Source organism: Centrocercus urophasianus, unplaced genomic scaffold (assembly GCF_019232065.1).
Source record: "Centrocercus urophasianus isolate 14NV4802_14NV808 unplaced genomic scaffold, USGS_Curo_1.0 seq_11, whole genome shotgun sequence".
In the NCBI taxonomy this organism is placed as follows: domain Eukaryota; kingdom Metazoa; phylum Chordata; class Aves; order Galliformes; family Phasianidae; genus Centrocercus; species Centrocercus urophasianus.
In genome coordinates, this window is record NW_024884253.1 from 50,363,007 (window position 1) to 50,423,954 (window position 60,948).

A 60,948-nucleotide genomic window follows, 5' to 3' on the forward strand; every position below is an offset into this window, starting at 1 on the left:
GAAAAATCAAGATTTGAAAACTGTTCTCTGGTTTTGGTTTGTGACAGGAGTTCAGTATCAAGGCTGTTCTCCTGCCCTCCATATCAGTGAAACTCATCTTTGTTTCCTACCTCAAGGACATTTAATTCATTTTCTGGGTATCTTTAGTTGGAATTTCAAGCACTGCACATTAGCCAGAAAACTGATTCACAAGAAATGGGTTAGGAAACGTACCACTGAATTCTACATAATCAGTATTTCTCTTTAAGATAACTTTAATTTGTATCTCAAGAGTAAAATTAATGTGTCCAGACAGACAGCTGTAGGGCCCATGCTGCTGCATAGGGCTTGTCAGCCATATCACCAGGGTAATACTCCTTATGTTCTCGCTGCAACTAAGCAGAAGGCATGAGTGTTAAAGACAGTATCCATTTGAGAGGCTTGAGCTGAAATTGGGTCACAACACTCACTAATAATCACCGAAGGACACTGCAGGGAGCAGTGAAGAAAAGAAATGGAGCAGCTCAAAAAATACCAAAAAGAAGCAGGCTAGCTATCAGCTCATCAATATAACACATCATCAACATTCACCGTATCATCCAAGTGATGGTTTCCAATAGAAACCTGTACAGGCTCCACAAACCAACAAATAAAAGCCGCTTGACCGGAACCACACTGGTTTTGTGCTGTTGACAGTTACTCCTGCAAACACACTGAATCCTTTGTACAAGCACAAAGGCTGAGCAATGCATTGCCCCAATGTGCTCAAAGCTACAGATGCGGGGGAGATGGGGGCAGTAGGCCAGGAGGAATGTTGCTGCCCTGCAGATTAAGGCAGGAGTGGGATCACCCAGCAGTGGACAGCTGGCAGCAGGCTCCCTCCTGCCTCCTCCCTGGGAGAAGCCTGAACTTCACACCCTGATGCACCCAACAGCTTCCTACAGGCCTTTAACATGTACTATACGAGTCGCCAAATAGTAAGGGAAAAGGGAAAGAAATATAAAGGGTAATTTAAAAAAGGAAAGAAAAAAAAAACAACCATATTAAATCAATTCATTTCCTACAGCTGAATAGAGAGGAGGAATCTGATAACATCTCAGAACACTGTAAGTAAAGCAGCACGCAGCATGCAGTACTTTGCGTTCTTGTGACATGCTGGGTATTCCCTGGCACCTCTGGGTGCTGGGCCGGCATTCTATTAACATTACAATAACCTGGTTTTTAAATTAAAAAGCACATCAGGTCACATTTGAATGGAAATCAACTATCAGGCTCGTTTAACTCATGGTAGGAGATCAGGGCCCCTGTTCCATTCTGTGCGTTCTGACGTTCGCACATACAGCCAGCTCCAGACCAGATTACCGTGAATCTCTGCAGAGACTTCAGCCAGACACCCCATCAAAAGGCCCCATTACGAGCAACACCCAGCATAATTCACACGCTCCCATTTTGCGCTCCGCAGCTCCGACACCTCTATCTATCTCGGGAAACCCGGCGCCGGTGAACGTCGGCGGATCGCCTCTCGAGCGACGGCAGACTGCGTCCCCGCGCCAGCCAGCTCGACTTTCTTTTCGGAAAGCATGCTTTATGCGCAACCACGTCTACAGGCAGCCCGGCCCGCGGAGCAGCCCGGTCACCAGCGCTGCACGCAGCGCCCCGGCAGGACCCCCGTCCCCGCGGCCTTACCTGCGGCGGGCGACGCGCGGAGGGGCTCGGCCTGCTGCAGGGTGACGGCCCCGTCCCGCCACACGCGGAGGTGGGCGGCCGCCCCCAGCCTGCCCGCGGGGCTCTCCCGGCGGCGGGCCCGCAGCCAGGCGCAGCACTGGTAGCAGACGGCCCACGCCTGCTCCTCGTTGATGGGCTGGTTGTAGAGCCGGAGGATCTCCTCCAGCGACAGTGCCTCCGGCTGCCCGCCGGCCCCGCCGTCCTCCTCCTCGTCGGCGGCGGCGGAGGAGCGGGAGGCGCCGGGCTGGGACTCCGCGCCGCGCTCCCCCGGCAGCGCCATGCCCCGCTCCGCAGCCCGGGCTGCTCGCGCTGCTCCTCGGCTCAGGCCCGGCCGCTGCCGCTCGCGGTGTCGCTGCCGCTGCTTGTGGTGCCGCCGCGCGGTCCCGCCGTGCTCATCCTCCCCGCTCCACCAGTGGCGGCAGGCCGCCGGACAGCCCGGCCCAGGCGGGCGGGCGGGCGGGCAGCGGCCGGCCGGCGGGAGGAGCGGCGCCCGCCGCTGCCGCCGCCGCAGGGGGCACAGCTCATAGCAACGCAATGGCGTCCTCGCCCGCCCCCGCCGCCAGCAGCCACCGCTCGGCGCCGCAGCGCCCCCTGCCGGCCGGGCCCTGCTCGCCGCGTCAGGCACAGACGAACCTGAGCCGTGGGGCCGCGGGATCCGCGCAGCCCCGGCGACAAACCCCCCTCCAACATTTAGCAACCGTGCGATCCTACGGCGCCATTAGTCGGGTTTACAGGGAGCGTCGGCGAACTGAGCGCTGCGATCGAGCTGAGGGAGAGCCGCGGCTCCCTCGCTGTACCCGCAGCCGGAGTCACGCAGCTCCTTGCGCGGAAAGAGCAGGGTCGGCCAACAGCACCGGAGCCCGCGGGGCGGTCCGCAAGCACACAAAGGCCTGAGAGCACCTTTATGTGCGCTGCACACAGCCGGAGCGGTCTGCCACGCGTGAGGGAGCTGACAGGGCTGGGCCTGAGTGGAAGGCCATCAAAGATGACAAAGTGCCTGGAGCAGCTCCTGTGTGAGAAAGGGCCGAGTAACCCGGGCCCATTCAGCCTGGGGGAACACTGAGGGGATTTGTTCAATGTTTATGAATATCTAAAGAGAGATGGGTGGCGAATGGATGAGGCTGGGCTCTTAGCTGTGGTGATAAGACAAGGAATAGTGGCCTACAACTTGAACATAGGAAATTCTGTATCAACATGCAGAAGAACTTCTTCAAGGGTGGCAGAGCACGGGAACAGGTTGCCCAGAGAGGCTGTGGAGCCTCCTTCTATGGAGATAGTCAAGGCTCATCTGTACATCTGTAATTTTACCCAGCTACAGTTTTACCAAAGGCATTAAACATTCCCCCTCCGTATCCCCTTCCTAAGAGATATGAGGCTGGTAACTTACACAACAGTATTTTGCAGTGCCCCCATCTGTACAAACAGAGTAGTGCACAGCGGGCAGGCAAGATAGAGCCTGGACCAAAGGAGCCACACACTAGTCCCTATTTTGCTTTTAACTGTACTGAACATACTTTTTGCCATCTTTTATTTTTACACATGCATATAAGGGATACCACTGTAACTGAAACACAACCAGCATCGAAGCAAGATATTGCATTAGTCCTATCCCACATCCAACGCAACCCAGCCTTCCAACATGTACTAGATACAATGAAATCAAGGGAGAAATTGTATTTATTTGCCTGTTACACATCTTGACATTGTTATTTAGTGGTCCACAGGTGCAGTGTGTGTTGCAAGCTTCTCAAGCATTAACCATGACTTTTCAGTTCAGCACCAACTGAGTTCTCTGCCAAGCAGAAAAAAAGAAGGTGGACACAGGAAATCAAAGGCAAGAAGTAGCTTCTACAGAAGCAGCTGACTTGTTTCAATTTAGCCCCAAAAAGCAATAGCTAGAGTTCCCACGGTAAAAAGAATGAAAGGGAGGGGCCAGTTGCCATTTCTCAAAGCATAAAGGCTAGAAGATAACCATAAAAATCACCCATGTGTTTAAGACCATCAATACCACAGACAGATAATTAAGTATGGATGGGAGTATGAAAATCTGACAAAATCAGGACTAGTTATTAACCAAAACAACTTCTAACTCAAAAGCCTAAGTTTGACTGTCAAAAACCATAGAGTTGTTTAGAGAACAACCTCTACAGGTTTGGGTTTTGTCCTTCCAGTCATCTACTACCTTGTCAGGAAAAAGGGATGAGGTCAGACAGACATTAACCAAACCCAGCACAGCTATTAAGGTATCCAGGCGTCCAAGTCTGGTTTTTAAACAAAAAGCCATCATAATTTGTTGCATTCACAGGGTAACAGCACTACCTATGTCTGACTGACCTTAGAAACTATCATTAACCCCAAAAGAGGGAGAAATAAATTCCCATTATGGGAAGGAAGCATAAATGAACTTCAGTAAGTCCGGCTCTCACTCATTCATAAAGAATACCCTGGACACCACTGACACGGAGATAAAACAGACTGTTTTCTAAATTAGTTCTCACATTAATTCAGAACTGTGAAAGAGAAACCAATATTGTTCATATGCACTTTAATAACTTGACCAACATTCCTGCAAGTATTAAAAGTAGCTTTTATTAAAATAGAAGTTCTTCGTATAAATATAATCATTACTGTGTACACAATTCATTTTGCTACAAACACACCACCATATTCAAAAATCAGTGGCATTATATAAAGTACAATATTTGTTCAGCTGCATAATTTCATATGCAAGTACCTTATTTTGCACATCTAGAGAGGTATGAATTATTTTGCTTTTCAGAGGACAGAGCGATATTTACAAGCAAACATGATCCAAACAGCACATGCAGATTCAGGGTAAGCAAACACACGTACACGAACAGCAAGTCGCACCTGGTCACCCCTACAACAGATTATTTCTTCACAAAAAGGAGACCTGTGACAGAAAACAAGAACAACAAATATCACCAAGCTGTTCATTAAATTTTCAGTTACACAATTATTTGAAACTTGCTTGACAACTATCTAGGAGCATCCAAATAAGGCTAAACCAAATAAGAAATACTGTTTTGTAGTGGAATGGCTGTTGTGTTGAGAAGAACAAGATTACATTGGCTACTTTTAACAACGGCAAGAAAATTAAGATAACTGTATTTCAGGGAAAAAATATTTTCCCTGAATTTTCCCTCATATTTTAATTTAATCCATTAGAAGTCTATCACCACTGAACTTGCCCAACTCAACACAAAAGCTGTACACTGTGACCTATTCATTATCTATGCCACACACTCCTATCAGTTCTAACTTCAGGAAATTGGTTTTCTTTAATACTTCACTACCAAAAAAAGCCACAATTCATATTTAAGCATTACTACTTGGTATTTGTACATACTCAGTCTTACCGAAGACAAGTGGCAAATGCTCTCCTGGCATTTCTGTATACAAAATGGATTGGAAACCCTTTAAATGTGTGACCATCAGGTACTGCTCTTCTTACAGCATCCTGAAACTCCTCGTTTCCTGCAGAAATACCTGTTGCACGTTCAAGCTCATAGGCTGCTAATGCCGGTGACAGTAGATAGGATAGATGGTCATCCCAAACAGTAGAAAGGCCAAGATCCTGTGAAGCAAATTACAGCACGATGACAACCATGCAGAGAAAAAAAAGTGAGGATATTATTAAGTTTGGATACTGTATAGATTCAGATAAATCTATGAACAATCTTTGACTTGCAATTCATGGAAGTGAATCTGTGAAGCAGTAAGATACACATACTGATACACACACCAAACCAGAAGGATCAAGAATCAAACACTAAAAACAAAATACCAAACATTTACCAAGAAATTAAGTCAGACTAGATTAAAACAAGACTAGCAGAGCTGAAACTGGATGTTTTGGCTACAATATATTTGAAAGAAGTGTAAGATCACAGTGCTAGCTCATAAAGAAACAGCAGAAATACAGAAAGGATCAACTAAAATTCACTTCATGTTTTTCTAATGTCTCTTGGAAGTTCACTTCAAGAAACAATGGAAGAATTCCCAAAAGAATGAATGCATGCGCACACACACGCGCTTTCCTTCTCCCATTCCACAAGTGCAAACAAGTAGAAAAATCTACCACTTCCATAGCTGATGAGATTCATACTCTGAGAATTATTTGCCACACTAAGTTTGAGCTTTAGGTAGTAAGAGAACGATTAAAAAAAGATAGTAAGGGAGGGGTAGGTGGGGAGGGAGGTGGTTGTAAGGTTGTGAGGGAGTGAGAGAGAGGGAGAGAAATCCTGACTAAGGAAGAAACTAACTTCCAGAAATACCTGCTGATTTTCTAAAGCATTCAGATTATAACTGTGACAGCTGAAATCCTGCTTCTAATGAGAAACAAATAAGATTGTGATGGATACACTCAGCTCACTAACAAACAGACTTTATCTTCTTAGTTCTTTCATAGAGCACATATAAATTGCCTGTAGATGCCTGTAAGCTAAAAAATCATGCTTCTCAAAACAGAGCCAATGGCAGGGTGGGAGGAATAAGACCACAAGACTGCAGAACTGCTACTGCAAATACTAAGTGTGACCGCTAAACTAGCTCTGTACAGTCATCAAGTGTTTTTTTCCAGTTGCTTCAATTTTAAACACACCACATTTCTGCAAAAGTTGATAGAGAACACATTGCAAAGATCTAAGTATTTTCATTACAAGCAGCTGTTCAAAACAAGCACACAGTAAAAACGTGATCTGTTCAGGTAATAAAGGCGCAATGACAGTTTTTAAAGATTACCTTCCTGTGTTCTGAGACAAGCATTCTCAGTTGCAATTCTAAATCGTTGCTCGTCACTGCTGCATCTATCACAGAAGCACACAAAGGAGGAAAAGGGGGAACTGAAGATGCGGTTCCGGGAGAACAAACTGATTTTATTGCTTCTGCGCTCATGGGCTTCCATTTAGACTCATCGTGTAAGTCGAACACACAGACCTCCACTGCATCAGAGGGCTGACAGTTTCCATAGAACTTCTGATGATTGAAGACACAACCTATCGTGCGATAAGGATACAACGGCTTGGGCTGTTCAACTATTGGAGGGTCATCAGGGTTGACAGGTCTGTGAACGTACCTGATTAAAAACATCCAAATTTTTATTAATAATCTCTGTATTTTAAGTCAGGCTAAAAATATTTCAGTAGGACAGAAGTCATTTCTCCTTTTAAAAACATAACCCAGATTTGTTGTTATCATCCTCCCCCCCCACCCTCACCGAGATAGCATTCTTGATTTACAGGAAAGTAATTATACACATTTTGGAGGCACAGCACAGAACCAATCACTTTTCTTCTTTAAATCTAGAAAAGTAAACTAATTAATTGAGCAGATGCTCAACAGCAAAGAAGTTCCTATATGGCTTAAAACCACAGAAAAGTATATTATGAACTAGTTCACTCACACTCAACCAGTTATTCTCCAAGCAGCAGAAGTACACAGAGCAAAGATTCACAGACAAAAGCCTCCTAGATACTTAATAGATGAGAGGACAGGGAGATAAGTATCACAAAGTAACAACACAAAACCAACAGGAACACACAAACACTCAGAAATAAAAACCACACCAGAAGAACCATACAAATCTCAAACCGCATTGTTTAGTTTTCTTATTTTCTTTTTACTCACCTATGTCCTGTTAAGCTTTCCCAAAAAGTAATCGTTCCATCGGTTCCACAAGTCATTACCCATGTGTGGGGGACTCCTTTTGCTTTTGTTCCTACACACACAAAGGCTTCCAATCCATAGCCAAGAAGAAGACTGCACAGAAGGTTAGCATGATCTTCACAGTCACCCTAGATAGTAAGCATCTGTAAGTTCATTTAACTATCAGGCATAGCTAAAAACATTAGGAAAAAAAATAGTATTTCTCCAGTTATTGTCTAGCAAGTCATGTTTCCCTCTTGTTTACCTAAAGCACACATCAGAAGTCAGGACTTTAAGGTTTACGAACTTAAGAATCTTGGACTCCATTTTTTATATGCACTATATCAAAGAATATCAGGCCTCTACAACTTTCAATACTGTAAAAAGAGTACAGCAGAAAAATAAGATCTATGCACATACTACAAAAAGCAAGCCCAAACCAGGACCTATCCATCTAGGAAGACCAAACTAATGCCCTAATTAAACTTACAAGGGTATGGCAGTCAGATACCTGAGGTAGTGTCAGATATTCTAAGTTAGGAAACTTAGCCACTAAATGAAATACAGAACTTCTGTAATTTTACTACCTTAAATGTACTGTCAATGTTCAGAAAAATACTGTAATGCTATAATGGCATGATAATAGCAGAGTAGCAAAGCCTCTGTCTACAGCAAATGAGAACGAGCCCAAATGCAGCAGCCACAGATGCAGAAAGAGCAGCTGCTTACCTTTGGAAAGGCCTCAGAAAGGAAGGGATCTCCGGCAAGAGATACCCTCACCTCCACTGCCAACCCTTAAATGAGGTCTGGGAAGGACCCTGGCTCCATCCCTTCCAGTCACTCAGGAGCACTGCATGCACCTGAGCTCCCCTGGGTTGGCCGTGACTTCCCGCCTGGTGTTCAATCACTGGTGCAGGCCATGACTTAGCATTTCCACTACAAACATAAAACAGGATCTCTCAAGAATTTCACTACTAAGCTATTAAACAGCTGAAAGTCATGTCTCACTGCATTTCCTGTCAACGAGACTGAAGTTTTCCTCACATTAGGAGATTAGTAGCAATAAATTGATGATGTCTAATTTTTCCTCTTACATTCCTTACAAAATGTTAGCTGTAAAAGAAAAAATTCCACGTGCAACAAAGCCTCCCTAATACAAATCACAACATTCATTAGATAAATAGCATAATCTTCTAATATAATCTACAAAGGAAGTATCAAAGTAAGTACATTTCAACAAGTTTAGGTATTGCAGAGCAGTGTTTACACAGAGTCAAGGATATATCAGCTTTTCACTCTGCCTTGCCAGCAAGGAGCTCTGGGGCACAAGGAGCTGAGAGGACAGAAACAGGACAGCTGACCCAGACTGCCTCCAAAGGGATGTCCCATGCCACATGGCACAGTGTTCAGCAATAAAAGCTGGGGTGAAGAAAGAGGAAAAGAGAATGTTTGTGGTGATGGCTTTTTTTTTTTTCCTTAAGAAACCATTACACACGATGAGACCAGCTTTCCTGGAGGTTGCTGAACATGTGTGTGCTGAGGGAAAGTAGTAAACAAACTCCTTGCCCTGCTCTGCTTGCATGTGCACCTCCACTTTCAATTATAAACACATTACTTGGATTTTGATTATCTCAGTGATGATAAAAAGCACCAATTACTCCAAAGAAGCATTTAAAGGGATCAGTATTACTTTAATGAACTCAACATAAAAATACTAATCCAGAATGAGCCTGATTTGTTTCACTTATCATAGTCATATGATACAAACCTTGGACTAAGTGGAAACTTTTTGTGAAAAACCCTATCTTGCATAAACTGAACGCAATATATTTTAGCACCATCTACAAAATCATTTTTTCCAAAAAAGCTCTTCCTCAACCAGTACAGAATTAAGCACCGATTCACTGAACAGCCACATACAATCTTAGAGAAGCAAGTGAAGCAACTTCATTGTCCAATGGATGCATTGAAAAGTGGATTCCAATAACAGCACTAAAGAAAGCTGGCTCCACAGAATCACCAAGGCTGAAGAAGACCTACAAGATCATCCAGTCCAACCATCCACCTATCACCAATAGCTCTCACTAAACCATGCCCCTCAACACAATGTCCAAAAGCCCTCTTGTCTAATATTTAACATCCATCTCTATTTTGAAAGATCTTAAAAAAGCTATTTGCATCTAAGCGTTCTCTGAAATGCATTTAGTCCACCTTTTGCAACCTGTTTTAAATTACTAACTTCATGCCAATTATAAAGGTGTCATGCAAACACTGTTTTTACATACCTTATTTCTACATATGAACGCAAGAAGTGTGCACCACTGTTCTTGTTTGCCACCACCTCCTCCAATGACAGGAGCTCTTTCATAACCCAGGACACTGACAAATCGTGCTGCCTGTCTAGGTGTGTCCAGCAGCCGGCCCGCTCGAAGTGGTCTGATATATGAACATACTGGACGGTTTACTCCATTTTCATCCTGAACATGGGGGGAAAAAAAAAAAAAAAAAAAAAAATAGTACTGTTAAAACTTCCTGGAGCAATCCATAGCTACTGTTAGACTTTGGTGAAGCCTCCATTGTGGCTGTGCCAGGTGTGTTCAGCAGCAAGATGAACCCTCCACACCCTTACGTGGAAGTTAAAGCTACTCCTGAACACAGCTGGTGCAGCCAGAAGACCTTACTTCCCTGAAGACAAACAGTAGGTGTGGATTGCTTCTGGAAGTTATTTCATCATCTATGCCAGGAAAATTGCTACTCTACAAGTTAAATTCATATATTATCATGATAAACACAAAATACCTTACCATTCCTACTACTGAGGGGCAGTCACCAAGGAACAACTGATGCACAGTAAATTACTAGCTAATTATTTGTTCATGCCTGTAGCTACCACGCAACATTCACCAGCCAGATTACTTTCTTGACCAGAGAGTGCTCAAATATTGTGTGGATCTGCTCCGATACATCCAGTAACTCAGCTATTTATTATTCTATAAAACTTGTTTGCAATAGTTTATATAGATCACTTAAGCATTTGCCATTCAGAGTTATTCAAGGAAAAGACTAAAATGGCTTTGCTATGTCCTATGCCAGGGGTGCTTAGAGCAGCCCTTCTTCATGAATCATGCTCTTCAGCTTCAGTATGCATAGTTCAACTCTTGAAAACTCCATTTTCAGCATGCTATGTCACATGCAGCCCTGACTGGAATGTAACCACATTATAAACCTATACAAGAATCTACATATGCAAACTTCAAAAATATATTTAACATTAAAAAAATATCTTGAAGAACAGATTAGCGTATCTGTAAAAAGTACAAACCTGTGCAAAAATCTTTACCAGCCTTGAGTTGTGTGTAGGCCTAATCTGCAGGTATTCTCTCCACCACTGTTTAGCATACACAAGAAATAAACGTTCTTTTTCTGCTATCTTCTGACGTTCCAAAGTGAACTACAGGTAAAAAAATAAACATACCCATGCACATATATACTAATTCCAAACAAGAACAAAAAAAAGTAATCAATATACACATGTATAATCAATGAATATTAAGATGTTATAATTACAAAATAAACAAGAGAGTTTGGCAAAGCAGATTATGATAACAAAGAGAGAATAGATAGAAAGCTTACCCCTAACCTAGGCTCGCTTACAAAACTCCAGCAGAGCAGATCTCCAGAAGAAATCCTTCCCCCCTGGCAGTCAGCTCTTAAATGGGTCCAGGAGAGCTGCAGCCAGGTTCCACCCCTTCTGGCAGCACAGCTGAATTGCCTTCACCTGTGCTCCCATGGCTGACTCACTGCTCAGCTCAGGTGATCAATCAGAGGCTCAGGCCGTGACTCAGCAGTTCCCATACATACACAGTAGCACATGATTGTTGCATATGTAAAATGAAGTTTAATATGACAGCATGCAACCAATGCTAAAGAAAAGTATTTTCAAATGAAAAGCTAATGAATGTAAAGCTCAATTTACATTTCTTGTTTGTAGGCTCATATATCAAGCTTGACTGAAGTATTGTTCATCTTCAATGATGTATGTCTGTACAGAAGGATTACTCAGCTTGCAAAGCATGGAATATCTGCAAGCACCTTTGGGCCACCACTTACTGGCTTTTCAAGCAGAATAGCTGACCACTGAAATTATTTTTTCAAGTGGGAAAAGAGAGCAAGGAAATATATACAATACACTTAGCATCCTTCAGATAGTACCTTACTTACTGCACCTCTTAAAATTTTGATATAGGTAATCAATAAAAATAAACATAGTAAAATTCCAAGTGAAGTAATAATCAACGTAAACAAAGTAGTTAAAAACAAGATAACTGCATTTAAACCGAGTGGGGAAAAAAACACATTCAAAAACCCACAGCTCCTTACATCTACATAAGTAATTGCATAGTGAGCATTCCCCCTGCTGATAAAAGAATAGGTCACCTCCTCACCCCTAGAATATGACTTACCTGAGTGTTTGTTATTTCTGGAGACAGTGTCTTACTAAGCGGTGGATACATTTCAAGTCTGATGTTCAAAACACCAACAGAAACCTTAGATTCTGTACCTTTGAACAGAAATACATTCCTATCAGTCCTTCCAAATTCATTTTACTCAGAACTCCAGCAGGGAAGGAACAAATAGTAGTTTTAATCATACAATGACAAAAAAAAAAACAAACCAAAACCTAAGCTTCTCTAAGTATGTACAACGTAAAGATCTTCACTTAAATTTTCAACTCAAGAATGAGTGAAAAGATAACTTGGCTAAAGAAGCTGGTGACTGGATCTGAGCTCTAAAGTCTCTTTTCAGGCAATATCAGAATGTACAAGATTAATGCTGTTCTATACATGCTAGAATAGGCACCTACAAATAGATTAGAAGAGGCACAGTGTGAAAGTGTCCATTCTTACTGACTGTACAACTCACTGCTCAAATTAATGTCGTCAGAGCAGAGTGGAACTCATTTTACCCAACACAGCTTATTAAGAAGACCTGAGATGCCATACAATCATTTTTAATATATATATATATATACATATATATATATTTTTAAAAAATTTTATTTTTTTTTTTTTTTAAGTTATCTAATGTTGTTGCATAATGCTGAGCCATTCTGAACTCCACAAACAGCAAGAATAAATTACAACAGTGATACGGAGTGATAAACAATCCGAGCAGAAACACCACATAGTAGCTTGTTTATTTGAGACAGCAGCATGCTTTTTCATGTTCTTGATGAATTTTGTACAGTGGCTAGAATTTAGAAAAGGAGAAAAAGCACCTGAATATCTAAATTTATACTTTATTACTCTAGAAAAAAAAGTTAACAATAAATAAATTAGAACATTAGATTAGAACTCCTCCCATCACCCATGTAAGCATTAAACAAGTTATTACAAATAAACACCTCTGTACCTAAGAGTCTGTACAAAGTCATATTGCTTTGTAAAGTTTTGCCAACAATCAGCACTGTTAGAATAAAATGATGCCAACATAGTAGTAAATAAACATACTACATTCACGTTCACTGAAAAAGAAAAGCATGCAATAATGATGGAAATGAATAACAATTTAAATAGTACATTTGATTTTAAAAATATTTTGAAGATAGAGTTAGAATTAGCAAGGGCCTGCTAGCATATCTAGCAGGTAGAGACTGTGACAATGCACGCTCCAATGACTCAACTGTGATTTGACAGAACACTGGGGTAAGAACTCAAGATACACCATGATAGTGCTAGATCCAGACTTAAAGTCGTATTAACCCAAATACTTAGGATGGAACAGTTGAAAAGGGAGGCGGTGACAAACGACACAGCAAAATACAGAGGTGTATCAATAGTTCGGCACCTAAACAAAGTCACTCAACCCTTCTATAAGAAAACATGCTTCCAGCTACTGGAATGCATGGCAGCACAGCAGAGATCACTTTCTCCAACAACTGCTACAGAGCACAAGCTAGATTTTACACTTAAGAGCATTGACATGCTATTTTTCCTGGAGATGCATGTGTTGATTTATGTTTGTTTTGACAGTCTACCCACATGCTGGAGTTAACAGAGACTCCCAGATACAGGGAGCATTATTGCACGTGATCTGGACACATATTCTTAACAATTTGATAAGACAAAAATCAGACCATCACTCTCACTCTCTTACATAAACTCCTCTTAAGGATACCTTAAAGTAATTCATGAGTTGAACTGAAATCAAACCAAATCATAAATATTACTCTAAGCTTATAAGCAAACTTAGTACACAGTATTTTAATTCATCATTAAACGCTTATTAATTATTCTTACCTACACCCAGGAGTTCAACAGCAACATTTGTGATGCCATTCTCTGCAGCTAAGACAGATCGCCACTCCAAGAAATAGGATGCCACCAGCGTTGTCTCACCATACGTGTCAGTTCTGATCAGAACCATATGCACGGGATCACATACAGATAACATAGTGGTTGCATCCACCATTTTACTCCCATCACCTGCCATAATTAAACCAACATTAAACAGCCAAGTTAGCATCCCAACTCCTGCAAATAACACTATTTTTAAAGTATGACAACATAAAAATAACTGCATATATTCTCTTGAAAACATGGAATGCTTCAGTTCTATTTACTGTACACCAGTATTGATTCCAGAAATCTTCCTGTAACATTCATCTGCCACCACATTTCCCAGCCACCAACAGCAGAAAGGTAATACAGGTGTTCAATGACTGACTATTCCACAGGTATCTGCCAGCTCATAGCAAACTGAGCTCAAAGTAAAGTTTTTCCTTCTTTGCATGGTAGCAAATTCCTATCTACCTTCACAAAAACCTTCAAGGTTGGAAGGGACCTCTGGAGGTCAGCTGGCCCAACCCCTGCTCGAGAAGGGACACCCAGAGCAGGGTGCCCAGAACTATGCCAGTTACTTCAGCGTGGAAAAGACTAGGTAAGAGCAGAGAAGGATCTAGAAGTGAAACCTAATACAGTCATCAATTTCCCTACAAAAATATAGTAATAAATAGGAAAGAAACATGCTAAATAATGTCAGACCTATTTTGGAATAAAAATCAAGTCAAAAATAAATCCCATGAAACAAAACAAAAGAAACAACATAGCATCAGCTTTAAATTCATGATGTTCCTTACCTAGGCTCTCCTTGTGAACTTCAAGTAAAAAACCATCATGGAAATCTGGCTCACAAGCACAGGGAACAGGTTTAGAACGGAAACGCTGATTTCGGAAATGTAGACACAGAGTAAAAGTAGAACAGATTTGGCCAGGCAGAGGATCTGGTTCCTGAAGATGTTCCAGAAAAGCTTTTCCACCCAGAACCTGAAGGTAAAGATACCTTCGTGTTGGGTCAATGTTAGCTGTAAAGCGTAGCAACAAAAATGAAGAGACTACAAACAGATCCCAGGAAGCATGTTAAACATCAGCTGACTAACAGGAGAACAGAAATAAAAAGATATAATAAAGGTTTTGAAAATATATCCCTAGGAGAAAGTGATTTTAAAATATACAGAAGCTGTCTTAACGTAAAACAAATGAAACATTAATATCACATAAAGCTTGAATTTGGATCAGTCACACAAACTTACATCCTTTAGATTAGCAGGGTAGACATCTTTTTCTCCCCTTTGGAGGCTTTAAATGAATCCAGTTCATATTGGATTATTAATCCCAAGCTCAATAATCCTACATTTGACATTTCTATTGAAACTACAATCCAGAAATATAAAAACAAACAAGCAACATACTTTTTTTCAAAACTGGTGGTTCTCGATCAACAAAATGTGTCGATGGTTTTGGAGAAGAAGTCCTCTCCTTTCCATTCACATCCTGGAATCACAATAAAGAATTTTTAAGGTGTTAAGTGAGGCATCAGCACTCCTCTCATAGTCTTATAAAATTTAAAGCATTCTTCTTTCCAATCAAATGTTATTCCTCTTGTATACCTGCTGCTAATATGTGATACTTAACAAAAACTGAGTAAACACTGACAGCGTAGTGTTACCACTACACCAAATATAGCATACACAGTTTGGTCCTAAAACAACACAAGTTGCTAAAGCCTTTTTGAACCACTAGAAATAGTACCTTCCTTTACATAAAGGAGGTCTACAAGAGAATGGGAGAAGTACACTTTGTCAGGGAGCGTAGAGCTAGGACAAGGGGCAATGGCTCTGAACTACAATATGATGGATTTAGATGAGACTGAAGGAAGAATTTTTATCAGAGAGCGGTGAGGCGCTGGCACAGCTAACCAGAGAAGCTGTGGTGCCCCATCCCTGCAGGTGCTCAAGGCCAGATTGGATGGGGCCCTGAGCAGCTGAGCTGCTGGGGGGCAGCCCTGCCCATGGCACAGGGTTGGTCCCCTTCAATGTAAGCCATTCTGTGATTCTATGCTTTTAGCGTGTTAGAGCTTGGACAAGACACCACATCAGGAAGAGGAATAAGCAAAGTATTTTCACTCTTGGAAAAGTTCTCACATTGACAAATTTAAGTTCTTTCATAACGTCATCGATGATTCCTCGTTGTCTCAAGGCTTTTATCATATCTTCCATGGATAGCTGCTGATGCTCAGGTGCCAGCTCCTCACGAACCGTCTCCGCCAGAACTTCTCGGATCCTGCCATGGACATCCATCTGAAAGAGAACTCCTTACATGCTACACATAGAAGCTCCTGACAGCAGTTGCAACTAAGGAAGCATTCTGTAGGTCTGCCAGTACTTTCTGCACATAGTGCCCACGAATCCTTGGATTAACTAAGAACCAACCGAGGAAGTCACACCGCCTCCCCAGCGCAGCTCTACCAATTAAAAGCGTTATGAGCACGATGAACCTGAACGTATTAAACCCCTTCCTCACAAACACCTGCAAATGCACGCGCTTCCGTTTGACTTCTGAGCGAGACAAAGAAATAAAAACTTCGAATGACAGCTCCTTAGTTCTCTAAGGCACAGCAGCAGGCAATGCCCGCTCCCTCCCCCTCTCAGCGCCACACTAACAAGGAGGCAAAATGCCGGCCGGGACAGCTCACCTTTTGCAGCTGCTGCTGGATGAGCCGCTTCAGCTCCGAACCCTTCCCGGGCGGCAGCGCCATGGCGGCGGGCGGCAGCGGGGCCGCGCGCGGAGCTCCGCCCCAACGGCCGCGACGCGAGGAGGGCGGGGCGGGGCGGGGCGGGAAGCGGGCGGAGCCGTGCGGAGCCGTGCGTTACGGCGTCTATCTACGAGTGCGGCCTTGCCAGCATGTTCGTGTCTTGCGATGGCGGCGGCCCCGATTTCGAGGGCTTCACGCTGCTCATGGTGAGTGGTTGCCGGGGTCTGCCCCGTGGTGCTGGGGGGGCGGAGGTCGGGGGGCTGCGGTCTGAGCGCCTCCGGTCTTTCTGAACGCTTCCAGGGATGGGGCACCCGCAGCTCCCTGGGCAATCTTCCCTCTTTCAGTTTAAAGCCATCTTCCTTGTCCTGTCCCTGCGGGCAGCGCAGCACCGCACAGCCCCGGGCTCACGTACACCTCCAGGGGGTGAGGGAGAAGAAAGGTAAAACGTGTGGGCTGATAGTTTGATAACAGGGCAGAAAAGGGAAAATAATGACGAGAGAGGAACATACGGAAGTGAAGCACGCTGCGATTGCTCACCGCGATCTGACCCAGCCCCCAGCCAACCCCCCCCACCCCAGTTGTGTTGCCGAGCACCTCAGCACATGGCGTGGGACGTCCCCTGGGCCGCTGTGGCTCTGCTGCCCTGGTTCTGCCCTCCCTGGCAGGGCAACGCAAGGAGCCGAAATGGCCTTGGCTTTGTGAGTGCTGCTCTGTAGCAGCCACAACAGCAGCGTGGTATCAGCGCTGTTCTCATGTGAAAGACAAAACGCAGTGCTACACCGGCTATTAGGGACTTAACTCCATCTCAGCTGAAACCAGGGCAGTGAAGAACACCTCATTCATGCTTACAGCTCAAGCTGAGACTTGTAGTTGAATGTGTAATATCAACGTTACCATTAGGTGTCACTTGAAGTCTGCCGATCTCTGCATTTGTTTTAGAGTGACTTATCAATTCTGCATTCCCGTCTCCCTGCGTCCCCACCCCCCCCAAAAAAGGGGGGGTGGAAGAAGACAAGTTTCAAAACCCTTGTTCAAGTTTACAGTGAGAGACAGGGTTATTTACAGAAGTGGCCAGTGTGATTTAAGGTGACCAACCTAAGGGATAGCCATCTTTGCCTGAAAATGAGCTGTCACTTAAAGAAATCACGTTGAGTCAGAAATGAAATATCTTGAACCTTCACTGTTTGGAGAGCGTATTGTCTATAAAACACATTGTAATTCATTGATGTCTGTCACTTCAGCCAGCAGTGTCAGTGGGAAACGTTGGCCAGCTAGCAGTAGATCTAGTGATCTCCACACTTTGCATGCCTAAAGTGGGCTACTTCTACACCGACTGCCTGGTGCCGATGGCGGGGAATAATCCTTATGCAACAACAAAAGAGAACTCTATGGAGCTGAGCATAAATGCTGAAGGTGTGTACTGAATGCTTATGGTGTTTGCAGGATGCATGCAGTGCAAACAAGGTCGCATTTACTTTTTTTGTTGTTACATTCTGCTTATGGGAACTTGTTTAAACTAAAGTCCGTAATAACAGCTTCAATGATAAGTTTCTGTCTTAGGAATGTGTTTAGACTTGCAGAGGAAACTCTTAGACCTTACTTTATTTTTGATAACCAGTTTGACATATGGAACCAGTAAAAAATGCTGACTCACAACCATGTTACAGGGCAGCCAAAACTCACAACAATTTTAATCCTAAGCAACATGAAGTGTGCACATAGTTCAGGTGCAGGAATGCAAGCTGCATTCTGGTGTGGAAAGGGATTTCTCCCTTCTCGCCTATGTTTGTCTTTTTCCCTTTGTGCTATTTCTCCCCCTTAAATTCACTGGGTTTTGCCCCATCTCAGTCATGGCATTTCTTTCCTTTCTTTTTTCTTCCTTTTTTGTTGCTATTAAATCATAGAAATTTCAAAATAATCTGCCAGAATCTTTGTAAAGCTGCACAAAAGAATTTCCTGAATCATCATAAGAGACAGATCTTCTTATGTTCTGTTTCATTCAATCTTTTGAATCTGTGACAAGTGAAATTAAGTCCAGTGAAGACATTGCACAAAAATAGGTGTTTATTTTTAACAGCAATTGGGTTTTCCAGTAATTGGATTTGATAACTGAAAGGTTATCCTCAGGTCTGTAAAGCAGATAAGTCTGTATACTTCTAAGCCCAGATTTATTTTTTTGTTAAAAAGCTTCATTATTTCTCCTTGTAGTGTATTCATTGCCTTCAAAGAAACTTGTAGTTCTGCAGATCAGATCACCTTTTATAAAGGTACGTGCATCCATTGATTCTTCTGAGCTCATTCGTCAGTAGTGCAGTTCTGTGGGCAGATGCTTCAGGCATCCTGGGTCAATTTTACAAAATGACTCAAGCAAACCAAAGAAGCACAGCTAGAAGTAATCTGCCAGGCTAGAAAACGTTTTCTTAAAACAGACCAAAATCTAGCAAAACGTTTTTCTACTTAGTGCTGTAACACTTTCTGTGATGGATACAGTTTTGTCTCAAAGCTGATTTCTGTACACTTTGAGAGCTAAGGTTTAGTTTTGTTTTTCCAAACCCCATAACAACTCAGCTGTATTGTTAGATCTTATTGTTAACATGTCCTTAGTTATTAATAGTCTCAAACAAAATACAGAATGTTCTGAGTTTTGTCCGTTTTTCTTTTCTTCATACAGTTCTTGCCTTTCTGTATGTATCTTGTATTGTAATGGCTTAATTTTTGCCATTGCAAAATATGGAAGAATATGATGTGATCTAAACATTGTACCCTCTTGTTCTGAAACTTTTTCCTCTGGTACTTATGGCACTTATGTTGTTATTCGTGTGCTCTTACTAAACGTAATCATTATGTGTGTAGCTTTAATCAGATAAATTGCCAGTCTTCTGCTTTTTGAAGGTAAATGTGAACCCGTGAGCTTAAGGGATGTGAAGAAAAATCTATACAAAGATGAGCATTAAATATGACATCTCTTTTGGTATTTTTTTTATCAACACAAAACATTTTTATTTCATTTTCCTCTGTCTTTGCATAAAGAACAAGTACAGGCCATTCTGCCAAACACTGCTTTCTTGGGTGGAAAGCAGCAAATGTGCCAGAGTCATTCTTCTGTCCAGCAGCCACGCATACCAGCGCGATGACGAACAGCTCCTCGGGTATGTTTGTCCTTAAAAGATCTATTTAATGTTTATGATCTCTTTGGCAGTCTGACTTTTTTCCCTCTTTCTGTAGTACTTTTCATTATTGTGCTTTGCTGTGTAGATAGGACATCTTGTTTTAATAACGTATGAAATGTTTCATGTTACACAGCGCTAGTCTCTGAACTTACTCCTGTTGAAAGTCCAGAGCAAAGACTATGCTGTAAGGACATCGTGCTTGGCCTGCACTGTCAGTCTCAGTTTTAACTTCTGTATTTCTTTCTGTTGCAATCAATGTCAAGGACCACCAGCTGCTTGAGGTCACTGATTAGACATCTAAGATTTAGTAGAATATTAGTTAGTCTCCTAACCTTTAACTGATTGGTGAGGATTTTCAGTGTGTGACAAGATTTCCAGGCTGTATCTAGGTGTGGAGCCTTAAAGGAGGCTTAGGTCTATGTGCTTCCCAGATGGAGTTCCCAGTGCTGTTTGCATTCTGTCTGAAGAACGGCCAGCTAAGATGGAGAGGAGTGGGAAGGAGTGATACTCATTTTGCACATTCTGAGTCACAAGTTGAACCCATTTCTCCTGTTTTTGTGAAGGGGAACATGAGCGCCACAGCTCTGACACCAGAGTCACTAAAGACAGAGAATAGCACATGCAGAAAACAGCTTGTTGAAGTCTGGGGGTTGCTGTAGCGTGAGCCTGTTGTAAATACTGTGTAACAGTGAAGTCCATACTTACCTTAACTTTAACTGAATCTGTTCCCATCTGAAGGAAGAAAAGTCACCTTTTACATATATAAATTATTTTAGCAGCAAAAGTTCTCCTACTTATGTGGTTATGTAGCTGGTATTTGCCAGTCACAAAAGCATCTAAAAAGAATACCTTAGTTGTATTTGTGGCAGAAAATTGTGTATATTGTCCTGAAGTCACTGCACACTCGTAAACTTCAGCTTGGAGAGGAAGGGAATATTGCAGTTCTTTGTTGCAGGCTAGAGGTCCTCAATGCTTGCAGCTTCCTTCTGTCACAAGTAATAACTTCAGTGCTTTTATTGTCAGACTGAATACATTCTTGATTTGTTGCTAGGACACCGCTGCGCTACTTACTTACACCAGCTCTTGAGAAAGCGATTGAAGGCCATATGCAGGAACTGAAATGGAAAGAAATGGAAAAAGTAGCAGCTTACCCTGGAATAAGTGATACAGAAAAAGTGCTACATATTCCTGGAGGTGGCATCACAAAATTGCTGTTTACTGAGAGGTGAGTTGCATGGAGATAAAGGCATAAAGGATATCAGGTTTCCTATCAGGGCAGCTGGAGGTGTCCAAAGCCAGGTTGGATGGAGCCCTGAGCAACCTGATCTTGTACCAGCTATGGAGGTTGGTGGCCCTGTGTGCAGCAGGGAGGTTGGAACTTGATGATCCTTGAGTCACTTCCAGCCCAAGCCAATCTTCAACTCTAATGCATGAGTAAAATTATTATGGATTAGTTCTTATAGATCTTTATTGTTGTTAAAAGGTGTGCACATTAGGAACTGTGGCAAAAGCTTGTCAGGTGGCAAACTTTAGCTAGCAGAGCTCAATCTCTGCACTAAACACATTAGTTCTGCAAAAGGGATTTGTTTTCTAAGTGCCAGGTGGAAAATCAGCTTTTGGGTTTTTGTTTTTTTGCGTGTGTGTGGTTTGTTTTTTTTTTTTTCCTTAACTATTGCTTTTGTCACTGATCCAAACTGCTGTCTCCAGCAGCAGGAGTTCCTGATATAGAGCTTACCTTTGTGCTGACTCCAGCTATGGAAACAGTGCATAAATGCAAAAGCTGAAACCTCCCAGGACTGCAGAAATCAAAGTAAACCAAAAATGCAAAAACTTCATGCCTGAATGAATAAAACACGGCAATGCTAAGGGAAACTGAACTTTTAAAGATAAAAAATATTGAAGTTGTTGTAGCACATACATCATGGGACTGAATTTTAAACACATTGACGCTGTTTTGTGACCACCTCGTTGGTATCACTTCCCCCACAAAAAACAACCCACCAAAAACCCTTCAAACACAACAGTATGGTAAAAGCCATTTACCAGAAGTAGCGTTCCTGGTCTAACAAAGGAAGGGGTGAACTTCAGCATACCATATGTTTTTGCAGAATATATGCTTAAGTCAACTCTGATTGTGGGTTTTAATGACTTTTTCCCAAACGTTGCAATAGCAAACAGGGCTTGGAAAGTGTGTTTCATTGGTAGGAGGCAGAAGTGGAAATTGTAACAGCCTGCAAAACCACTGTTTGAAATACATGGAAGGATAAGAAGTGGTTGTATTGAAGGCTCTGTATAAATGCCCCGCTAGGGCAAAAGTGCCAACACTCTGGTTGCAGACTGCACGTAGAGGAGGCCCCGAGTTACCCTCTATGACATAGGATTCTTGCCTTGCAAAGGAAAGAATAATTTCAAGGTTTAGAAACCAAACATTAGGTGTGGAAATGTAACCAAGCAAGTCTGGAGGAAAAATAAAAAGAAAAAAAATGTATCGTGTGTGTGTGTGTATGTATATATATTATATATAAGGATTGTGTGTGTGTGTGTGTGTGTGTGTGTGTGTAATACATGGGAATCTGCATTTTCCTTTTAATGTAATACTTCTTTTAAAGCAGACTATCTACCATCTAGCCTGTTACGCTAAACTCACAAATACATTTGTTCTTGATTTGTAAAAGAAACAGAAAAGCCTGCCTGTTTTTGTTGCAGTTGTTCCAAAGGAATCCACATGGCAGTTCTTCTCAAATTCTGCTCAGAAGGGGACAATATCCCTGACGCCTTTGGGCTTGTTAACTATCTGAATGAATGGCTTCAGCTAATTGAAATCAGAGTAAGTGCTGTTTGTTTTAGAGCTTTCATATTTTTATCAGCTATTTTCATTTTCTGTGTTGGCTGGCTTCACTTTGGCCTGCGGTCACCAAGAGCAGGCCAAATGTAAGATATGTTTTGATTAAAATTGTGCTGGGAAGTTTCCCACCCAAAAAAACAAACCTTGGACAGAGGTGGTGGAAACTCTAAAGATTTGATCCGCTTAGAACTTGCAATATTTTTCTCTAGAGCTGTCCACCATGGCACTGACCCTTGAAAGGCTGCCCATGATTTTAACACATATGCCAGAGAGAAAATTGCATTAAATCGCATTATTCTTTAAAACTTCAAGGAGTTACTCTGTCCTTGTTGCAGAGAAATTCTTCCACGGATGCTTCTCCAGAGAGGGAAATACCAGATCCTTCTTCACAGTGGAAAATACCAAGTTCTTGGCGCCTGCTTTTTGGCAGTGGTCTTCCACCTGCACTCTTCTGAGCTGTTTGGATTTCTTCTGTAAGTCACACCGGTATGGTGTCCATCATCCCATGAAAAGATGATGTATACTAATTGCCAAGCGACAGCAGCCTGATTTGTGATGTAAATACATTCTTAGGGAAAACTTCTTTTACCCCTGCTAACTATTGAAATAACAGTAACTTTCAGAAGTTGAACAAAGAAATAGGTTTGACATAGTTGTTTATGGAAGATTTTTTTTTTCTTTTTAAATAAAATATTTTCAAAGCCCTTTTTGTCTGGTTAAAGTATTACTGCAGTGGGAAAGCTCACAGTGTCTCTCTTAGCACTTGATTGACGTGCAGTTTTTTAAATTTTCTAGAAAGATAAAGGCCCACTCTTCTAAGTCAATTGTGGATCTCTCTTCCAAAACCTTCCTGCTGGTGTCAGTATAGCTCAGATCCTCTCAGTGATCCTCTGCCTTCTTTTCCCAATGTTACCTCAGTAGCTTCAGCTGGGGAGGCTGCGAGTGGCAGAGTAGCATGTGCTGTGTTTTCTGATGTTCCTGATAACAGTTTCCAGTCTTCTTCCAGGGACTGCAGAAGCAGCAGAACAAAAGGTTGTGAAGGCGACAAGCTTTCTTAGACTGCTTTGAGAATATATACAGTGCCCTGAAATATAAAGAAAGTAAAATGCTGTCCTGAAAGCAAGCAGTCTGGAGCCTGTATGTTACAGGTGTAGTCTGAAATACCAGTTTTGTTCACTGTTTCATGTTTGCAGTGGGACTTGTTGCATTACTAAGCTACATATTTGGTTTTGATCCTTTTATATCTTTTGGCTCGTGGTCTTGTCATTGTTTTACAAGAAACCCGAATGGAAGTACAAACCATTTTGCAGCCTTTACATAGAACTCATCACAGAAATATTTCATACCTGCAAACACTGTTCAACTCTTGCATAGTTAGAAAAGGATTGATGTCCTAAATACTCTACTGCTAAACTTGCAGGATATGCAGCAGCACCTCTCAGAGAGCTCTTTGCCTACTGCTCTTATGCTCATGTGATAAGTACAGCTTGTGGCAGTACAGAGTATAGATGCACTGGACATGCTTAATGAGACTTTTCCAACCATCATTAAATACTGGTATGGGAAAAGAACAAGCACAAGCTTTCAGAATTTTCTGGTTTCCTTAGTTGTTATTTTTTAGATAAGAGGACTGTATAAGCTTTATTTAGTTGGATCTGTATAATTGCTTCTTTCCTGTAGGATCAATTAACAACTTCATTTTGGCCCAATTCTGAAGTGCCATCATTCCAGCATCTGTGAGCTTCAGCCACACTATGGCAAACTTTGGAAATGTCTCTGCTCCCCACAGCTTGGGCTTCTGTCTGACACGTAGCACTCCAGCCAGGGGGCAGTCCATGTGTTGCACAGCGGGAGTTCATCTGTGGAAAGCTCTGGTGTTTGAGGAACTTGCTCCGTGCAGATAGCAGCCCCTCATGAGGCTCCCTGCAGCTGCTGGAGGCTGGCATCAGCTTTGTTTGAGGCCCTGAATCTATTATGTAGATGGAAACCATACAAAGTGCTAAAAACAACCCTTGAAATACTCAGGTCAGCTTCTGCGTTTTTAAAAGGATAAGCCTAATTAAGGTGACAAGCAAGTGGTGCTTGGGTATCTACAGAAAGCTCAGCAAACAGGGAATGATGGTATGAAGTAGTTGCAGTACTCAAGATGCAGCATGATGTATGCTGAGTGGTACCTGGGATGCAGCATTTCAGCAGGCGGTGTACTGCAGAGCTCTGTCCATCAGTTAACAGCTGTGATAGCTCATATTCCAAGCCGTAATTGTTTCGCTTTTAAGCAAGGGGAAATGGTAATTAAAAAGCCTCAGTGTGCTTGCTGAGCGTGGGTCCAGCAGCCGATTTAAGCCTCCAACTGCAAGCCCATTTCACCTTTGTCTCAAGAAGCAGCCCATCCTCTTTTTGCCTTCATGTTTCACAGCAGAACTTGAGAGCCCTGCACGGAGAAGTGAGGCACGTGCTGGGACTTCCTGAGCCTTCACACTGCCGCTGTCACAGTACAGCTCATCTGTTTGGGAACTGCTCTCAGTTCCCTGTGCTTGGTGAGGCAGCCCTGTGACCCACTCAGCTGAGAGAGCGGCTGTTAAAGCCCTGAAGAGCAGTTTGAGAATTGAGTCACCGTGGGATGAGGGCCAAAGTACGCTCAGGGCACATCACGAAGTACAAGTTATTGCATATTGGACACGATTTAGCAGCAGGTGAAATACAGCAATGTGCTGTATTATACAGCACGTGCTGCCCATCACCAAACGTATCACACAACTCACAGTTCAGAGAGGAGGAAAATAATGAAAATGTAAATCTCAAGTTAGAAGGCACAAACTGCTGAGAGCTGTATCCAAGATGCAGAGTGCTACAAGCAGGCTCCACTCCTGCATTCTGCAGCAATGAGGTTTGCAGCAGCCAGATCTCTGTCCTTCACCAGAAGTAGGCACAGCCACATCAACTTCAAAATGAAGCTGAACTTAACTGTGACAAACCCAGTGCTTGTGACTGAGACAATATCAAGGTGGTGCTGAGCACTTCACTTAAATAACTGCTTCAAGTACTCCCCTGTTCAGTTACACATTGTACTTAAACACAACTCTTCCATCAGTTAGCCTCAAACCCAAGTTAGGATTTCAGGCTGTGTATTCTAGCAGAAATGCTATCCCATATTCCTGTGCCTTCCAAGTAGTTTTCTTCTCCCTGCTTTCAGGGACTTAAGGGTTTATACAGAAATCCCGTTGCAGAAGTACTTGAAGTGCAAATCACACATAAAACCTCCCACCACACAGTAGTTTAGATGTGCATAAAATACAGCTTTTCAGTGAATGAAGGTTTATCTGAAACTGCCAGAACTCCCACAAGCACAGAACTGAGCTTAGCTCCCATAGCAGAAGGCACAGGGCTGAGTCCATTAAACCAGCTTTGGGCTGTTCCAGTTCAGCCCTTCTCACTCCAGCTGCTCAGAGTAGTGATAAATCAGAGATGTGAAGTGAAATACTACACGTAACACACAGTGATGGCACAATACAAAACCTTTTAATGAAAGGTTCCACCTGGGCACCTGGCCCTCAGCCCGTTCATTGCAGGAAGGGGTGGGCAGTGAGACTCCCCCTTCCCTGAAGGCAGAACAACAGAACACATTCCCAAAGTTACTCCGAACATTCTGTGTATATTTGGTAGCAAACATAAGGATTACCAAATCAACCGGGCAGGTTAATGAAATAATGTTCTTAGTGGTGTATTACAAAAGAAATGTGCAAGAGTTACTCCCAGCTGAGACTACAATACTGAGCATTCATTGAAGTATTTGCATAAAGCCCATTCTAGCAAGAGTATGTAGCAATGTTCCAGTTAAGACAGGGTATCAGGAAACACCACGAGGTGAAACATTTCTTCTAGTTCCAAGTAAGCTTTTAACAGTTGCTTCCTAGCATAATTTGCACACAACAGCAGGTTGTCAATTTAAAAAAATATTTAATGCTGCCAAAATCGTATAAAAATACAATAAGAGTGGCAGTACAAAACAAAATATTTCCTAATTTATTTCTTTTACATCTTTCTACATTAATACAGGCATTATAAAAACACAAGACAGCAAGTCATTTTGTTTTGCAAAGTAGCATGCTGGTGGTGTTCTTCGTCCCCTGGATGCAGTTTACGCTGTAAACAGATAACTGAGGTCCTCCGGGTACTTAACAGACCTCACTTTTGTTCCCGAAGAGGGGTTCATGTCTCGCTTTGCATGTCAATAATTTGCAGTTTATAGCTGCAGAATATTCACAAGTCTTGGAGGCTTAGGTGTCAGTCAGTCTCGGCCTACGACATACAACGCAAAAGAAAGTCACCGATTCAGTACACAGTGCAAGGACAGAGAAATCAGAACAGACAACGGGTTGGCAACTCACTACAGAACACAAACAGCTGCTCACGCATGCACTGAAGTGACTACTGATCACTGTTTGTCTGCAGCAAGCACTTTTGGGAAGCTATTCCCACATCACCACGTAAGGCACTGCAGAGCTCCAAGTACAGGCCAGCTCAGCGAGCCACCGACACACGCACTGCAGCACTTGTGGCTTAGAAGTCTTCTTTGACCTGAGTGGGACTACAGAAGGCTGCAGCTCAGCAGACTCACCACCTCTGTGGCTCTAACGGCCAATCCCGGCACAGAGAGAGGCACAGAAGTTCTTAGGCAAAGTCTGCTTGCTGGAACATCTTCCTCAGTACACGAGTTGTGTTGCTCTTAGGAACAAAGGCTACGCACCAAGGAACACACACAGCCCGCAGTACTAAACAGCCAGTGTGCTGCAGGCAAAATGCTTCTACGTTCTGCAAGCACTATGCTGATGCACACAGCAGGGTTCTGTTCAATCAGAATACCAAAAGTTATCCCGAGTGCTTATCCAATTTAAATAACGACTCAGACAGAAGTGCAATTTTGAACACTTTTTATTTTTCATACATAAAAATGAAAGACTGACCTAAACCTTTGGAGTGTCAGGGTTAAAGAACCCAGGAAGACTACTGTGTGTTATGGCAACTTTGCAAACTCCATTCTGTGACTTAAGCCACTTGGCCATTCAGAAGGCTTCCTCTTTTGTCACTTAATTAAGTCTCTTGTGCAGTCATCAAGTGTGTCAGGTTAAAGCATAACGCCAGCAGCAAGCTAAATAAGGAGTTAACATTCATTGAACTTAAAGCTCACCAGGCTGCTCATGGCCAACACAATCCAACACATGCACATGTGTATACATTTATACTTCTTTGCTACTCAGTGGAATATCAATTGATGCAAGTAAACCAGTTCAGTCAAGACCTAACAAATTATCTGGGTTTCACTTCCAGTATCTTATCTACATAAAATAAATATCTGATTTTTCCAGAATTCTGTTTCACAATGAATTCAGTTTTCTTAATACATGTCAAGAGAAATACAGCTGTACTGTGACACTAAGTGGACTGCCCCTGCATGAAGAATATAATCAAACAGAGGACTAAATCCAAACCACTTGCAACTGAGGTCCAAACATTTCTTAGTGGTATTTTCATAAAAACACACAATTTGTATAAAGCTTTCATCTGAGAGTCAAACACTGTTTGATTAAATTCTGACATCCACTACACCTCAAGTATTTTGACCAACATATTTCCAAACCAGGGAAAAGCCCAACACAGTAACACTTCAAAGCGCAAAAGCACTCTGGAAGTGCCGTGGAAACAGCCAACAGAAATGCCAGCAATTGGGAGAGTGGGGTGGCAGAAGGCATTTCCTTCATTTTCATTCTTTCTTTAAGCGTTTCCTAAAACAAACGTCCCTGGGATTGACAAGCCTTCATTCCAACCCACATTTATTCTTATGTAACATCCAACTTGTACACAACTGCTCTAAATTGTCATCCTACAGAAGAACAAAATACCGCAAGGCTCAGTTTGCAGTCAAACACTGCAAGCCTCCACAAGTTCTGTTGAAGCGTTTTGTCCCAGTCCCAAATCTGACGCTGAGGGACCAGAAAGAAGTTTTATCCAATCTGACACCTGGGACGTTCTAAGAGATCTAATACTCACGTCCCTTCCATTCCCACATTCTCACAGAAAAACTCACTGTTCAAATTGTTTTGTCCAAGACTTGTACTGGTTCAAAACTCAATTTAAGAAAGTTCAGATCTTGAAGATACTCACAAGAATGTAACCAAACAAGATTTCACCCATCACCACTAGAAGATGCTCCTTTTACTCTACTGCATGAGAAGGTAATGTGAGATGACAGAAAATGGCTCCCTGCTGCCCTGCCCCACAGCCCCCTCCCAACAAAGGGGGCCTCCTCAGCAGCTACACAACAAAAAGCCAAAACAGAGAAGCTGGAATTGGGGAAAATTTGAAGTGAGAACCTGCCAAGACCCAAGTAGAGTTCAGCATCTGGAGGATGATGGCAGACCAGAAAAAACCTCATCTAAAACAAACACAAAGGTGGTAAATGACAGTGTTTTCACTGAAGCTTTTGCCTGCACTTTTTCCCTAGCTGCTTTTAGGAATTTTGAATTAAGTCTGGAATATTTCTTCATTATAAAAGCATTTAATTACATTCGACGTGGTTTTCTAAAGCCAAGATATATTTTATAAGGCACGAAAATTTACATGGTGTATCAGTTACAGCTGATACTTCAAAAATCCTCCATCTTCCCAATTAAAGGAAAAAGAAAAGAATCTTCCATCCAACTTGTTGGCTAACTTATTGTAGTCGTCAAAATGATGAAGGCCTTAAAATGCATAAGCTGCCTGCCCATACTGTGTCACGGCCACTGCCATGCTGCTCTGCTATTAGAGCTGTACAGCAGGTCAGCAATGCCACAGGACAAATTTATCTTTGTTCTACTGACACACCATTTCCCAAGTACAGAACTGCATGTTCCAAGGAACTACACTTGTTTTCTCTTCCTTATCTGGACACTTTAGCATTTGTTTACTATATAAACAGTGCAGTTCAAAATAATAACATTAACTATTGTGAAATGAGTTTCAAAGAGAACGCACAAGTCAGCCTTGCGTATTTATGTCAGCCTGTTTGGGCCCCACGCCTGGCAAGTTACTGCTGAGATCTAACGTGCTGGAAACCTGTCGGTTCCTCTGAAAGGAGAGCAAATCGTCTCGCTCTCTCAGTATTTTTCAGCAATCAATCCAAAGAGTGCTTTATGACTGAACAACAACAAAACCTCAATAAGGAATCCCCAGAGGACACACCCAAGCAGAAAACAATCCAGCTAGGACAGTGGAGAAAGTCAACACAACTTCTCTGAAGTCATCCAACAAGTCAATACTTGAATAAATAAGTCCAGCTTTCAAAGTGCAGTCCAATGCTACAAAATAATAAGTTTCAACTTAATACACCACATATAAGCTCTGTGCTTCAAGAGAACTGAAAGGACAGCAAGTGATCTGTGTTCGGTTACTGTTTAGCAAGTGTTGTTAGTGCCCAAGTAATGGAAAGAGACTACTCAATATTCAAGTGCCCGCAGGATAGGTATTCCCAAAATATCCCATCACTGAGGGTTTTACTTTCACGCCTCTGAAATACAGCAACAGGTAACTTGAAGAGTAATTCTACACTTCGTGAACTTCTGAAAGTGGCTAATAACCGAGAATACCGGCTACAGGGAATACTACCAGCATTTGTTTTCTATCAAAACCACACTTGGAAGACAACGTAGTTTTCTTTGAGGTGCTTTCTACGTATATTACTGATAAATGGATTTTATTCTTTATAGCAATTAATCTATAGACACACAGAACATTATGTTTCACATTTAATGGAATGTCAGAACTTTAACAAAGTTGGCCTTCAAACAGTAGCTGAAGTCTGAATACATCAATCAGTTGAACAGTATACTTTTCAGTGGGGGCTATGTTCTCCAAAGCCTTAAAAAATCCAAATTCCCAAGCCTTACTTAAATAACAAAAACTACAAAAAATAAATAAGGAATGCAAAGTAACAGAGTAGAAATCGTAAGTGCTTCATCAGACCCCTAGCTGCTCACATCATAAATCTGAGAGTCAAAATACGGGGCATGGTTGCACTATTATTTTCATACACAAATTACACGTAATTTCTAAATCAAATTCTTTTTTGGTCAGAAATTTGTACAAACTGAGCTTTTAAAAGTACAGTGAACTACAAAAAGATTAAATATGCAATTATAAAATATATTTATCCTAGTTCATAAGAATATAAAATGTTTATGCTCATGTCACCGGTACATTACACATTACACACATTTAAGGATAACTTCTTGGTATTAATAACGTAATGGTACAACACTGTTTATTGCTTATGTCAGGCATGTAAATTTAAATCCAAACAGCCTTCAGTAGCTACAACTCTGTGGTTCAGGGTTTGCTCTAGATCCAGTAGACCATTTTGGAAAGTTGCAGCTTTGTACCTGCTTATATAAACAAAAAATAACAACTCTGTTGGGGGGTAGCAGTTCATTTAAATACCTGCAGTGGAAAGTCCTGAGATGTTGTCAGATTATCAAGTTTACATCACTCCTCTATTGTATGTAATGGCCTGTACCCATTCCAGGTGAAAGGAGTTTACTGCTTAGAGTCACACCCCTGGTCATTAACTCACAGCAAGATCAGCTGCTGGAGCAGACAAGCTGACTGTTACTTACAAGGAATGTTCTTGAAAATATATTTTCCAGCAAGAATAAGCGCCAACTAAAATCAGTGTACCAAACCCAATCTTAGCAAGAATAGGTTTCCAATATAACCACCTTTTTCTTTTTCTTTCAGTCTCATTTAGCTTCTGCTTCATCTGCTGGAGCTTCTGTGCTGTGTTAGCTTTCCTATCGTCTCGCAGTCGTTTCCGGGCAGCACTTGAAGAAAAAAGGAAAATAAGAAAAAGGTAACTCTTCAATTGTATATTCTGTTCCAACAATCTTCACATAAGTAGTTTCAGGTAAGTGAAGCCCCATAAAGTTAGCAAATGACGTATGCAAAGATGTAAATAGCCCTTGGTGTAAGCATTCAACAGGGAATAGAATTAGCTGAATTATTTGCCTCTTGCTCTCATGCTATCTAAGATGTTCCACATGGAGGCTGCAGGTATGTGCAGCATAATGTATGAGATGAGAGCAGTATGTAACATCTGCCCTTGCTACAGGGCTCACGCAGCTCTGCACAATCCAGCCTTGGTCTCTTGCCCCATAGAAATATGGGCAGACCCCAGGGACACAGTGCCCAAAGCAACTCAATTCCCAAAACAGCAGCACACGGCAACCTCAACTCAAGTAGATCTAGGAGCTCAGGCATTTGTACTTACAACAAATATTAACTTGATACAGAAAGACAAATTTATATACCATAGCTAAACCACAGAAATCTGTGAACATGTAACACAAATGGAAGGTAACATGTGGCTTTCATCACGCAATTTCAACCACCAAATTGGAAATGGCAGATGATAAAAATCTTTGTGCTTCTAAAGTACTGTGTGTTTTACCAAAGTTGTTAAAGAATTCAAAATGTGTATTGAATTATGTTGGGTATTTTTAGGACCTAATTCACATTGTACTACACTTTTAAGACCTAATTCACAGATAGATTACAGGAAAATGATTGCAAGCTTGAGGTTTAGAGACATCTAAAGCTGAAGTAGGTCAAGAGAAAAAAAAAAACAAAACATACCTTTACACAATGAAGATTTATCAAAACAAATATCTGAATTAAAAAAAAAAAAAAAATAAGACTCAAATGCCACCTGTCCTTTCCCTCTGCTAAAGAAAGATCTTCAAGGTTTATTATCAGAAAAGCACACAGTAACTCAGCCTCTCAAGAAGCACCTCTGTCTTCTAAACAGTTTCTTCATTTTACCTACATTTCAACATTTCCATCTGTGCCATCTTGAACTTTAGTGGACAGGCCAGTACTTATTTTATCCACTTGATCTTTACTCTCCAGGCCAACGCTGTTCCCATTGTACTTCTCGGTGGTTATTTTGGCTGGGTGTGGAGGAGACTGCTCACTACTTGGCGCCTGGTCCTCCTTAGAGAGCTCCTTCCACCGTTTCTGCAAACAAGAAGAATATGTTTCAAACATTCTCCTAACGCTGAAGGTACTCTTTGTCTAAGATAACTTCCTACAGAATAGCTGCAGATGTGGATTAAAGGATCTGAGAGATCAAAAATAAAAATTACTAGACAAATAAACAAGGTCAGACAAAGATGTTCTCCAGGCCAACTGACAGGCTGGGTTATATCAATAGAAATACTTAATGCTGCTGGAATACTAGGATCTTGCTAACATGATTTGTGAATTGCAGTAACTGAGAAGAACAACTTCTACCACCCAGTACACATTCTCCCTAAATTTACTGTAAGGCACAGTGCAATAGCACAGCCATGACAAATACCAACTTTGCTTCAGGAACAGAGCAAAAACCAAACGCGAGAACACTGCAGTAAAGGTTTGCGTTCTGAAGAGAAAAATCTAATGAGCCAGCATAAACAATTCCCAGACAGGCCAGATATTGCAGCCATTCCTACCTACACAGACCGGTAGGTATGATGGCTGCAACTAATTACACAAGTTTCAATCAAAGACTCCAGTGATTACATTTTCTTACTTTTACACAACAGACAAGCACAAAACTCTTAAGAATATTCATATTAAAGATCAGAAGATCAGGTTTTGCTGCATGAACAGCACAAGCTGTCTTTACTTCAGCAGTATTTTGTAGGGATTGCTGATGTGTACTTTCCTTTGTTTTTACAGAAGTTCATGCTACATCTCAGAGATGAGACAGTTCTCATTAGATAAACGGCCACCCAAATTAATTCCTACAGCCTTCAAAAGGCTTAAGGAAACTTGTTTTTTGGAATGAGATGGGGAACCTAAGGAAGGGAACAGGAAGGGCAGGCTTAGCACAGTAAATCTGCATTGAAAATTAGGATAGTACTGACATGTCCTTATACTACCGACAGGAAAAAAAAAAAAAAAAAAAATACAATGAACAGAGTCTGCCAGAGACTCCTACAAAGAAAACAATGAAGAGATTTTGAAGTTTCCTAAGACTTGCTAAAATCTAGATATACGAGATCGCCCTTCTTAGATGTAATGCTAGCATCAGAAAACATCAACATCCAGAAGGAGCTGAAATATCTTCCATCTACATTGTTTGTGTTTTAGTGGAATGGCTTTGGAGATTGTAATTTTTTTTAATACATATTTTGCAACTGATGCGACATCAACAGCAAAAAGGCACAGGTACAGCACCACTTTCTAATTTGATCATCTCCCTTCTGCCAGAATCCATAGAATCATAAAATCACAGAATCACCAAGGTCGGGAAAGACCCACAGGATCACCCAGTCCAACCATCCACCAATCACCAGTAGCCCTCACGAAACCATGTCCCTCATCACAACATCCAAACGTTCCTCGAACCACCTCCAGGGTCAGTGACTCCACCACCTCTCTGAGCAGCCCATTCAAGTGCCTGACTCTTCTGGAGAATTAGTATTTCCTAACATCCAGCCTGAATCTCCCCTGGCACAACTTGAGGTCATTCCCTCTCATCCTACCACTAGTTACATGAAAGAAGAGGCAGACCCCCAGCTCACTACAACCTCCCTTCACGTAGTTATAGAAAGTGAGAAGGTCTCCCCTGAGCCTCCTCTTCTCCAGACTAAACAATCCCAGCTCCTCATAAGCCCTGTGCTCCAGACCCCTCACCAGCTTTGTCGCCCTTCTCAGGACACGCTCCGGGGCCTCAATGTCTGTTGTAGTGAGGGGCCCAAAACTGAATACAGCACTTGAGATGTGGCCTCACCAGTGTTGAGTACAGAGGGACAATAACTTCCCTGCTTCTGCTGGCTGCACTATTTCTAATGCAAGTCAGGATGCCATTGGCCTTCTTGGCCACCTAGGCACACTGCTGGCTCAAGTTCAGCTGAGCATCAATCAATACCTCCAGGTCCATTTCCTCTACGCAGTCCTCCAGCCACTTTGCCTCAAGCCTGTAGCGTTGCCTGGGGTTGTTGTGGCCCAAGCGCAGGACCCGGCATTTGGCCTTGTTGAACCTCATCCCATTGGCTTCAGCCCAGCTCTCCAGCCTGCCCAGATCCCTCTGTGAGGCCTTGTTACCCCCAGGCAGATCCACACTTCCAGCCAACTTGGTGCCATCCACAGACTTACTGAGGGTGTGCTCAATGTCCTCATCCAGGTCATCAATAAAGAGACCGAAGTTTTACTCATCTTAAAAACCTCTTTCTAGGTTCACTCAAACCAGAGACATGAATCTGAGAAGCTATTTGCAGTAAACAAAAGTCTATACCTGACACAATGCTCATGGGCAGCTCCGTACCACAGCCCTCACTGTAACTGCTGTACTCCTAGTGTCACATGCCTTCCTGCTCTACAACTGAACACTCTTTACGTGGGGGCCACTGTTGTAAGAGTAATTAGGGCTTCTTCTCAGCCTGTCCAGAAAGCTGAGGGTAAGGAGTTAGGGAGGAAACCCAAAGCAAGGCCTCTATACTGCATTTGGTATGTTCTAACTCTACCATCCACCATTTCTTCAGCCTTTTGCCAAGGCCTCTATTGCATGCGCTGGACCTCTGGGTAACTACCTCCTCCACATACTTCAGTGATCCCTTTTCATATTTCTCTGAGGATACAGTGAAGATGCTGGTTTATACTATTCACAATAGCTTCAAAATGAGGAAGTAAGCTTGTCTTGTACGGTCCTGCACTATTCAGTGATTTCTTGTCACCTCACTCTCTTTCTCCATATGCCTACACTGTGCTGTTACCTTTCTTGGCTCCAAAACACAGTAGGTTCTTACATGCAAGAGCTGCCTAAAAACAACCAGTGTTACTGATGCCAAAGTTGCAACCTGTTAATTCATCTAAGTCCCATTAGCCTACAGATCTACTACATCACAAGGCAGATATTCACTTGGCTTGGAGAAGTAATCTGAAACAAGTGGAAGAAAAAAAATAAATGAAACTAAACACTAAATTGGTATGCTAGACATTTGTCCTAATGATGACTTCTCTGAAGTCTTTCTTACATGAAAAAAAGTTTATGCATATGAAATCCTGCAAGTGACAGAAGGTAAAAGGAAGGCAAAGAATTGCTGCCAAAAAAAAAAAAGGACACTGAATACCTTAGGGTCCACTAATCACTTTTAGATGTCTATGATTAGAAAGATGAACTGTAAATTGACTCTTTGCAAAACAAGGGCCAGATTGTCGTCTGTGGAACAAATTCAAGACAGACCTAAAAAAATACTCTTCAGAAACTCATGTCAAAACCATAGCTATTCATAAATGAAGCTACTCAGACTACCCCACAATGCTGATTTTCCAACCATTGAATCAGCTTCAGTAATAAACTAACTCCTCCACTGCACAGGTTTTGTTTCACTTTATAAAGAAACCACCACTAACAATTTAAGAAAATCCACAGTGTAGATTCACCTTACTTCCAGAGAAAGTCTTCTCACAAGACTGTGTCAAGAAGATATTTGCTGGCTAAGACAAATACTAAATCTGGGGTAACGAGCACATAGGAAGAACTGAAATCAGAGACAAGCTTACTAATTTTATCACACAAAAGGAATTTCCCACCACTCATTCTACTGCAAATACAATAAGTTGGCTCAAATGGCTAATTCAGAATGAAGTGTTAAGTTTAAATCTCCATGACAAGACTATTTGAATGTCAGGACTGCAAAAAAGTACACCTTTAGGCAAACAAGCAGCAAGGGCTGTGGTGTTGAAGTTTCCAATTAGATGATAGCATCTGCAACTTAAAAAAAAAAAAAACAACAAAACAAAACAAAACAACAAAAATGCATCTCTGGAACTGAGGTTGGGAAATGATGTCTGGAACAAACAAGTGATGAAGTTTCCATCACTGTCATACAATCACCTTCAAAATAACAACCAAAATGTTTGAGTAAGGTAGCTAAGCTTTAGGGCCTGTACTGCCCCTTCGAGGCAACAAATAAGGTGTATGGGCAATAGAAATACATCAAGATTTTTACCTGATCCTGTCAGCTGAACAACAGCTCCAGTTTTGGGAATTCACAAGTGTCAGTACAAAGCTGCGATGTTCCATGTCAGCAAAACACCTCTGTGGATCTAAGTAATCAAACCTTCTTTGTCCTTTCAAAACCACAAATTCATTTACCTGAGACCACTCATTTCAACAGCTGTTTTCTGAAGAGTGGCAAGTCATTCTGCTGTGTCATTGAAACAATTTAACTTTGTTAATAAGGAATTTTATAAAAAACTTCAGTCTTGTTCCATTTTACTTACAGCACATAGTACTGCAGTACTATCAGGATGTAAGTCAGTGCTTTAGTTACAAAACCATGCTATCAGCACACCAACCACACAACTCTGTGGGGCTCCAAGGCAAGCGAGGTGAGCACTGATCCCTTCCTGAAGGTCTTGGATGGAAGCCCCACATGTGCTAAGTGAGAGAAAAAGTATTCCCCTATATATATATAAGCCTGGCCTTGAATGCCTGCAGGGATGGGGCATCCACAACCTCCTTGGGCAGCCTGTTCCAGTGTGTCACCACCTTCTGTGTGGAAAAACTTCCTCCCAATATCTAACCTATATCTCCCCTATCACAATTTAAAACCATTCCTCCTTGTCCTATCACTATCCACCCTGATAAACAGCCACCCCCCCCGTTTATATGTTCCCTTCAAGTACTGGAAAGTCACAATGAGGTCTCCCCAAAGTCTTCTCTTCTCCAAGCTAAACAAGCCCAGTGCCCTCAACCTTTCTCCACAGGTGCTCCAGCCCTCTGATCTTAGTGCCCCTCCTCTGGACTCGTTCCAAGAGTTGTGTCTTTCTTTTACTGGGGACCCCAGTTTGGACACAGTACTCCAGATGGAGCCTCACAAGTGCCGAGTGGAGAGGGAGGATGACCTCCCTCTCCCTGCTGGCCACCCCTTTTTTAATGCAGCCCAGAACACAGTTGGCCTTCCGGGCTGCAAGCACACACTGCTGGTTCATGTCCAGCTTCTCATCTACCAGGACCCCTAAGTCCTTCTCCACAGGGCTGCTCTCAAGGAGATCTTCCCCCAGTTTGTATAAACACCTGGGATTGCTCTGGCCCAACTGCAGCACCCTGCACTTGCCCTTACTGAACCTCATTAGGTTTTCATGGGCCTACTTCTCCAGCCTGTCCAGGTCCCTCTGTATGGTTTCCTTTCCTTCCTGTGTACTGACCACCCAGCTCAGCTTGGTGTCATCCACAAACTTGCTGAGGGTGCACTCGATGCCACTGTCTGTCATTGTTGAAGATGTTGAAGAGCACCGGTCCCAAGACCAACCCCTGAGGAATGCCGCTTGTGACCGGTCTCCACCCTGACACAGAACCATTGATCACGATCCTTTGGCTGCGTCCAGCCAATCAATTCCTAATCCATCGAACATCCATCCTTCAGATCCACACCTCTTCAATTTAGAGAGCAACATGGTGAGGGACCATGTCAAAGGCTTTGCAGAAGTCCAGGTAAGCAACACCCATCACCCTTCCCCTGTCTACCAATGTCATCACTCCATCATAGGCCAGTAAACTGCTTGCCTGCAGAGTTCACTGAAATCCATGGAGAAGTCAGAGACCAACATTTGGTTAGTGTTACTTTAGAGAAACCTGTCATTACTACATGCTCACTCCAACACCTCTCACACTCTGGACATTACAACAATTCTCTGCAAGTGGGGAAAAAAAATCTAGCCAACCTTGAAAGTGGAAATGCTCCTGTTATGTACTGCAGGCTTGGGTCAAACACATACTGATTTTGTGCACGTGACCATGATGCGGAAAGAGAAAAGCATCTGGACAACTAACTGCACTGCAGAAAATACTGACTTAAGACAGCTCGTCTGAACAATCACCACAGAAAACATGCCAAATGCAGAAATAACAAAGCTGACGAGAGTATTCCGAGTTGACAATACTTCCTTCTGTCTATTTATATTGAAAGATTTCTTGTTTCTGCAAGTACGTGGGAATCAGAGCTGCACAACTTGAAGCACAGCTTTTTAATAAACAAAGCAGAAAAATTATGGAAAGAGAACACACTCATATTCCCAGAAAGCAAGCTCCAGAAAGGTAGGAGGCTGCACATATTTGGATGAATCATGCAGTATTCTAGGCTCTCAGTGCAGCTGTTCAGATGAGCAGCAAACTCTCTACATGTTGGTAAGTAACTGTGTAAAATGATTTATTTATATACATAGCAAGTCAAGGAAAAAATTCTATAAGAAGAATCTGACAACTTCCAGAACCACAGGAGATGTTTAAGCTGATCTGCTTCATTAATGTTAATGAATCAATCAAAAAAGCCCTAGCATATGAAAGCAGAATTAAGTCCGTTACACAGCATCTCCTCCTGGCCCTTCCTCCCCCACCAAGACATTTGAAATAGCTGTAGCTACCATAATTCCTGCAAGCTACACTGACAGAGCAGTGAGATTTGGTAATCTCTGAAATTCACTATATTTAGCTAGATTCTAACTGTAATATAAAATTTAAAGGATATGAAAAAAAATGAAGCTTTACTAATAAAGCTCATTTTTAGCCTCAGGCAATTATTACTGCTAAGAAAATGTAGGGCAAGAAGTTAAGGAATCCAGCAGAGATTCTTGTTGTCTTTTCGAAGTGACACCAAGTGTTACTTCTGCTTTTCAGTACTGAAAATAGTGATTTAATCTTTTTAAAATTAGAAATGCAAAAATAACTTGTCTGTACATCTCAGAGAAGACAATTACATAGGATTAGGAGTTAAGCAGCTAGAAAGGGCTGTACCTTTAATACCCTCAAGAAACATACTGGAAAAGGCAGCGTACTTTAAACCCACAAAATTGATGATTTTAAAATAGCTCAGAGCTCATTTTTAACTACTGTTAGCAGTCTACTGTTTATGCTTAAACACACAGAGCTAAAGTAATTACCTGTATAGTTGAATCCCCCATTATAAATTTTGCTCCTTCTATTACAGCCATATATGAAAATCTTAGTTGATCAGGTGTCTGAATAAGTCCCATTCGGTATTTTCTCATATCCAGTAACACCTTCTTAATATCTACAGAAATCGGATCCTTTTTTTCCATCTGTAAAGAAGGTTATATTGAAAGTGTTATAGATACAGTTAAAAAAAATTACAGATAAAAAAGGTGAACCACAAAATGCAAACCAAAGATTCCGTCACATTATGTTCCTGGTAGTTATGTAAGAAATTAACACCTCAAGATTTCCAAATTGGTTTTCACAGGAAAAAAGAAAAAGGAAATCATTAACGAAAGCTTGTCCTAAGCTTATCTACAACCATGTATTAACCAAATAAATCAGTACTCTATTATCAAGTGTTAACTATGAGGAATTTAGATGCACTTGGTTCTATTCCAAGATGTACTTCAAAGTAGGCCTATCACAATCAGAATCATAAAATAGTACTTCCTACAACTCCCAAGTAGAACAGCAGTTTGGAGTAGAGCAGACACTTCCTTATTTAAAGCAGATCCTCTAATTTATGTGTAACACACACATTTTGAGCTCCATGCTAGACTCATGGGAGCTGTTTAAATCACGTATCTGCACTCCTTGCAATGTTTGCTTTAATTCTTTTAACATTAAAGTATGCTTGCATCAAAATATACATGCTGGGGTTTTGCTGTTGCTGTTGTTTGGTTTTTTAAACTACATAAAAAAACTGAAGAAAAAGAACAAATTGAGAGGGCATACTCAAAACATAAGAAGACTAGTTTAGACTTCAAATGAAATCCTTTCCCTTAACCCTATGCCATACTTCTCACTATTAACCAACAGAGCCAGAAGTGGATTCTGAAATTGGAAAATCACACAAAACTTAAAGATACTTTAAATTTTATTTAACATTTAAAGTACAGATAAATCATGAATAACGATACAGACCACCTAGGCTAATCTCAATCTACTTTGTGTATCTCATCTAAAAGGCAAAGAGTGCTGCCTATGTACTTCCCAGAATGCTATGAAATGGGTGAAATACCTCCAGATAGATTTATCAATGTATTTTAAGACTTTTGTTTATAACCATTAAAACGTGAAGAAGCCTGATACCCTAACTAAAACTTTTACTGACACGTCATTACCTTAAATGCTTTTAAAGCCTTCTGACCAAAACACCCACAATGGGAACGAAGGCAGAGTGTGGGAAGGAAAGCAGTGACAGAAAACAGCTAAGTACTTACCAGAACAAGACAAGAGTCTACTAATGAAAACGTGCCGGATCGTCCTATCCCTGCACTACAGTGAACCACTGCAGGTCCATGTTCAGGACTTAGACAACCAGATTCTCTGACTTTAAAAAGGAAGTTCAGGAATGAAGCTGGGGATTCAGGAACTCCAAAATCTGGCCACGTAGTATAATGAAAGTGAGATATCATCCTGGATTCTCCACTCTAGAAGAAAAAACAAACAATGCAACTAGAAAGTACTCAATTTGTGTTTAGTTAGCACACATTTCCCCAGTCCAAATCAATACAACTCTATTTCAAACCTCCCATTCAGATAAACAATCTAGTATATTTCTGCAAGCTGGATGACTAGTAACGATGCAATATGAAGCATTTCATCACCTGCATTAGTAGTTTTTCCCCTTTGAAATTATTACTAAATATTGTTTTTCCTCTTCTCAAACTTTCACTGTTTTATTTTTTGCTTTACTACTTGCCCTTAAATATTCCTTCTAAACCATTAATGCAACTTAATGGCTGATGGCAATCATGTTATGGTGGACAGGACTGAGAACATACCCATCAGCATTGCAAGCACTCTCTTCTGCTCAGAGCAGGGTACAATACCAAGAGGTACCAGCATCTCCTTTCTACTAACTGCACCACTGAGAGTAGCAAGAATGTGCAACAAGACTCAGCTTGAAGTATTCATTCATTGTAAGTAAGCAAGAATTCAAACACCACACAAATTTTTCCTCGGCAAATAATAAAACAACAGTAAGCAAATCTGCATGTATACTGAAAAGCTTCAGTCATGAATTTGAGCCATACCTTCGCAGAACTCCCTTCAGATTTGCTGTTAAATGCTACTCCTTGCCTCTCCTCTCCTTGTTACACGCTGATTCTGAGACAATTTGATCAGCAATTTAGCTCAGGAATTTTTAATCTCCCTCCATTTCACCTATTTTTCCACGGTTTTAACATCTACGTAAACTTGCATATACTTGAAACATCAATAAATTTAAGTTATGTGCATTACAGAAAATCCATTTTTCTTTTTCAGTAACAACAAGCTATATGAGGGATAACATATGAAACTCCTTTGTGAAACTATGATTGCCCAGTTCATAGTTATCACAATTACAAGAATATTCTCACACTGTCTTTTGCCCTGATACTGCAAGACTGCACATTTCCACAGACAACAGGATCTATTACTGTGACTCAATTCAATCTTAAATACACAACATTTTGCAGGGATGTTTCAGGGATAAAAGCTCAACGTGGAAAACTGTCTGACCCATCACACTTGGTACATGAGTATACAGTAACATTTCCAAAAGGAAAAAAATCTACAAAACCCTGCTCGATTACATAAATTCAGGGAATTTCCTTTCTTATTTGTCTGAAGCAAAGCATTAAAAAAAGTTTGTGTTCTCAGCTGAAATGTAGCTTTAATGATACCGGGTTAATGTAACTAGCCAACTTTTTTTAAACATCAGGAAGGAGATGTTCTTGAGAAGAAGTTTGGTAGTTACAAACATTTAAGGAATGCAACATACTAAGCAATCTCCTCAAAAAAATCTCCAGAAAAATAATTCATCAATTGACAAAATAAAGAGAAAAACTGGAGAGGGGGGGTAGAAGAACATAATAGGTAAAGAGAAGCTTAAAGGTGTTTCTTCTGAATGTAGGTGATCTTTTGAAGTGGTAATCTGTACTCTCTCCTCCTCCTCAAGATTCTTAACAGTATTCCAGATGAAAGCCTCCCTTATACCTCAAAACAATAAAAAGCAGTACTTATCTATGGAAAATAAAGCTGACCTGTGGGATGGAGTCGAGTTTTTCTTTTGTTTTGTTTAAATCCCTTACTGTAATAAGCACTAGCATCCTCACCTTTAAACAAAGAAAAACACACAGCGGTGCTTCCACCACATGGCCAAGTGTCCCCTGTGCACACACTGATCTGGAAAAAGCTATACCTAATGGAAAAATAGATCAATGCTACTGTACATCTCATCCATCTCTAGTCCACTGAATTACTTTTTTCTTCCTCCCCATATTGTATGAGAGCTTTATCTATTCCAGAATTTTCCATCACTTAAGCTCATTTAAAAATATCTAGTCTCCTCATCTCTCTTTATGAGTCTCATTTCAAAGCTCTGCAACTGACTGGTCTTTGAACTTGCAGTTTTTAAACATACAGCCAAAGTCCCATTTGACTCTTTGAAACCTCCCACATTTTCTCTCTCACACAGACTCTCTTTCAAGTGGTGCTTGGCAGTCAAGCTGGACAACTGAAATACTGTCTTTATGGGAGTAACTGCACCATTCTTTCTTGAAGAACTTCTTTGTTTTGGGGGAATGTGGCTAGCCACGCACCACAGGTACCTCCTAGATGAACTCTTGCAAGACTCTGGAGAGAAAAGGCTTGGCTTGGTAAGGATTCACAACTGTTGAGTGACAGAAATTCAGTTAAGGAACAGCCAATTATTTAAAGCTGTTAAGCTTTAAATGTTAAATGTTCTTTTGAAGAAAAAAAGCCAAGCCTCAGGATTCGACAAGTACTACACATTTTGCAGATACATAAATGGTATAAGTAGGTTTACATAGGTAAATGGTTTAAGCAGGTAATGCTTTTCTGCTTGACAACTGAGAATCAGTTTATTCTATAGTTACTATGCCATATTCTTCTAACACTTTTTCTTTAAGCCTAGCTACCTATCCTACAGAACATATCCTACAGAGGTCATCATATAATATTTTAAAACTTTTTGAAAATGCTGTCAAACCATTTAGTGAATGTTTCATTAAATACTGCAATAAGCTTACAGCAAATAATTACAGCTAAAACTGGTCAGCTTGGAAGTTAATACCCTACTGCACAGCTCTCCACTGATAGCTGGCAAAACCTGCAGCACCATCACAAACCATGCTCCAAGTTACAAGCAAGCAAGGATCAGAGCAGAAGAATAATATAAGGCAACAAGACAACCTATCCACAAAATAAACCTTACCACAATCATTTTATAGTGAATAACCAATAATCCAATTAGGAAGGGTACAAAAATCTCAGAAAAACTCTCATCACCTTAGATTCAGTCACCTGAGAGCCTGAACAGTAATAAAATACTATCAAATTGCTCAAAGAAACTGATGCTTTCGGTGTCAAGCAAACCAAGTTAAGACAGAAAATGCTCACCTGCCAAAGTTCACACAAACACACCTTAAAAAAAAAATAGCTGTGATAGCTGATAGGCAACTTAAATGGTCTAACATCAAGGAATAAAAATACACACAAATCCCAGTGCTGGTCTTGTATTTCACCATCAGGCCTCAAATGCATTAACATTTAATTTGTATAGAAATGAGGTGTGCTCTGGAGTACTAACAGAAGTACTGACATTCAAAATTACTGACTTTCACCACAGCCTTCTCTCTTTCCTCATTCTAATGCCTGGCAGAACAGCTTTCAAATTATATGAAAAATTGTAATGAAGATAACGCAGCTAAATAATTCTCACAAACATTCTGCTTTCCAAAACTGGTACGTATCCTCTCCTAGGAGTTATGCCTTCTAAATCTGTAAAGCACGTATAGGAAAGGAAAACCCAGACTCTTGTAAGGAAATGATATTCCTCCTAACATCTCAGCTTTATTTCGTAAGCACTGAGGAGCAAAATGCTTATTTAAACTTTTCAAAGTGCTGAGAATGTCCTAGAGTTTAAAACAAGCGTATGCCATGTTTCAGAAATTCCTTCCAACCACTGCAGCAGTTACATAAATACATACACAGTCACAATGACAAAAATCACATTACATATGAGATAACAGAACATGGCCTGCCATTAGATTGCTGCCTTCATAACCAAAATAGCTTCTTCAGACATTTAAAATGTTGAACACTGGAAATCAACAACTCTAATCTTATCTTCATTTACTACATTGATCCTGTGCTTCCACCTGAAATGCTTACTCTAAAGTTTCCTACCACTAACATTGCAAGGAATCTAGATTACTACCTCTCCTCGAGGTGCTTTACTTGTTCCTACTTCTAGGAACCCAGCCTGAGACACCTTTACTCACACAAATACTTAGCAAATGTACTGTACTGAATTATTATTTTATGTCCTAGTGCTTCTATAAGGCTTGAAGAATGCTAACTCCAAATAATATTTTGTATGTGGAGCAGCTAGAAGAAACAGAACATAATTCAGAACAGAAGTTACTCAAAGAGGGGGAGGCGAAAAAACAAACAAACAGAAGTTTCATTCCTTTCCACTGCTCCATTTCAGCACTGAGCCAATCTCCGGTTTCCCTCAGATTCTGATATTCCTTTGTTTTCTGAAGCTTCCCTGAACTCCCCAGAACCGACCTATTCCCCTTAAGTTCATCAGCACTCAGTGCACTATACCCTGTGGGTGATGCACAATGTATCTTCACACTACCTGACCACCTTACCAGAAGTTACTGGAAATAGTTTTCTTTTAAGTACTCATCACGAGGAAAGCCAAAAGGATTAATCAATTACACATTCTGTACACAGTGGAATCTTACAGAAATTACCTGTGAATACCTAACAACTCACCCAGAATATGATGATAGCTACCAAACAGTCACTCCATCCAATGAAGCATGGATTTAACAAAAGGCTCTAAAATACTTATCAACTTGTCCATTACACTTGGTGTTACTTCAAGTCATAGACATGCAATAGCTTTTCAAGTAAATTATTACAAATTTATAATGTAAGCACAGTAGTTTCCTCTACTCTTATTTTCCATTGTATGCTAGGGTTTATAGAAGCCTTCACATTTAGTCTTACCTTAAGGGGAGCTGAAAAAAAGACACCAGTGAACATCATCTCCTCTACAAAGTTTTTGGGCAACTTCAGCCACAACAGCAAAAACAAACACTTGCCCAAAACAGATCTAAACCAATCAAACTGTCAAATATCACCATCTAACCCTAAAAACACACACTACCCCTCAAATCCCTATCAGCTGTATTTCTAACTGCTCTTAAATGACAAATAAATTAGAAACAAATACTCAGGTTTTGTCCTACTGGTTAGAACATTAAATGCTTCTTTTCACACATATTCATTTTGCTTGTGTATTAGTGAGATTTGTTAAAGTAACACAGATAATTTACTTGAGTTCGGAATAGCTGTACTGTAAAGCAGATTTAAGTTCTATGTGTTTTCATGGAAATGCTAAAATTTCTTAAGTATTCTTGGAACTCAGAATCAAATTGCATCTCTGACTCATCCTATATTCCAGGCATCAAGTGGCTAAATGGTTTCCTATTCTGTCCCCACAAAAGCCCCCTCCAGAGTTATAGTGCATGAGCACACTAAAGCTCACATTTCAATTCAACGTGAATACTCAATTCCCACTAATCTTAATGGCACACTTCAAAATTCTTACAGAAGGCTGCACTTGCAATTCACAATGTTATTATTCTGGGAACTATGTTGCTGTTTTTGGTTTTTGTCCCCCCCCCCCCAAGTAACTGATTATGTTCTGTTTCTTCTGGCTGTTTCATATACAAAATATTATTTGGAGTTAGCATTCTTCAAACCTTATAGAAGTATTAGGGCATAAAATAAAAATTCAGTACAGTACGTTTGCTAAGTATTTGTGTGAGTAAAGTTACTTACAAGAATGTCTATATAACACTGATGAGGCATGCATTAACAGCCCAGCAAACCCAGGCATTTCAGCTCTCAGTAGCTTTAAGCCATGAAGTCTACTACAGTGCATACACTACTGTGCTGTTCCTCATGCGATCTCGGCATTTTCCAGCTAACGTTATGTCCAAACACAGATGTATCATGAAAACTGTATTCTTTAAAAAAACAGGAAATCCAAGATTACAGGCCAATGGCAGTTAAATCATTATTAGAAGAAGAAAAAAAAAAAAAAGGCCTTTTTGATAGTTAGGAAAACTTGCCTCAGCTTTCCAAAAAGAAGAGTGGTTCTTTCCCAAATACTATCTTGCAAGCAGTACTGCTCTTTTTCTTAGCCTTTGCTGTTAACAAACCAAAGACTAACAGAAATTCTCCAAGTCAGTAGGTCAGAATTTCATAAAGCTCTCCTTTCATTGAATAAATCAAGGAACAACATGCCAAGTTTTATCATGCTGATCTCGTGAGGAAGGTTTCAAATTAACAAACAAATGGTACTTGTTTCAAAGTATCATTAAGAGTTACTATAAATTCAAATAATTTTGATCAAACATATCGAGACTTAGTTGTATAAAACAACATGCAAAAGAAAAATCCTCTTCAAGCTTTCCTTTCTCAAATCCACTGACAAGACAACTTTGAATAAAACTTGCCATACGATCACTTTCAATTAATATAAGGCAAGGTTTATAGGGAGAGAGAATATCTTACAAGACATAGCTGGAACAAACAGACAAGCTCTTCAATCCTGTCTTCAGTTCTGAAACAGAAGCAGCAAATTCCAACCCAAGCTCAGGCCAGGAACAATTTTTTTTGAGCTTAACTTGATTAAATTGTCAAAGTGCTTAATTTTTAAGAGAAAAGGATGGTTGGTCCTGTGGAGCAAAAGGGGAGGTAAGCAAGAGGAGATAATGTTACCTATCCACAGGTGGCAATCGTCCCTCCCTCCCACCCCAAACTTACTTAGCTGCACTGAAATATGTGGAAAACTATAGTTAAAAAAATATATAGTAATAACTGGGTATCATTTCTGATATTCAAAAGAAATCAGAAACATCCTAGGTTCTTCCTTTTATGGTATTTCTTACAGCTCCTCTTAGGATCACCTCTACCACCAATAAGAATTCAGCACGCTAAGATACTGCCAAATGGAAAACAAAAATACTAAAAGAAGTGCTGCAGGACTTCCCTCTTAACATTTAGATTGAGATTTACTCACTTGCTATACGCCACACTTCATCTTCAACATTATTAAAAGCAAACACGTTATAATTTTCAGTGTAAAAGCTCTATTAAACCTGCAGTGACAGTGTGCTAAGTGCTTTGCATTATATACTTAAGGTCAGGAATATGAGATATACAGACTCCAAAAGCTTACGTTGATATTTTCTAATTGCAGTAGGTGAACAGTGTAATAGGATTTGACTTCTTCCGATACTAGCCTCACACGAAAACCTGTTTCACTAAACATCATAAATTCTTCTCCTCTCGTTGGCCAGTACTGTGCACATTTCACCTATGTGGAAAAAGAAAAAAAGAAAAAAGATCTAGTTAAATACCCTAGCACCCTGGGCTTTGTGCTACCAAATTCTGAGACCTTTAAATACAGTATAGTAAAGTACACATTACCTGCTCCTAGTTTGAGGAATTCTCAGATCCTGTAAAGTTTACACTCAAGTGACTGCAACAGTTTCAACTGGTGCTAGGCATTCCAGCTGCAGCTGTTCACTCTCTCCTTCATGACAGTTCCAGTGCGTCTCGAGACCTTAACCCTTCACCCTTTCCCCAGCTTTCCACCTAGTTCTCTTACAGAGATCTTTACTCATCTATTTCAACACTTCTTCCCTGCATTTCTGACATCGACATCTGCACATTTACAGAAGTGATGCAACACGTTGTGCCTATTTCCCTAAGCCTCGCTGGAAATTGGAAGATTTAGTGAAACAAGAACAAATTAGCAATGCAGAACTTCCTCATCCTTTACTCCTCTTGCTTTGCACTCAAACTCACTGTAGGTAAAGAAATGACTTCGTCCATGGACTAAGCAAAAAAATTTCACTAACAAATACACCCTAGGGAAAGAAAAAAAAATTTTCCACAAAATGACATGCATTTATCATTCAAATCCACAGTGATTTCAGGCACATTAGTAGAAAAAACCTACACAATAACAGAAGATTGATATACTTTTTATGTGTACCACCAATTGTAAGTAATCCAAAATAATCAGACCACTTCAACAGCTGGTGGAGGCAGCCTGGCCTGTTATGAACAGTTCCTAACACTGCACAAAAACACACTGCTCTGAAACAATCTAAAGCTTTAATTCAAATGCATCTTCCCACTTGGGTGTTGTTTTTTTTTTTTAATTCCTAAAATTTTTTTATTTTTTTTTTTTAACCTATATTGCTTCTACTTCATCTTAGTTCTGTCTCTATGCACTTCTTTTTCATCATGCTACTTTCACCTTTCTGGATGTATACCAGATGTTGGTTTTAGTGAAATCAGTTTTACCTTAGCTCCATCACTTTGTTTAATGGTATAGTATATACATATTACACTGTGCAGCAATGAAAAAGTGTTGATTCTTTAAACATAACAATCAATCTGTATGTTCAGCAATATCAGAACTACATGGTTCACTTTACAGCTTAAGCAAAATGTCTGATGTTACTCACCGAGTCTTTTTCAACAATTCTGTTCAGCATAACAACTGCTTTGGTTTTTTGTTGCCATACCATTAGCCAAAAATGACAACACGTATTAGGTAGTGGACCCTGTGTGGCAAAAAGAAAAATGAATAGGAAAATGCATAAGCAATGTCTGAACATGACTAATGTGTTACTGTGTGAAACCAAACAAAGTCTTTGTCCAAAAAGTTTAACCAAGCTATTAACAAAATGATAGAGAAGACAGGAAAGAAAGCAACCACACTGCACAAATCACTCAAGCACTTAAACTTTAATCAAAGCAATAAAAACTCAGGGAATGGATGCTTTAGTTTCAGCATCAACACTACTGTGCAGTTAGAAGAAAAGTTACTGCAGGCATACTGAAAAGAAACAAGAAGAATTAAGTGGTATTGTTTTATACTTTCACACTTATAAAAAGTATAAAAATTATGTATACCCATAATTTTATTTAACCTCATCTTCTGTTTTACACTTGCTATGCTTACTTACATACATATAAGCATAGAGAACAGGAGATACTGTCAGAGCTATGAAGTATAACACGCACTTCTGAAAGTTTATATTTAATAGTATAAAACCATTATTACCTGAAGAGCAGGAAATATCTACAAAGCTTTAGAGACAGTCTATTATATACACTTAAACATCCCCCTTTATCTTTTTATTAAAATGTGTGTTCACAACTGGATCAAACAGGCTGTTCGCATGAGATACGTAATACAGAGTGATGAGGAATCATCCAAACGTAAATTACCATCGTACAAATCCACTTCCCCCATACCTGCATTCCCTGTAGTACCTGCTGATTGGTGACTGATTGATGACTTACCTGTGTTAAGATATAGCATCTCTGAGCTTCTTCTATGACCACTAGGCTGGCATTGATATAATCATTCTCTGTGTTCTGCAGTTTTACTCGACTGTGATCATCTAAAATTAAAGGAAACTTAAGAATGAACAATGCCTTTACTTTCACCAATACTCTGCAGCAGAAGAGGTTAGGCCTACGAAGCAATCATTAAAGAATTTATTTTCCATCTAAGCAAATGGCCAGCTACATGAAAGCAGCTCCTCACGCAACATTGATAACAATGGCTGACTCATTTTGCCCTCAGCATTCCATCACAGGTTAGTAACTGGAATACCACTTCTCTAAAAAACAACCAATTCCCCACACCAACAAAAGCAGCTCATGACCATCCTTCAACAATTTTATTTCCTTAATATAACAGCATTGACAACCCACAACAGGCTACGTTCCACTGCATGGTTTGCCTTAAGTTTGGAATTCCAAGGTCTTCAGTGAACTACAACTCCACAGGCCAAGGCAGAATCATAAACTGACATGGCTAAAAAATTACCTACTTAGAATCATTCAAATCAAGCTTTGCTGAACTTAATTTTCCTTGTAATTTAACACAATGCAAATTAGAAGCACTAAGGAAGTAGCACATAAATGATGTCCCTATTAAACAAATCTTCCAATTAAACAAGCCTAATTTTATTATATGCTTTCTACCTTTCCCACGATTTTGCAAGCAGGGCAGAAGATCTGCTACTCATTGCAGATAGAAGCAGTCAAAGGATTGCTTTTAAAATACTAACATTAACTTGAGAAAGATTATCAGACTGTCATATGACAATGCTGCATAATGAAAAGTCACTGTGACTGTATGTGTGTAGGACTTTCCAGTACTTCCTAACTGCCTTCTACCAGACACTTAAGTAATCAGACTCATCCACAGCAAATAATCCTTCATCAGCCATTTATCAGACTCTGTTAAATAAACAGCAACTTTTGTCTGAAATCCATACACAATTGCATATCACAAACTGAGCTCTGACTGACTGTGAACCCTCCGAAGCTCAACCACTGATAGATTGTTTGTAAGAACTAAGGAACAATAACAAAGCTACTTGAGTGCATTTCAGGAAGCCATTCTGTAAAGCAACAGACAGAGCCAGCAGTGAGTCAGGGTGCGATGCCAGTTTCTCACTGACACTGACCACAAAACTTACTTGGAGCTGTCGCAGCTGCTGCGAAAGCACGTCAGTCCTCTGTTCCCTTTCCCATACCGTCACCAAAAGCTTAAGTTCCTTTTGACATCTATCTTACAAAATTAACAAAACCCATGACCTTCGTGCAAGCAACCACTGATTATCACCCTCGGGAGAGCTATGCTGTCCCTATGTCACTGCCAGCCTATACAGCACAAGGCTTATCTAAGAAGAAATCCATGAACGTGACCCTGACTGGGCAAACAGCTTATATGAGAATCAGAACAAAGTTGATAAACTGGCCCCTTGTTCTGTGGGCTGCTTGTATTATTTTACAAATACTTTCCACAGTTTTGGAAACCTAGGAAAAATGTATTTACTTTGCCTTGATCTGCTTTTATGCTCTTCCTCAGCTCCCTGCTACTGGCAGCTGCCAGAAGCTACCAGGATGTACAGGGATCCTTTACGAGACTGTAATGACTGTTCTTACATCACATATTCCTCAGCCTCTTAAATATAGGGTCACCTTACCAGATTCACAGAAGAAAGTGAACAGTGAAATTCTTCATTTTCTCCCCCAGAGGACAAAGGTTTGAGGTTGTCTAGCTTCTGTGCAGTACACAAAAAAGCTAGAAGTATGCTGTAAAGCTATTTTTAATATAAAAGAATGAGAAAGCTACCAGGTTGTCTGTTTTCATTAGCATTCCAGATGTGAGACAGCACCATCTTGACTCTCAGGAGTCTTATAACAATTTGTATGCCCGTATGAAGGAAAACAAAAACAACAGTCAAGACAGAAGACTTAAGATGTGTTTTAAGGTAAAAATGCGTCCTTGCATTATTTTATCTGGAAATTCAAGTGTTACTTTTTCCTTTCATATATCACTTTATCTGAAATGTTTCTACTGGAGAGAAACCAAGACCTTTGTAAATATTACATGTCATCTGCCAACAGGAAAAACTTAAGATCTTGTTATAGTAAATCACACATACCGGTACTAGTGTTCTCGGAAAGGTGACGTAAGCAGGCACTGTTAACAGTTTAATCACCCAGCAGCAGCTGCTGCTCTGCTGCCAGCAGGAGATAACTGCCTGGGCCCTAACCAGACTTGGTACTGTAGCACTTACACACATTTTCAGCTTTATTTTTAAGCCTCTTCTATGTTCTGCCCTGTTAACATTACAAAGAAAGTTTGGAAATAACTCCTAACAGTTAATTCTCCCTCCTCCTGCCCGACCAAAACAGAGGCAAACCTCCAAATACGTGGCATACCCAGGGGACAAAGAAAGCCACGAGCAAATATTGATTTCCCTTTCAGGGGAATGGGTTCCTAAAGGACACAATGACCTAGAAACCTCATTCAAGTTCTGGCTTGCTTGGCTGAATTAAATGAAGCGAGCCAACCTTCAACAGCAAGTTAGCCATAACATTTTTCTCATATGTAAATCATTTCCAGTTACACAGGACTTCAGATTTATACGAACGATAAACATATCTTAAATCTAATCTAAAAGATCTATCTTAAACACTGCCAAGCTCACAACAGCTAAAATACAGCACTCATTTTCTGAAGTGTTAATTTCCCTATTTTGACAAATTACACAGCTGAAAAGGAAGTGGCAACCTTAAGAACACTTCTCATTCTGGCTCCCGCACTAAGAACACTGCTCCTACAGCCACCTTGTCTGAGATAAGCTCTTATTACCCACTTATGGCAAAACCCTTTCCCTCCACTATTACCTACAACGCTCCCTGCATCTCACACAAGGCCGAGATTTTACACTGCACATTGCCCACCCCTGCAAAAAGGAAAGTGAGGTACCCAGTTCAAAAGAGATAGGAATGTTTGGCAGTTCACATGACATAGACCTTACAGTTGACTAATGAAAGGTTTTTATTCAGAAAAATCAATTGCACTTCTAAACATGAAACCGCTGCATAACCTAAAAAACATCTTCCATCCAAGAGAAGTCTGCTTGCCAAATATGGTGCTATAACAGGGAAGGGTGACATGCTACTTAGTGGATTAAAGAAAGTCACAAATAAAACACGCAGCGCTAAGCCATCCCAGTGACCATGTGTGACGCTTCACCCCCTGCCAGTAAATCCCCTTCATTTCACTAATCTAAATCTGGTCTACCTGAGCTGCTGCATTACCCAAATCACAGCCCTCCGTCACCGGATGTATGCTCACAACTTTCAGACAAATTGTTTCAGAGGGAGCCTAAGGCAAAGGAAAGGCAAAGCAGCTTTCCTCACCTTGCCAATGGTTGCATGCAGCACATGCCACCATGATACATCAGCAAAGGCTTAGCTTGTAACTGGAATGTATTCATACTGAAACAGGTAGGTCGCTCTGAAAATAATGCTGTATGTATTTCCATGGAAACTACAGCAGATACAAAGAGCTCTGTAACACTGTCTGATGGAGCTATAAAACATTGTTTATCAACAGTCACCACCATTAGCTGTGTATTTTCACCAGCCACAAACAAGAGCTTGCATGCTGCGCTCACACAAATCTGCACCAGCAACAACATGGTTTAAATGTTGGCTAGCTCTGAAGTGCTCAGACTAAGATCTTTGACAGTCCCTTCCTAATGAACTCTCCTGTTCTAAAGTCTAGGTCAGTATGTGCCAGGACGACTCCCCTCTTCCCCAAACCTTAAGAAAGAAATATCTCCAAAAGCAACACACACTGTTTATTTATAACATGCTTCTGGTAACAACATGTCCTATAGAATCATTAGATAATCATACAAAAAAAAAACCCCACCACATTAATTTCAGCTTCTAAGATGGACAGCAAGAAGTGCAGTAGACTTATTTTGGACAGAACCTCCAGGCATGAACTTGAAACAAAGGACAAAAAGGGAACATTTTGCCATAATAAATAATCAGTGCTAAGTGCAAAACCATCCACATCAGCTCCAACTCGGTTCCTCATAAAGAACAGTACTCTTCACATTCCTCTCTCCCTGGCATATGTTCTACAACGACTATAAGCCTACAGTTGAAAGATCCAACACAAAGTCTACTAGCTGCCTCCTGAAGAAAACAAAGAGAAATCACTACCTTTTAAGATTCTCCAACAGCAACATGATCTATTTGGTGAAAATGTTCAGATGACCTAAGAAAATACGCTACACGCCATGTCATAAATAAGAGCTAAAGAGAAAACTAACTTGTGCCATCTCTCACAAGAAGGAGAAAAAGAAATCCTGAAGAAATCCTGAAAATTTTACCTGAGGGGGGATTCCCTTTCTGCCTCTAAACCTGGGAATGAAGTAGGAAGATCTCTAAAGGTCTTTACAGCCAACCTAAAACACTGGACTACTTCGATATGAGCTAAAGATAAGATTTAGAAGAAAAGTATTAAGTCTTAGAGTTTCAATAAAGGTATCAATAAAGAATAATAGCCTCGTAATTTATTTTCCTCTGAATAATGTTTTCTGAGAAACAGTTTCATCTGTCAGGAAATGACTGACTGTCAAACCAAACCTATTTCAGATTAACTTCCTGTTTCAATACTGCAACAGTGCCGAGATATTCCTCTCCCCATTCTAGACCCATACCAGACTGCATGACTACTGTTTTTTTGGCTAGGCAATTACTCTTGAGGGCATTTCTCCAACTAATTTTTATTTATTTTTTTTTTTTAATACACACTGTAGCTCCTTAGCAAGGAAAATGACACTAATGAAAATACTTCTGAAACAGGAGACAATGTAAGATTCACTCAATTGTAATGGGCAGACAATTAGCCTCATACAGCCAACTGCAACCATCTTTTACCTAGAAAGGTACATGATATACAACCAGTTTTAATGTGCATGCTCTGTGTATTATAGTTGAAGTGGGGCAAACCAACCCAAAGCACCTTTTCCGCAATGCAGAACAATCCCTGCATTTCCTCTTACAGACACGCCATCTCACATTTTAGACTGGCTTGTTTGCTGTATAGACAGACAAATCATTTTCTCTTGGCTACAGAGAAATACAAGATTTTTATTAAATTACACCACATGTTTTGTAATATATTTAATTAGCATAGGAATAACTGCTATTTCCGAAGACCATCAGGTATCAGAAGTCCAGGTTCTGCCCCAACTGCTTTGAAGTTTTTGATACTAAAACATTAGAATGTCATTTATCATCTATTCTCTTCCAGGTCTCCTCCTACTTCCCACCACTGTCAAAGGAACAGTTATGACTCGTATTTGAAAACATACACATAAAATGCAACTGTAATCAGATAAAAGACTGTTTTGCTCTGTTCTCATAGAGCCTCACTACTGGCACCCAGTTCTGTGGGCATATCTTGGCAGTTCAGTTCAAACCTCCTTTCTTTCAGGCACGCTAAAAACTGAGACATGCTTCCTAAGGCTCACTGTTAAACTTCATGTCAACTAGCATGTCACTACAGTCCTCCTGAACCCAGTACTACTTCAGAACTAGACTTATTCAACTGTCTATCTGCTGTTATATTGGACCCATTCTTTACTACAGTTGCATCACTTCTTTCTGGATAATGGAGCATTTCAGGGCAGAAGTGTCCACTATTGTGAAAGATATATCATGACTAAGGAAAATTTTGGAAAACAAAACAAAAACACCCAACCACCAACTCACATCCTTACAGGAGATGACTACAAGCCAACCATCTAAGATATTATTGCAGGTATTCCAGATGCTACTGAAATAACAGAAGTTTTCCTTATTTTAGAAATGCAGAAAAAAAACCCATACTTTAAAACTATGCTGCCCTTCTCTCTGCAGTTGTTACAAATTAACTGAATGCGAGATGTGAGAAAGGACAAAAAAAAGTGAGCACAATTTCTGTTACAAAAGCTGCAGATGATAGACACGGGAATAGACTTTGGGTCTCAGGGGTTCAAAACCAATTTCCTGCCTTCTCAAAATCTGTCTCAATTTAGGTATGAAACGGAAAGTGAATGAAATGCGACCTGCTTTATCACAGGTAAGAAGCCAACACCGTGCTCTTACAGGACAGTTAGCCTGAGACATGAGGTCTCACACTGACCAACATAGGTTAACTAAGGTCTATCAGGGCACTCAGGTCCTGAGCACATTCTGCTGGACACACAGGAGCCAGTAAGCCTCAACTAACCTGAGGTATCGTCTTCAGAGCTGCACATTTCTCAGATAGGATGGTGATGGGAAATGCCATACAGACAGCAAGGAGGGTCTGTGCTGAACTCTCATTTCACGATGGCACAGTATTTAGACTCAGCATTAAGCCAGAGTGGACCCATTTGACAGGAATACACCATACAAGTAAGCCTTCTGGCAACTGCCTAACAATCAGCATGAGCACTGCTATCTGAACAGCATGACTCACTTCGAGACTCTGTGCATAGTTTTGAGAAGTGCTATACACATGCTGTTACCACAGCTTTCAACTGGAAACAAGGACTTCAGCACTTCTCCAAAATATACAATAGGTACTCACGTCAAGCACTCAAACAAAAAGCCCTAATGAATCAACTACTCTTCAAAAATTCTAGATCCAAGAACAATGGGATTATGAGAGATTTTGCTGCTCTGGGAAACATAGTACAAAAAGACACGCAAACATTGAAGTTTTTTATAAAATACTGAAGTTGAAAGAGGTTAAATCTGTTTTCATTTTTTCCCCTAGTCCTTCTGAAAGTGATATACAGTAGCTTTCTCTAGCTATAATTATCTATCACTCATTTTTTGCTCATGTGTATTTTCATAAGGATACTGGATTAAAGTTTCTGAAGAAAACACTGTTGAAAAAGATATTTCACATGCTTCGGTAGCAAATAAACTGGAAAATGTACTGCTGTAAATACTGAAAAGATACTTACATGGACTAACATCTCTGTATCTGTTTCGATTTCTGTTTTCTGGGTATTTTGCAACTCTATGAGGGTAGTCACTGGATTTATGCCGAATTTCCTTTAAAAGACAAAAATACAGTTTATTTCTAGCCACCAAGCACATTAAGGCTGATATTCTATACAACCTATCACAAGGCTTTCAAGCTCAGTTATTTAACTGCAGTTATTAATACCATTATTGACTTTTAAACCAACTTTTACTACAGCTAATGCTACTTTCACCCAGAAAACACATGCCATTCTTAGCCATACTGCTGTCATTTAGATCTTTTTACACTTGGTCAACGTATGCACAATTTGGTAAGTAACTGACACAGCAGAAACAAAAGGGGGGGGGGGGAAGGGAAGGTAATTCTTATGCTTACTGTTGAACTGAGATTTGCAAGCTATTTCCCAGAAAAAGTACAAGTCTGAACTAAGAGTACAGCTGGCAACGTAAGCACCACAAAGAAAACTGAACTAGTTAGCTGCAGCCATAACATCATTAATAGCCACAAAATTATTACAGGTCTTTCAACAGTTCATCTTGAACAGCCATCATTAAACATGAGCCTGTAAGAGAGAACATCTCTACTCTCAAATGTGAGCTTGTATCAATACAGAAATCACAGCCAGCTTCTACTCAGGCATTAACACAAACCCTTTGATAATCTGCATTTGGAAGATATTTAGACACACTCATTTACACATCATTTTAAAGAAGTAATACTGCTTACATATTGTAAATGGGGAAGGTGTTTCTGTTTGTTTCTAAAGCTTCTTGATTCTAATGAGAATGTCTTTTTCCACAACTTCACCTTCAAACTAAGAAGCACATTTGTAAGTGTGAAAACACAGAAACACAGACAGTGTGCTACTGACAAACAGCCTCTTACGGACTGACTGGTGTCTTTATATCCCTGTACTCAGCTGACACGCAGTGATATGAAATTAAAAATATTTTGGTGGGTTTTTTTTTCAGATTAAATTCCTATAGGAGTTCTCCGTCCTCCAGCTTAAACAATCATCTTTGCAAGCTTATTAATCAGTTGAGATACTCTCATACCAGGAACACAATGAAACAGGACTTTGGAAATCTAACAGATGTAAAGAAGCTTCATTTTTTTAATGTCTGCCTTATGCTGTGACTTATGTGCAATGATAACCTGTGAAAAACAACAGCTACAATATGGAGCAGCAAGTGTCCAACCATCAGTGCTCTACGTACCTCCACATAAATCACTCAATCTGTTACACAACCAGATTTTGATTTTGGTACAGAACAATGGAACTTGTATTCTCTTCTAGCTTAAATGCCTTACAGGCTTTTGGAGTACCTCCACGCTCAACAATTAAACGACAAGCATTCACAGCCAAATTCCCTCAAATGTAGGTTCTTTTTTATTATCATCATCATCATCCTATAACGGGAAGCATTTTGTTTTAAAAAGCACAGTCATTTTCTGTGCTCAGAAATAGACTTACAATTTCATAAATACTCCAAGCTTCTACCACAAGCCTAGGAAGATTCTTGGAACTGAAGGACAAAGGTTTCGGCAAGAAGAATTAAGAAAACCCTAATATTCAGCTGGGTTTTTTTCTTCAGGAAACATATGCCTCTCACAGCAAGCGTGTGTCCTATACAACGCAGTCATAGCTAAATACCTTCCTAAATAAGAAGTCAGTATATTGGAATGGGTCCAGAGGACAGCCATGAAGACGCTCAGAGGGCTGGAATACCTCTCCTATGGAGAAAGGCTGAGGGAGTTGTGCTTGTTCAGCCTGGAGAAGGCTCCAGGGAGACCTCACTGAGGCCTTCCACTATTTAAAGGGATATCATAAACAGCAGGGGACCAACTTACTACATGACCTGATAGTAACAGGACACAGAGGAATGGCTTTAAAATAAAAGATGAGAGTTAGGTTACATGTTATGAGGAAGCTCTCGGCTCAGAGAGCAGTGAGGTGCTGGCACAGCTGCCCTGAGAAGCTGTGGTGCCCCATCCCTGGAGGCGCTCAAGGCCAGGTTGGATGGGCCCTGGGCAGCTGAGCTGCTGGGCGGCAGCCCTGCCCACAGCACAGGGTGGGGTGGGTGGGCTTCGAGCTTCCTTTCAATTCAAACCACTCCTTGATTCTGTGATAATTTAACTGAGGAGAAAAATCCTGCTTGAGTTCAGGAAACTGAACTTTGCTTCAAACTACTTCTCCCCATTTGGGAGAGCAACGTAGCACGCACCCTAGCTCGAGTACCATCTATAAGCACCTTACAGGCGCTGCCCGCAGCGAGAGGCCCGGACCACCTCAGCCCGGGGGAGGTCGGCTGTAACACACAGCTGGGCCGGGGCAGCCCGCCCGCCTCAGCCCAAGCCCCGCTCCTCAGCCGCCGCACATGCGCAGGCGCTGCTCGCACGCACGCTGCCGGCCGGTGCGCAGGCGCAGCGGCTACGGCCCCACGGCGACGCTTGCGTGCTGCCCCATTCGCACCCCTCCCCGCAAGGGAAGGGAAAAGGAAAAGCCAAGCGAGGCCCGGGAGCATGCGCGCCGCCCGCCCGCAGTTTCGCTGCGTGTGCCGGAGAGCGACTCGCGCCCCTACAACTTCCGCTCCGCCGAGCCTCCGCATAACGGCGAGGGGCGCCGGCGGACCGCGGCCCTCTCCCCGTCGGGCGATCGAACCCCTTCTCCGCTCACCAGATAGCGCGCCTGCCACTCGTTCGTGGCGTCGATCTCCTGGAACTCCCGCTCGATGACGGCGGACATGGCGGCGGCCAGAGCAGCAGAACCGCCGCCAGCCCAGCTCCCGCGCGCTGCCCGCCCTGCCGCCGCCGCGCGCGCACATACGCTCGCGGCGGCTCCCGCGACGGCCGGGCGCATGCGTAGCCCCGCCCCCCCGGCGAGGGCGGCCTAGGCCACGCCCACGGGGAGCGGAAGGAGGAGTGAGCACCTGGGAGATGGGGCGCCGCCCGCAGGTGGCCGCGAAGCCTGGCAGCGCCGCGGGGAGAAGAGGCGGGCTGGCGGCGGCGATTTTTTATGACGTCACCGTGGAAGTCGGCTGTGAGCGAAGATCGAAACGGGGCCTCAGCGGCCCCTCAACTCCGCCGCCCCCTGGCGGTTACCCCGGCGTCGTTGACAGCCACGCCCCTTACGTGTTAGCCGCGCTCCCCTTCTATGTTAGCCCCGCCCCGCTCCGCCGCCGGCTTACAGCGCGGCCTGAGGAGACTCCCGGAATCAGTGCGGCCGGGGCGTGGGCGGGTTGGGGCTGTGCTGCCTTCAGCGGCGTGCGGGGAGGCGGGCACGCGGGCTACTGGGCACGGAACGGCACGTCAGTCTCTGCGAAGTAGTCTCCTGGCTTCGCCATCCCAGTGTGGAGTTGTAGGTGTCCCTATTGGTTGTTGGACCGGGTGACCTTTAAAGGTCCCTTCTGACTCAGACAATTCTGTAACTATGATTCTGACTTTGAAACGTATTTAGGAAACCTCTCCTGCGTCTTGAGGGCGACGCTGGGAGGCTCTCTGGTCAGTCTGTGGGATCATTTGTGCAGTAAGCAACTCATGTTTCTGATTAAGGAATACAAAGATGAACCTGCCCATCCTGAATGTAATGATTATTTTAAAGAAAGAAGTTTATTTGAATTCATGTTGCAGCAAACAAAAGGTGTTTGTCACCACATAAAAGTGTGATCTTCCAGGGCCTGGGTGTAGAGAAATAAGTTGGTAGGTAGAAAGCAGCTGCCAAGTAGCACGTTTTAATAAAGAAGCAAAAACACACAATGCCCTCACTGATCTACGTCTTCAGTACGCTTGCTCTCTGGATATGAACTTTTGATATGAAACTGCTCTGTGTTTTGCAGTACTTGTTCTTAAAGCAAAATATCTCTTTTCTCCACTCACTGGAGCTGACTCTGGCCAGACATCACAGAATATCTCAAAGTGGAAGGGATAAGGACCATCAAGTCCAACTCCCAGCTCCACACAGCACCACCCAAAAATCAGACCACGT

At 41.3% G+C, this 60,948-nt stretch overlaps 4 protein-coding genes across 10 annotated transcripts in view; 1 reads left to right on the plus strand and 3 right to left on the minus strand.

Moving 5' to 3' along the window:
* Positions 1-1,984, minus strand: part of SPIRE1 (spire type actin nucleation factor 1) — a 123,960-nt gene extending 121,976 nt beyond the window's left edge. For 2 of the 4 annotated variants that reach the window (XR_006171602.1, XM_042835936.1), the window contains exon 1: positions 1,666-1,984. Coding sequence is in view for 1 of the 4 variants with exons in the window: in XM_042835936.1 (XP_042691870.1) it covers positions 1,666-1,984 (319 nt within the window). In the remaining 3 variants the exon portion in view is untranslated. The remainder of the gene's footprint in view (positions 1-1,665) is intronic. The other 2 variants (XM_042835927.1, XM_042835918.1) reach the window with 1 other exon arrangement.
* Positions 1,985-3,363: 1,379 nt separating this feature from the next.
* On the minus strand, positions 3,364-16,482 carry CEP76 (centrosomal protein 76). 3 transcript variants are annotated; one of them, XM_042808693.1, is made up of 13 exons: positions 16,405-16,482; positions 15,854-16,009; positions 15,122-15,203; positions 14,510-14,734; positions 13,671-13,856; positions 11,835-11,932; positions 10,694-10,822; positions 9,657-9,848; positions 7,354-7,520; positions 6,469-6,802; positions 5,085-5,302; positions 4,576-4,618; positions 3,364-3,496 (listed from the first exon to the last, which is right to left on the minus strand). In XM_042808693.1, exons 1-13 carry the CDS (start codon positions 16,465-16,467, stop codon positions 3,473-3,475), a joined length of 1,917 nt encoding a protein of 638 aa, XP_042664627.1. In that variant the 5' UTR covers positions 16,468-16,482; the 3' UTR covers positions 3,364-3,472. The 3 variants fall into 3 exon arrangements, with proteins under 3 accessions (XP_042664627.1, XP_042664625.1, XP_042664628.1); XM_042808691.1 differs by lacking the exon at positions 3,364-3,496 and having other exon boundaries at positions 4,275-4,618; XM_042808694.1 differs by lacking the exon at positions 3,364-3,496 and having other exon boundaries at positions 4,553-4,618; positions 5,075-5,302.
* A 72-nt stretch (positions 16,483-16,554) lies between these two features.
* Positions 16,555-23,183, plus strand: PSMG2 (proteasome assembly chaperone 2). The gene is made up of 7 exons (XM_042809045.1): positions 16,555-16,670; positions 17,706-17,877; positions 18,673-18,731; positions 19,495-19,613; positions 20,686-20,859; positions 22,341-22,461; positions 22,815-23,183. Exons 1-7 carry the CDS (start codon positions 16,614-16,616, stop codon positions 22,932-22,934), a joined length of 822 nt encoding a protein of 273 aa, XP_042664979.1. The 5' UTR covers positions 16,555-16,613; the 3' UTR covers positions 22,935-23,183.
* A 2,796-nt stretch (positions 23,184-25,979) lies between these two features.
* On the minus strand, positions 25,980-59,757 carry PTPN2 (protein tyrosine phosphatase non-receptor type 2). Of its 2 annotated transcripts, XM_042838493.1 has the most exons (10): positions 59,641-59,756; positions 56,941-57,031; positions 49,916-50,016; positions 49,072-49,170; positions 47,772-47,909; positions 40,720-40,929; positions 39,442-39,600; positions 32,336-32,526; positions 31,233-31,334; positions 25,980-26,778 (listed from the first exon to the last, which is right to left on the minus strand). In XM_042838493.1, the coding sequence occupies exons 1-10, from the start codon at positions 59,707-59,709 to the stop codon at positions 26,757-26,759; spliced, it is 1,182 nt and encodes a 393-aa protein (XP_042694427.1). In that variant the 5' UTR covers positions 59,710-59,756; the 3' UTR covers positions 25,980-26,756. The 2 variants fall into 2 exon arrangements, with proteins under 2 accessions (XP_042694427.1, XP_042694420.1); XM_042838486.1 differs by lacking the exon at positions 25,980-26,778 and having other exon boundaries at positions 27,394-31,334; positions 59,641-59,757.
* Positions 59,758-60,948: the final 1,191 nt, after the last annotated feature.

Coding starts and splice junctions, on each gene's coding strand:
- CEP76 (XM_042808691.1), bottom strand. CDS start 16,467: ATGGCGCTGCCGCCCGGGAAGGGTTCGGAGCTGAAGCGGCTCATCCAG. Junction 13,857..14,509: donor AGTTCACAAGGAGAGCCTAG/GTAAGGAACATC, acceptor TAATTATGGCAG/GTGATGGGAGTAAAATGGTG. Junction 4,619..5,084: donor GCATTTGCCACTTGTCTTCG/GTAAGACTGAGT, acceptor TTTCTGTCACAG/GTCTCCTTTTTGTGAAGAAA.
- PSMG2 (XM_042809045.1), top strand. CDS start 16,614: ATGTTCGTGTCTTGCGATGGCGGCGGCCCCGATTTCGAGGGCTTCACG. Junction 16,671..17,705: donor AGGGCTTCACGCTGCTCATG/GTGAGTGGTTGC, acceptor CTGTCACTTCAG/CCAGCAGTGTCAGTGGGAAA. Junction 17,878..18,672: donor GCTGAGCATAAATGCTGAAG/GTGTGTACTGAA, acceptor TTCTCCTTGTAG/TGTATTCATTGCCTTCAAAG.
- PTPN2 (XM_042838486.1), bottom strand. CDS start 59,709: ATGTCCGCCGTCATCGAGCGGGAGTTCCAGGAGATCGACGCCACGAAC. Junction 50,017..56,940: donor ATACAGAGATGTTAGTCCAT/GTAAGTATCTTT, acceptor CTTTAATTTTAG/ATGATCACAGTCGAGTAAAA. Junction 32,527..39,441: donor TGGGGGATTCAACTATACAG/GTAATTACTTTA, acceptor TCTTGTTTGCAG/AAACGGTGGAAGGAGCTCTC.